This window comes from Pinus tabuliformis, chromosome 2_2 (assembly GCF_031772625.1).
Source record: "Pinus tabuliformis cultivar Carrire ecotype Pingquan chromosome 2_2, CPIR1, whole genome shotgun sequence".
In the NCBI taxonomy this organism is placed as follows: domain Eukaryota; kingdom Viridiplantae; phylum Streptophyta; class Pinopsida; order Pinales; family Pinaceae; genus Pinus; species Pinus tabuliformis.
This window is the reverse complement of record NC_142300.1, coordinates 923,495,225-923,567,313: the sequence shown is the minus strand read 5'-3', so window position 1 is coordinate 923,567,313 and position 72,089 is coordinate 923,495,225. Positions and strand designations below refer to the sequence as shown.

Genomic DNA, 72,089 nt, shown 5'->3' with positions numbered 1-72,089 from the left:
AAGCAACACAAAGACACAAGCAGTTTTTAATAAGGAGTTCACCCTATTCTCCAAGGCTACATCTCCAGTCCAGCTTCAGTGGTGGCCTTGTTTTATTGTGTCTTTTAGTAGAGAAATTACAATATAGGGATTCAATATGAGTTCTCCTGAAGCAGATTTTGCTTGGTAGGGTGGTTCTTGGATTCCCCAAGCCACTCGGAGTACACAGACTCTTGTTCTTCCTACCAGCTCTGTGACCCTTGGTCTACAGTGGAAAGAGCCAACTATGGTGCTCAATCCGGACAGATTCCTCTATGGGAAGGCTTGATTCTTCAAGCTCTCTGGTGCTCGATGTTGCCTGTGGTCAGCTCGGCCCTCTGTCTCCTATGCTTGGCTTTACTGCTCTCTGTGCTCAGTCCTCCTCTCAGGGTTCACTGTTCACTGTCTCTCTTGGTCGCTTGGACTCTTCTCTATTCCTCTTCTTTCAATCTCCATTCCTCTTCTCAGTTCATGGCTTTAGCCATTCGATCTCCATGCCTGTTCGGTTCCTCTCCTGCCTATGTCGATTCGCCTACCACCTGCGTGCTTGGAGTTCCCTGTTCGGCGTCAGAATGAATGCTCGGGAAGCAGCCACGCGTCTCCATCGCAACAGCGCTAGCCTGTTCGTTGATTCATTTCTTCGGTTATGTCATGGATACGTTCTTTCTCTACCATGGTGGTCAACAGATTCCAAATCCCCTTAAATCGTGACTTAATTCCCTGTCAATTCCGCTTCTGTTTATCAGGCGCAATCTCAACCGTTTGATCTGGGCTCCTCAAGATCCGACGTCACACCCACGTCGAGCGCGGTTGACTTGCTCGACCGATAATGCGCGATCACGGCAGTTTTTCTCTCACCTCTACTACCACATGTCAATCGCTAAATGGGATCGCTCCGCTCTCCTCCAAAACCTCTTACCGTTCAAAGGTTTCCCGATCAAAATCATCGGTTTCCAGGTCGTGGGTCCCACCTTCGTACGTTGGCGCCTTTCGTTTCTTCGCCCGTGGTTCTCCGGCTCCCAATGTGACCAAGGGCTTAAGGCCCCTCCATTTCGACCCTGTTTGCCCATCAATGCGCGATTAGCGCTATCGAAAATCAGCTCCTTTTCCCATTTCGTGGCTCCCAGGGCCTACATCGACCTCCTGCGCAGTCTCCATGGGCTTCGGTCAGCGCGCTTTGACCGAGGTCCTCGTCGTTCCACGCCGGCTGCCATGGCCACTGGTTCAGGGTGTTTCCGATCGCTGTTTTGGATTCTTCAAGGATTTGTTTCATCCCCATACAATCAGGGTTCCTTGACAGTCATTTATGGATCTGATTTGGATCAGAGGTTCTCCAACTATCGCAAGCAGTAGATGAGAAGCTTCAAGAGCTTTGACAAAGGGAGACAACGATGGTGAAAAAGGTTGCAGAACATGTGATGGAGGCATTGCTGGAAGAGGTGTGCAGTGAAGAAAATCAATTCATTGAGACTCTGCAGCAGTTCAATAATACTTACAATAGTAATGCGCAAAAATTAGAGGCAAAGCAGTTGAGTGACTCGAGATGAGTCACATGTGAGTGTTGTGGGACTATTGGGCGCAACACAACTTGGCCTAGTTTTTGGCAAAGACTTTGCATTTGTGGGGCAGAGCGCACAATGGAGCAACCAACAGAGTGTAAAGTGGACCGTGTAGCGAAGCAGTTGGAATATACTGTGTGGTATAAGGGTGTCAGAGTGTGTCAAAGCCCCTCCTTTTGGTAAAAACATGTGATAATGTAAAGGATGAATGGTTTTAGCTACTTGTTTTTGGGATTACGTGGTATTTCGACCATGGTATTGTAACGATGTAACCCTTGATGTAATAGTATATATAAGGTAAAATAATAACAAAAGAATGATCGTTGAGATCCAGATCCGTGTTAGGTTGAAATTTTGTGATCTATAGTTTGAGAAAGAAGGAAAGGCTCTGCAGTTGAGTGCGCATAGGCCTAAGTTTGCAGCTAAGTGCGCAAACGACCTGCAACTTAGTGCGTAGGTCGAGAACGGTTTTTTGTACAAATAATCATTATATTAGCAACAATTATTATGGACTTACCCCACATTGGGGTGAAGCACGTAAAATTAGTGTCTTCATGTGTATATTTTCTTATTATCTTTTGTAGCATAGTAGTTTATTACAATTGCACTTTATTTCAACACATTGATGATTTATGGCTTTATATGATATGTTTAAATGATTAATGTAATGCGGATAAGTGATGTATGAATGTTAAGAATAAAAGATAATTAAAAACACCACATCGCATCATCCTTGAAGGCTACAAAAACTTGGTTCTGCATCCTCCCTTAGTCACTTCGAGTGAGACTGCGATCTGTTTGTAGGTCATTGCCGAAATAGTCAGTGATTGAGGGTTTTGTTGGTACGCAGTATAGATTGAACTTGGGTCAACCCAAATCATAATCAACATGGGGTTTGTATTCTAGCCATTATGTCCCATTGATGTGGGCATACCATTTGCAGCTACTCAAGCACATTAGGCTCATGTCCAATCCGAAGGTTACCACGCTAATAGCTTCATTGAGCGCATTTATCACATACAACAATAGGTCCATGACATATTGGAAAGATCCAATGCCAAACACAAGTAGCGTCATGATCAACATTGAGTGCCACATAAGTTCTAGGTGGACGAAAAAGTTTGGTTACATTTGCAGAAGTAGCGCCTCGTTGGGCCCTACCGCAAGCTTCACACACTCTGATATGGGTGGTACACCCTCACCAAGGTTGTAGGGAATAATTCCTTCGAGCTTAGCATTCCACTATTCGTTGGTCTGCACCCAATATTCAATGAGGATTAGTTGTGACCATACTTTCCTCCATTGTTGGACACATCCGACGTTGTTAAGGAGATGACAAAAACAGAGCTCAACCCAAGCTACATCAAGCAGGCACAACTGAGAGGATCATGGAAACACATATAAAAAACACTCGCCAGTAGAGGATCCAGCAATATTGAGTTGTGAAAGTAAGCCAACTCCTTCACCAGGGCAAGTGGTTCACTAGGGACAAGGTTCAACAGAAATTTCTGTAGAAATTTTAAATAATTTAACACATATTCAACAGAGATTATCCTGATCATGTACTATTTCGGAATACATACACAATACATATTCATCAATATAGCAGCATCAATAACAATAAAACATCAAGAGTATTCACACATTAACACAGTATGTAACCCGAGGAAAGCATCTCGCTAAAAACCACAACTATTTGTATATTAATGATTGAGACCATGTAACATTACAAAGTACAATGCTTATCACAAGCAATCCAGTACCAACTCCACTTGTTACACACAATACAGCTAAGATCTGATCTCCAAATCTATTCCACTGCTTGCCTGCCTCCACTGCTCAATACCTGCTCAAGAATGAATGAGAATGGTTTACCAAACTCGTATTTCACCTCCAAAGAATCACTCACACTATGTTAGACGTGATTAGGGGCTATAATACTGGGCAAATACATGAGAAAACTCATTGGCATACTCAATCCCTTGATTGTGCAAATCCTCATGCACAACTATAGTCACAACTAATAGCAATCTGATTCTCTAACACCTGTCCCTGTTGAACTGAACATGCACTGACATGCAACTGAGTTAACTGATGTATTCTATAGTTGTATTATGAGTTAATAATTAGCTTAACAACTCATCATTAGTCTATTTGCAGTTAGACTAACTACAACTAGTTTAACCAAGTCAAACTGAACACAACTCCATCAACTCCACAATCAACTCCACCAAACTCAATTGATTGAGTTCTAACTGAAGTCATGCATGCAACAACTCAAATGACTCATAAGAAAAGTGTACTTCCTTCTGACAGCTGCATGGGCCACATCTGTAGCTCAAGCTGAAGTGCTCCAAGAGAATAAGATCAAGTTTATAGTCCAAATATTATTATGAGACAATAATATTTGACTTTTCTATTTTGGACAGCTAGTCTAAAAATAGACTTTGATCACTCCTGTTGTGATCATCCCCGCTGTGGTCACTCCTACTGTGATCACTCATGCTGTGGTCACTCCTACTGTGATCATCCCTGCTGTGGTCACTCCTGCTGTGATCATCCCTGCTGGGATCCAAAAATAGAACTTGCGCCATAATTTGCCTGCGGGCCCACTTAGTGAAGGCGACTCTTTTCACTAAGCTCCATCATCTTGTTGCAATCTCAACACTCCCTCTCGATAAGATATGGATTATCAACAACCCCTATCCTGCCTCAGTGGTATTCGAATTTGCTCCTGGTGAGAGCCTTCGTCAGAATATCAGCATCCTGATCCTCCGTTGGAATGTATGAAAGCAACATGATCCTCCACTGCACACAATCTATGATATGATGGTACCTGATGTCAATATGCTTAGATCTATCATGAAATACAGGATTAGCCGAGAGTTTAATGTAACTCTAGTTATCACAGTAAATCACAGTAGGATCCAAATGAGAACCGAAAAAACCAACCAGGATCTTCCTCATCCATATAGCCTCGCATGCAGCCAAACTTGCTGCCATATACTCGGCCTCCGCTGAACTGAGTGCCACAGATCTCTGCTTCCTGTTGTACCAAGAAACTGTTGTCGATCCAATACTGAAGACCCCTCCTGATGTGCTCTTTCTGTCCGTTGGGCTCCCTGCCCAATCTGCATCCGTGAAGCCACATAGCTTCACCTCATCCTCCTGTATATACCACAAGCCATATCCCGATGTGCCTCTCAAGTAGCGCAATACATGCTTGCCCGCCTTCCAAAAGAGCTTGGTAGGCTTAACCATAGCTTGTGAAAGCTGGTTAACTGCATAGCATATATCAGGTCATGTATTGACCAAATACATCAGCGACCCCACCAACTGTCGATAAACAATGGCATCCACTTCTTCTCCCGAAGTGGCATCCTCCTTTCTCCAACCTCCAGGAAGAGGAGTATCAACAGGCTTGAAGCCATGCATGTTGAACTTCTCCAGTATCTCCCAAGCATACTTGCCCTGAGAAACAAATAGTCCACCACTGCACTGCCATATTTCCAATCCTAGGAAATAGTGAAGGAGGCCCAAATCCTTCATCTCAAACTCTGTAGCAAGATCCTTCTTGCATGACAGTATCAACAGCTCATCACCCGTTAGGATCAAATCATCAACATACAGTACAATGATAAGCAACTTACCCTCCACCACAGTCTGCTATAGGTTAGGATCCGCCTCGCTCTTGGAGAATCCAAGTCCTGTGAAATAGCTGTCTATCCGTGTGTACCAAGCACGTGGTGCTTGCTTCAACCCATACAACGCTCTCTTGAGCCTGCACACATGCAACTCACTGCTGAAGACCTCAAAGCCTTCGGGTTGCTTAATGTACACCTCCTCCTCAATGACTCCGTTGAGGAACGTAGTCTTCACATCCATCTGATGAATGTGCCATCCCATCTACGCTGAGAGAGAAAGAATCGTCCGTATGGAAGAATACCTTGCGACAGGTGCAAAGGTCTCCTCATAATCGATCCCCTCTATCTGTGAAAAGCCTCGGGCAACAAATATTGCCTTGTACTTCTCCACGCTCTCGTCAACTGCCTGCTTAACTTTGTAGATCCATCTCGAACCCACCACTGATTTCCCTTCCAGTCTAGGAACAATCTCCCATGCACTGTTTCTGACAATAGAATCATACTCTTCCACCATGGCGTCTACCCATGCGGGATCCTCCACAGCTTCCTCGAAAGAGGATGGCTTAGTCACAACACACTTGCTCATAAGAGCCATGTATCCAGTGTACCGATCAGGTGACTGTCTTTGCCTGCGTTGGGCTGTAGGTGGTCCTACAACTTTCTCTGCATCTTGAGCCAGTCGCTCAGCTTCTGTCAAGTGCTTTCGCCCTCTAATGGTTGGCGCTGCATGAGTGGTCTCTTCCACTCCATGAACCTCGTCCTGTCGCTAATCCACATCCTGAAGGTCATCCTTAGGAACTAGTAGCTCCTCATCTGCATGCAAGTGTAGCTCCCTCTCAAGCGAACACTTCATGGCTTTCTCCTCCTGAAATTTTATATCCCGTCGCACAACAGTTTTACCACTGTCTGGAAAATACACACGATAATTGTGGGGCGTATCAGTGTACCCCACAAATATCCCAACCTCTACGGTCGGCTCCAACTTCTTCCTGGCATCCTTCGTCACATGCATGTAAACGTTAGCACCAAAAATCCTCAAATGAGAAAGATCAGGCTTCTTACCAGAATAAGCCTCCTCGGGTGTACTCATGCCAAGTATCCTATGAGGACAACGGTTCTGCACATAAACTGTTGTATTGCATGCTTCCGCCCACAAGTGAAGGGGTAGGCCCTGATCATGCAACATTGCCCGTGCAGCACCCATAATCGTTCTGTTCTTCCGCTCAGCTACCTCGTTCTGTTGTGGGTTATGGGGAGCTATGAGCTCTCTTCGAAGCCCTTCTGCCTTGCAGAAATCCTTGAACTCGTCTGAGATGTATTCATCACCATTATCGCTCCTAAGATTCTTCACCTTCTTCCCCGACTCCTTCTCGACCAGTGCTTTGAATTCACAGAACTTTGAATATGTCTCGCTCTTCTTCTGCATGAAGAAGATCCAACACTTATGAGAGAAATCATCAACAAAAATCACATAATACCTGTGTTTTGCTGTCGAAGCAACTGAGAAAGGTCCACACACATATGTGTGAATTCTCTCAAGGATCTTCATGGCGCGACTATCCTTCTCGTGAAAGGTGGCTTTCACAAACTTCCCCAAAGTACACCCCTTGCACTGATCTGACTGCGCAAGTGTGCCTTTAGGAAGCCCTGTATTGATCTGCTGCAGTATCTTCAAGGCAAGGCCGGGATGATGGCGAGTTGTGGCACAGGAGTTGTGGCAACTGATAAAGGTTCCTCACTCGAACCCCTATCTTCCGGGTCTCACCAGTTGTCTTGCTGCGCAGGAAGGCCTTTCCCTCGCAGAAAACAACATCATACCCCTTGTCTTCTAACATCGACACTGAGATAAGATTCTTCTTCAATCCTGGAACATGCATGAATTCCTTCAATACGAAGGGTTTCCCAGACTCCCTCTCAAAGGAAATAGTACCGATACAGGTCGCACTGTATCTACCATCATCGCCCATCTCGATGTGCACTCCAAGATCTTTGTCCTCCAGATCAGAGAACAAATCTTTATCTCCCGTCATGTGAAAAGATGCACCACTGTCCAAGAACCACACCGATCCCATCACACTTGAAACCAAGCATGCGATCAATGAAAAATCAAGCTCAAACTGTGAGGCTAGAGCCTCTCCTGCTGAAGATCCAGCAGCCTGCTTGTTCTTCTTCTTCTTCTGCGGACAATTAGTGGCATAGTGTCCGTGCTAGTGACAGTGAAAACACTTCACCTTGGACATATCCTGCTTCTTGCCTTTCGCACCAGAATGAGAAGCTTTCTCGCTCTTCCCTTTCTTTGCTTTGGCAGCCAAAGCGCAATTCTCTTCATCAGCTCCCTTTGACAAAGATCCGTCCCTGGTACTCCGCCTGATCTCCTCCTGCACAAGATCTGACCATAGTCTTCCCATCCTGGCAATTTCTCCCGACCATTGACAGAGTCCTGATAGGAATGCCAACTCTTCGGAAGACCAAGGAGAGCCAAGCTCACCAAGTCCTCATCATCGACAGTAACCCCCACACTTCCTAGCTCATCTCGACACTGAGTGAACTTCGTGAGATACTTGGGCATACTGTCACCCTTCTCGCATTTGATGTTTCTGAGTTTATCTTTGAGCGCCAGCTTCCTCTGATCGCTCTTGCTTTGGAATAATTCTGTTAATGATTTCCACATCAAATATGGAGTAGCCTTTCCATGGAGGCTGGACACAATGTGATCCTTCACGCCCTCCAACAGAATCCTTCGACATTTTGCGGTCTTCTTTTGCCAAGCATTAGCTTGAGTAGCATCAATAGGCTTTGGGACATCCGTATCTATGAAATCCTTCAGCCCATTACCATCCAATACTGCCTCCATCATGTCCTTCCATGCAATATAGTTTGAGCTGCCCTCAAGAGCATACTCTAATCGCAATCTGTTGAAAGACATTGTTGCGTTGCCACCAAGAAAACATTGCTGCAAATTCGAATTGCACCAGCAACCAACTCAACCGCCTCGGATCTAAGATTTGTGAGAACACAATATTTCTCGTACAGAGATTGACTTTATGGGCATTCACCGGATATCTCACCTTCCAAAGGAAGGATGAATCCAGAGGCTACCTGGCCCAATTACAGACTCTGCCTGAAGAAATAGAATGTAAACACTTCCTGAATAGTAGATCTGATGATCAACAGCTCTGATACCATGTAGAAATTTTGAATAATTTAACACATATTCAACAGAGATTATCCTGATCATGTACTATTGTGGAATACATACATAATACATAAGCTCCTCTACGTTGATCATCAATATAGCAGCATCAATAACAATAAAACATCAAGAGTATTCACACATTAACACAGTATGTAACCCGGGGAAAGCATCTCGCTAAAAACCCCAACTATCTGTATATTAATGATTGAGACCATGTAACATTACAAAGTACAATTCTTATCCCAAGCAATCCAGTACCAGCTCCACCTGTTACACACAATACAGCTAAGATCTGATCTCCAAATCTATTCCACTGCTTGCCTGCCTCCACTACTCAATACTTGCTCAAGAATGAATGAGAATGGTTTACCAAACTCGTATTTCACCTCCAAAGAATCACTCACACTGTGTTAGACGTGAGCAGAGGCTATAATATTGGGCAAATACATGAGCAAACTCATTGGCATACTCAATCCCTTGATTGTGCAAAACCTCATGCACAACTATAGTCACAACTGATAGCAATCTGATTCTCTAACACCTGTCCCTGTTGAACTGAACATGCACTGACATGCAACTGAGTTAACTGATGTATTCTATAGTTGTATTATGAGTTAATAATTAGTTTAACAACTCATCATTAGTCTATTTGCAGTTAGACTAACTACAACTAGTTTAACCAAGTCAAAATGAACACAACTCCATCAACTCCACAATCAACTCCACCAAACTCAACTGATTGAGTTCTAACTGAAGTCATGCATGCAACAACTCAACTGACTCATAAGAAAAGCGTACTTCCTTCTGACAGCTGCATGGGCCACATCTGTAGCTCAAACTGAAGTGCTCCAAGAGAATAAGATCAAGTTTATAGTCCAATTATTATTATGAGACAATAATATTTGACTTTTCTATTTTGGATAACTAGTCTAAAAATAGACTTTGATCACTCCTACTGTGATCATCCCTGTTGTGGTCACTCCTACTGTGATCACTCCTGCTGTGGTCACTCCTGCTGTGATCATCCCTGCTGTGGTCACTCCTGCTGTGATCATCCCTGCTGGGATCCAAAAATAAAACTTGCCCCATAATTTTCCTGCGGGCCCACTTAGTGAAGGCGACTCTTTTCACTAAGCTCCATCATCTTGTTGCAATCTCAACAATTTCCTCACCTCGTGGAGGCTCTACACGCAATGGGGACCTTTACTTCCTAAGGGAGGAGGATTGATCGTGGTGGATATTGGTGGCCACCTGCCTATTCCACGTAGACCTCTAGTCGATTTTTTCCATTTCCTTGATTATAACAGCATTTACTATTTTTAGCAATTTTTCGGGTCCTAAACTTCTGGGGCTGTTTTGACCCCATAAATGAATTTTTTGAGGTCCACAATTTCTGTAGTACTTGGATAGATATTTCCAACGAGGTATCGTACATGCCAGATGGAGCTCATATGACCAAGTTACAACCCCAGAAAGTTGGTTGCCCAACTAACCCCAACAGGGCTCGTAAACCCTTGGCGTTTCGTCTCCTGGGGTTAGGGTTTTGGTTGTTTAGGGTTTTCCTTTGTTGTTCAATAATAAAAATCCCCTTAAGCCTCTTTGGAACATAGTTCAAAGGCATGTAGCCACCACATCTCTTCTCAAATATAAGCTACCATTGCCCGAGCTAGTTTATTTATATTTTGTATGTAAGCATATTTTAGTTCTCTAATATTAATGAAATGAAGTTTTATTTTTGTTGCATCTCTGTGTATATGTTTATATCTATATTTTTTGTATTCCTGCATAAGTTTGGATCAATCTTATTCAACGGAAAGACATATCTTGATGGGCTCCGAACCTCCATTTGGATGTGTTGAGCGAGCCTTATGTCTCGATGAACTAGTATTTGGGTTGTGCATCTCGCTGAGTGGGAGGTATATTTGTAGGATATATTATATGGTAACCCAAGTGATAATGCATTGCCAACATGGGTGGGTAAGAAGGGGAACTAGTGGGATGGGACAACACAATGGATATATTTTCACTGACCCTAGCCATGGTGATGTTATTAATATAAACCTAGCCTAGCCATTTGGATCTGAGGAACAACTTCCCCCTATGGATAACTTTGGTAGCCAACTCTGACACATAATTCTTCTCCTGGAGTAGCTTAGTAGGGACCACCATGAAGAAAAGAATGTGGTCATCAGCTTCATGAACAACTTCCAGCGAAATCAATGGCATATCCAAGATCATGCAGAGGGAGAAATGGCCTCTATAAGAGAAACTAAATTGTTGTGAAGGAAGGCTCACCCATATAGAGAAGGATGTTCATTGCAACTTTAAACCTCCACTTTCACCTGGCTCCAAACCAGACAATCTTGCTCTAGTCAATTCCTCTGATTCTTAGTGGTTGTTGGCTGTGTTCTAATTTTGAAGGTCTTCTCATATCACTTTTCTTTCTGTTTTTGGTTAATGAGGATGTTTTGCAAGTTAGCTATTTCTCTTGGGAATCACATACAGGCTAATAAATCTAGTAAGAATGAAGTCAATAAGATTTTGAGAAAATGTAATAAAAAAAAGTAATCTTTTAGGATAATAGAAGCTCTTCAACTTAAAAAAAAAAAATTACATATATAATTTACATTGAAATAATATTTTGTTTATGATCCACATTGTATTAAAATATTCTTTTATTATTAATATATTTTTAAATACATCAAAAAAAATATTTATAATCTAAATTAATTTTTTTATTAATATTTTTTAAAAATCACATATTTTAGGTAAAAAATAAATAGAATGTAATTCTTTTCCTAACCTATATTTATAAGAATCAAATTTAGATTTTAAAAGATATTTTTACATTAAAAAAACATAAATCTCAGACTTAAATAAATATATGCTAAATTAATCAAATGGCACATTATACAATTTCATAATTACTTTAATTTTGACTAACACAACTAATACAATAAAATATATTTTTGATTGTAAAAACACTATTAATTAAACTCTTTTTGAAAAAAAACTCAGCTGTAACTTAGTTCACATATGTAGAAAGTCAGGCACAACTTGGAAGATTGTTCCTTTTCCTCTGTTGTCTTTTCAGGTTCAACTTACGCGCTACTTCCGACTTCAATAACCAAAGAGATCTGGACATATGTTTGATGTGTACCTCTTCTCACTGTTATATTTTCCGACAAATAATATTTATTTTTTCACGATAACAAACACTTGGACCTTCCGGATGGAGCAGTGGTATCCCACTCCATGATAACCCAGAAAACGTGAAAGTCACCTTCTCAGCACAATTAATTTTCTTTATTCAATTCATTAAAAATAACCTGCTGACTGAATGAGATAATGTGTGGTACAGTTAAATGTTGTACCTTAATTAATGTAATGTTACTTTGGTACATGTCTGCTCTTTCGCCGCTGATTACTCCTGCGACCTCTGGTTTTCATCACCAATTGATCCAATTTTATTAACCACTCCTTGAATCGCGAGGTCGAACGAATCTGTGAAGTCTACACTGGAGTCGCGAGGATCTGCGTATGTAAGGGAAGGAATCAACCCAATTACTTCCCTCCGCATCTTCTCTACCTGATCTGCACTAAAGGCCTGCAGACGTTCCTCGATGCTCAGATTGCTAGCGCCCTGCACACCCTCTTCTGGAATATAAACAGAATATGAATTTGGGTTCTCAGGCAAATGCCATCTGTACTGAGTATAAGCCGAATGCTCCGTGAAGAAAACCGGGATGCAACCTGCAAGCATAGAGTCAAAAATAGAACGCCGCGTGAAGGAATCCCCCTGCGGTTGTAGGCAGAACACGGAATTGGTGAAGAGTCTTATCACTTCCGCAGGGTCGTGGCACATGCTCGGCCCTTGCTTGCATTTCAACGTTTTACAACGCGGAGACGAAGAGCATTGCTCCAAGATGTGACCTCTGATAGACGCCTTATCGATTCCGAGCCGAGGGGCGCCTGCGAAGGAGAAGAGGATTTGTCGGGTCTTCGATCTCATTTTCTTCTGCCACCGCTCAATCTCCGACCGCTTGCGGGGATGGAAATAGGAAGGATAGGGGATCCCGTGTTGGTTCTTGTGCCACGGGTGCGCTTCGATTAAAAGACTCGACATGTTCTTCACCTCCGGGAGAAGCAGCAGTTTATTGCCCCACGCGCTCGGCCTATCTTTGTCTCTCACAAAATCCCAAGCAATTCGTCCCATCACCATGAAATGATCTCTGCCCCATCTTCTCTTCCACTGCGATTTACTCCTCAGAAACTCTACGAGTTCGATCCCGGCGCAATCCCTCGCCGTCAAATTGTGATCCCGGGCGTGCGTGGACATGTCGAAGCCTGCGTAGAAAGGCACATAAAACGCCGTTGCTTTAGAAGGACGCAAAGTGAGGCATCGGTAGCGCTTCATCCTCTCATGAAAAATAACTTCCACAGTAAACTGATTAGTAGAAAACCATGATGATTCTGCAACCTCGGCGTCTGCCTCAGGGTCACCCAGCTTCTTCCCCAACTGCACTAATGGCTGACCAAGCCCTGAGTTGGCTATATGCGGACGCATATTCGTCCACATGCTCAAATTCTGGCATTCTCTCAAAAGAAGGTCGTTGAATTTTGAGGGCAGATTGTACATGTAAACATACCTACCATTGCAGTCTTCTGCCAACAATCTTTATCTTTAATACCTTTGAGTTCTCTTGATCCGGATCCTGATTGCTGCACCGCCAAAGTAATGCGGTCCGATCAGTATCCGCCGACGGGCTGTCGGTAACCTCCGTCAACGTGTGTCCATCTGTGACGACGCTGGATTGTTGCTGGTGCGTCATCTGTAACGCACTTCGAGACTACTTTCACAGAAAGAGACGAAGGTGATAGTCCGAGCTCACCGCTTGGGTTTCTGGGGCATGTCAGAAGAGTCTCTCGAGTTGGTAATATCTAGGAATTTTAGGGTAGGGTTGTTTCCCGAGTTATTAATGGGTGGGGGTATTAGAGTGCGGTTCTTAAGCAGCCTTACCAGCTTTAGTGTAACTTCCGAGCATTTGAACCACAGTTTCAATGAAATGGAAGGGGTATTATTTGGAGCTTAATGGGGTCATTTTTTTCTACCTTACATGGATAAGCATGGCTTAACGGTGGTGATTTGTATTATTAATTGGTGTAGTTTAATTTATAGATTAAATGTGTTTTTTAACATTTTTATGGTTAATTTTAAGTAAAATTTAGTAAAGATTTTTTAAAAATTGAATTTAAATTGTTTAAATTTTAAAATTGACTGCTTCAAATATTTTTTGGGGTGCTAAATCTATTTATGCATTCAAAAATGTATTTTAAATAAAAAATAATTAAGATTTAGTCAAACTTGTGATTTCAATGAATCCTTGCCACATTCTACATAAATTAGATCATAAAATAAACTAGAAAACTTTTCAAAAAGTGGCACTTAAAACAACTCTTTATATATATGTATATAAACATGTAACATGATTCTTATCGTGAGATTCACCCCAATTTATTATTAGATATTTTTAATTTGTAAATAGGCTCTGTTACAATATTATGGGCCAATACCATTAGTTATCAATACTACAGGCCCAAAAAACCATAACTCATTTCATATGATAGTTTTTTAATTAATAAATTTAATTAAAAAGAAAGAAAATGCATAACTACTTTTGATATAAATTTCAACTTTTAATGTATAATTTTACTAAGAATATTCTATAGAATCCCTATTATCCACCTAATAATTGTTGATAATTAAATTAAAATTCTAGAAATTTTATTTCAAAATAAACACACTTATTAATATAATATAATTTAATTAAATATAACTTTAAAAATGTTAATTTTTTAGTTGAAAAAACATGTCTTATATATATATATATATATTTGAAAATGACAACATAGTTTGATAAGTCATTTTATTGATAATTTAAAAACAAAGTAATGTTCATGGTTTTTTTAAGAGTGTAACCTTTCTTGGACATAAGCTCTAAAAATATTTGACAAAATATGATATAACCTTTTTACTTTATAAATAGTTTCTTACAAAATAAATACTAAATATACTAAATATTTGTGGTCTTGACATTAATGAATATTAACTAACTAGTGCGCCTTAAGTAATAAGGATAAGACTTTTACATTAAATAACTATCCACCACTAATTATTGGGCCTTATTAAAAGAGGATGGTCTTATACATTAACTGATAAACCCCAAAGTATGAAGGTGAGGGTAAAACCATCACATGCCCTTCCCCTTCAAAAGCACCAATGTCCTCAAAATTTGAGGCATGGAAATTGTTAAAAATTTGTTGTTACTTTTAAAGTGGCATTCTTTGGTTACATATTCGTCCATTATATGTAGACTCCTTGAATTATATAGAGAAAAAGGAGCAGTTGGTCCCCTTCTTCAAAAGAATGCTTAGAGCAATGCCTATGGATGTGTTTCTTCATTCAATTTCAAGCAAAAACTAGATTCTTAAGTTTGTGGATAATGGATACTTTAGTTTTAAGTGTGTAATCCACTTCATATGCCTAGTAATTATGAATCCACTAAAGTGGGGTTTTTTCCATAGACAAATTCAAATGGTGATATTTTGGTAACACTATAAAAAGTGTTGTTGTACCACCATTTAGAAATGGGTAGCCATTGAACCCATTAATGTTATTGGTTTGATGTGAAACACTATAAGTAGGTTTTTGAGCATTTGTTGACGGCCTTAGTTTGAACATGAATTTGGGGATGATAAACTATACTCATCTTTTATTGTGTTGCTTGTAATATAAAAAATCTTTCTATAATTACTAGTGAAGTTAGGATCATGATTTAACGTAATAGAAGTGGTTATACCATGCAACTTAAAATTATGATCTAGGAAGACTTGGGAAACTATGAAGGGTGTAAATGGATGTTGTAAGCAACAAAAATGAGCATACTTTAAAATATGATCAACTATAACCATTATGACCAATTTTTTACTTGTTCTTGGGAGACACGTTATAAAATTCATCGAGATGTCAACCCATATCATAGATAGGATTAGCAATGGCTACAATGCCTAGAGAGTATTCACTATTTTAACCTTGTTCCTTTGACAAGGTTTACATTCAACTACAAAAGTGTGGATGTCATTTGTCATTCCTTCCCAAGAGAGAAATCTCTTAATATATATGTTTTCTAATAGTTGAACTGACCTATTATATGAGATGAATGCAAACCCTTTAACACCCTTTGTTTAAAGCAAAATTTTACAATAAAAGATAATGTCCTATTAATTGGCTAGCTCAGGGACAAATTCCCTCCTTTGGACAGTCTTCTTCATCAAGAAAGACCCCTCCTAGCCCTTGGAATAATTTAATTTGGTTAAGGAAAAATATATTTTTAATATGGAAACCCACATGTGCACAAAAGGATAGGTCAGCCCTAAAGATAAATTGGACACCCTTGGAAGCCTATAAATACAAGTCAAGTGAACCTCATTTGGTCATCATCATCAAGCATCTTCTTATTTTCTCTTCTTTGATTTGGCTCGCACAGGTCTGAGGTTGGTTCGCGGAATTCGTTCAAATAGGTCTGAAATTGCAGGTTCCAAGCTCGCACATGTGAATTAGGGATTTTGGTTTGGGGTTGCAGGGTTGGAACAAGGAAATCTTGGTTGTAGTCGCATAAAGGACATGCTTCTCCCTATAGCTGAAGAGTTGTAGTCGCATGCATGGTCACTAGCTCCATGCAATTGTGACCTAGGGTTTTGATAACAATTATCTGTAGATTTTGGTCATTGACAGCAAGCTAGAAAACTCCGTTATGATGCAAATCCATCTATTGGGCTCATATCTCAGATATTGTTTGGTTGGTTTTGCTTAATAGTTTTGTGATTGAAGAATTAGATCATTGTACTCTCTCTTTATTGAACATTTTATGACAATCTAATAAGAAGAAGAATCTGAAAGGGTTTTCACCCTTGTGGTGTTTTTCCTTGGTCTTTGACCAAATCCTAGCGTCCCTATTTGTGCACGTTTTTCTTTTGATGTTCCTTTTATTATTTCGCTACATAGTTGACATTATTTTTCTTTCTACATAATTGTTGTTGATGTTATAATGATATGGGGTGAAGGCAATGTAAATTATGAAAAATTTGTTAATGTAATTATCTAAAGCAAAGAACAATACCTCCATAAAGAAAACTAACACGTCCTTTATACTTCAATTTATCCTACTACCAAATATCCCTTAGGGTTGTTTGGGTCCTTTTGAAGTGTATAAATGATTTGAACCACTATGGCATTAGCCAATCATTTATTTCAAGCCTTAACAATCTCAGTTCACATTGGGAAAAGGTAAATTAAAGAGAGGTCCTTCTTATTCATATTTCCTAGACAAAGCCTCAACCATGACATTCTCCTTGCTCCTCTTGTATATGATTCCACCCACATACCTTATGACATGGTTGAATTCCCTCTTCAATAGAAAGGTTTCTCTCTAATGTGAAGTCCAAGTTAGACCTTAAACAATTTGGAATAAGGAACCCATGGATTTTTTCCCAACAACCATTCCTAGGTTTTAGTTATGAAAATGTAAATTTTGAATGAAATATGTAAGGATGATTCTAACTTATGTGCATGGTACAAATCTAATTGATCTATTATAGCTATGAGCAAATATCTAAACTAGTAAACAACAAATCACGCATACATTTGAAACAAATTCACAATTAGAAAGCTATTGTGGAGATAGTAGCAGAAATATACATATATAATGAAGCTAAGAAAATTATATAACTAATAAATATTTGTAGTCCTAAGTTCATAGAAAAAGGACAAACACCCTACCATAATTAAAGATTGTCAAAAAGGTTGGCCCAAACTAGCTTCCTTTTATCCTACTTCATAAAAGTGTACAAAATTGTTTACTTTAGAAAATCCCTCTCTTTCTTGAGCATTACATTTATAGCTTTACAATAGTAACTCCCTCTTGGGCTATTGAGTTAGTTTCTTGGTAGTTATACTTGTTGAAATCTCCTAATTATTTTCTATTATATTATATTTCTACATTAAAAATAACAATTTGGCACGATCTAAGAGTTATAATTGATCCTAGGCTTTTCCTTTAAAGTAAGTTTTCCACACTTCATAATGTGAGGATATAAAAAACACATCCCTAAAAATTAACTAGTATGAATGTTCTCCTATTTCTCTTGTCATGGGTCCCATGTCATTTTTGAGTGTGTTGACAAATGGAATAATTCAATTAATTCCCTTTGAAGGAACTGAGATGTGATCCTTCAACACTTCTTTTGTGTTACTTAAAGTCATTCCTATGTAAACCCTCTTCCTCTTGATGATCTCTTTGTAGTGTTGTTTTAATCAATCCTAATTGACCGAGACTGCGACATTTAATTGTCAACCTAGGGTAGGTCTTGCTGTTTCAATGGATTTCGCAATGTTTATGCCGATACACTACAACCAAGAATGAAAAATAGAAAGAATAGTAAAATATGTCATTGAATCAATTGCAAAAATCAAATCATTCATGTAGAAATTAAAACACTCCACATAATTGAAATCACACTTCGTAATTACCAGAGTAAGGGTGTGCCACATAGTAAACTAATGACTACACCAGTTAGTCACTATCATTATGTTTAATCAAACCAGTGTAACAACATAATATAATCTAGAACAGAAGCGGATGTATTTCACAATTTGTACAACAACAATAGAAAACCATATGACAATAAAAGAAACAATAATGTACACTACTTCTACCGTTGCAGTCCCTGCTAAAGAGGAGGGTCCTTCCTCCCTAGCAGGGGTGCAGGAATAACATGAGATTAGTTAATGAATCAGATGAAGAGCAATAACAACATCACCGTAGTGATTTTAACATTAAAAATAATTCAGAGTTACAAGAGCAGAGTAATAGTGATTTTCTATATGTCGTCCTTGTACATAGGAAATCGAGTTTCTTTTATAATTATTAGATGCCTGAAATTAAGAATAGATCAGTCATGGGAATCTCACGATTCTCATGCTAATAAAAATAAAAGTAGATATAACTTATTTCTAAATAAAAATACTTCTCAGATACATTGGTTAAGTTTGCAACCACTTGGGTCTGTTTCTTCTAAAATAAACAATTCCTAACACTCGAGAGCTGTTATGTGGAATAGTGCAAATAAATTTCCAGCTCTAGTGCAACAACATCCTGTGAGTGAATAGCGGTTCGGGATGTAACGGTAATCACTGGTGACAGCACCCTTGGTGTAACAACGATCCCCTGTTTCAGCACATAGTGTAACAGTAGCCTGTAATAGCATTCAGTGTGTAACAGTAACCTGTAACAGCATAGAGGGTGTAACAACGAACTGCTCTACCCTGCTCTGAAATCGATCAATGCTGCCTGTTTACTCCATGACCTTGTTCCCATGAGAAACACATGGAAAAGAGAAGAGCTTCCAAAGTACTCCTCCAATTCTCACTATAGTTAGCCACAAAAAGGAATATAGTATCGTATTATTCAACAAAACATGGAAAAATAACATGACAGTGGAATAGGTTGTATAAATGAGAAAAAGGGTGATTAATCATGTAAAGTTTCATGGGCTTAGAGGATAAGAGGATCAAAACTGGGGAAAGAAGGTGCAGAAAACAGGTAAAAAGTCACACCCAACATCTCCCCCCAACTGAAGCAACTGCATGTCCCCATGCAGAACCTCAACTTCTCCTGCTATACCCCCGATGCAAGTCTGTAAAACTGTAAGCACCAGAAGTGTCTTCACCCAAAGCTCTGTACCCCTGAGTGGCCATCAACTGTCGTGGCCAAGATTCTTCTTCATAATCACATAGGTGGTAGTCTGGCTGATACTCTTCTATTGGTAACCAAATCAAAGGAAATTTAAATCTGAGCCTGATCCAGAATTCCCCCAATGTCTGCACGATATGAGCAGACTTAGGCACTCGTGCAACTAAAGCCACAAAATTTGTGTATTCAAAAGGATCCCTTCTTGCAACTTAGCGCTATAGGCTTAAGTGTGTTTAAGGCATCCTACTAGCACTCGACTTTTCATCTGTGCATGCAAATTGAGGAAAATCCTCACAATCCTCTTCCTATAGATGGTTGATTGGTCCTTGATCTCTGGGGCACTCAGGAACAACTTAAACTCATGCCTAAGTTCAGAAACCATCCTTGGTTTTGCTCTAACCCACAACATTGTCCTTTCTTCATTAGTTTCGATTGATTTCATGGCGAGATATTGCCATTAAATTTGGTTTCTCATAAATGAAAGAAATCCCGCAACTGCAAATCTCCCATATAGGAGAAGACACTTGCTACCATTTTTGTGCTGACATATTCACACATAATGTTATGCAAAATTAGCTTACAAAGCAAGCTCTGTTCATCAAAATCACAAGTGCGAAAAATCTCAAGAAAAGTTTGGGTAGAAGAACCCAAATAAGACCTATTCTCAAAAATTGCTTTTAACTGAAATAAATAATATCGTTCCCAAAGGAACACTGGATACGATGGGGATGACCGCCTACATGCTAACAGGTTCAAGGCAAGATCACAAAGCTTTGTCTTGTCATTCGTCAGATCCAAGACCTGTCGCTGTAACAATTGCAGATGTTCGTCCTTTTTCTTCATGGCTTTCTTATGTCTCCGTGCTTCCCATTCTCTCTCCCATTCTTCCTTTAACCACTTTTCCCTGATGGAATCCATCATCCTTTTGTTTGCCTTAAGTAATATCACCCCCTCTTGTAGAGAGAGCTCCTGTTTCCTCCATTTCTGTAACTATGGTAACAAAAATATCTTTTTAGAACACTATCCTTCGTCAGGACCAGGTGTTCTCCCACATGCACTAAAAATCGAGGGTGTAACAGCGTCACAAGGGTGAAACTACTCCAATTCGATTGCTGGTTCTTTTGTAACAACAATGCCATCAATGGACTTTTGTGTAACAGTTTCCTTCTCTCCCTGATCAACTTCCATTCCCACTATTGGTTCTTGTGTAACAACAATGTCATCCACAGGTTTTTGTGCATCATTTTTCCCTTGGTAGGCTTCTGTCTCCACTATTGGTTCTTGTGTAATAGTAGTGTCAATCATAGGCTCATGGATATCAGTTTCTTCTTCCTTTCCTTGGTTGACTTCTGTCTCCACAGCTGGTTCTTATGTAACATCAGTGTCATCCAATGGCTCCTATGTATCCGCTACCAAATCACTTTCTGTGGACTACGCCATCTTAGTTGCTGGTTCTTGTGTAATAGCAGTGTCTTCAACGGGTTTTTGTGTGTTAGCCTCCCAAGATTTGGTTTGTATTTCCCTTAATATGGTGTCTGCTGCACAGACTCTAAACCTCGATGTCACTAGCTTATCAACACAGGTCGTGCACACAACACCTGAGACATCTCCCTTCCTGGCCCTATCTACAGCCTCGGCCAAAGTGTCTAACCCCGGGGCTCTTGCCTCTACCTTCCCCTCTGCTAGTTGTTCCCTTAGCTCTCTATTCTCTTTTTCTAAATTTTCAATTTTTAACAGCAAGGATTGAGTTTCGCTCTTACCAGGTGAGGAAGGTTCCTTCGGCTGAGCGTGCTCCTTGTCCTTTTGCTCTGTTGCCTCCTCGTTCTGCTTAGACATGGATGTGGACTCTAGGTGCTCACTAACCCTTATTCTCTGCTTTGGTCACCTACCACCAATTGGTTTGTCGACTGACATCTTATCAACTCTAACTTTCGAAGGCTGGGGCTTCTCATTTGTCGCCGATGGAGCTTCCTTAGACATCCCAGTTTGTTTCCTGCGGGTAGTTCTGGCCTTCTTCCTCATTAATTTCTCCCAACTCCTACCTTGGTGGCTTAGGGAATCCAACACAATGATCTTGATGAGGCCATGGTTAGTGACGCATGTTTCTAGATGCGCAGATGTTTTTACGACCATGGACATATCCTTGATGTTTCTCCATAAGAAGTAGGGAAGATTTATCAGTTGTCGATGCCGAAGGTGGTTTAGAAACGGAAAGTGGTAATTGAACATGATTGTTGCCCTTCCCTCATATATGATGTACTTGATGAGGTAAAGGGCAACATCATCCCATGGCTAGGGGAGTGACAACCTGTCAATCCCCCTCCCTTTCTTCACCAATTGTTCCTCCTCTTGGAGGAAATCGTCCTTCAAGGAGGGGGTCATTAAATTTCCTGTTAAACCACATTTCTCCTTCCACTGGTAACGCCGTCACTCGGGCGATGACTTCTTCTATAACCTCCAGCTTCAATCCCCTAACCTCCGTATGATTTATCTCTAAATTCTTTGCAAATTCCATGGAAACTCCCCCGTCTGATCCCTCCAGCCTTTGGAATAACTCAAACTAACTTGCGCCCTTAAAAATCTGACATGCTTCAAGGCAATTCTCCAAAACCTCTGTCAACCTTGGATCATGTTGAATTGCTACTCCACCCATCACTACACAAATTCAATGTTGTTCTCCTTCCTTTTTCCCTCCTTTATAAGTTCTGGAGTAGTCGGCACACTACTTAGCCGTTTCAGCCTACAACTATTCTTTTCCACTTCTCTAAGCACTCTGAATGGGGATGCAATGCTCCAGTAGGGGTAAATGACAGGGTGGCGCGGGTGATAATTTCAAATTAATATTTGCAATCATGGTTCATACTGTGCAGTAATGTTACCTTATTAATGCTAAGTTTTGGGAGGTCTAGTCAGAGGTACAATTCCCTTTTTTGGTATGATCGGTCATTAAGTAACAATGATTACCAGATAACCATGCTTTAATTGTGGTTTTTTAAATATTCATAGGTCATGAAGAGGTCATGTCGTAATATAATTCCCCCTGGCTTAAATGTGACAGCCAACCTCAACCGTCAAAAGGGATATCGTGTATAATTTCCATAATTACTAAATAAAAGTGGATAAAGATATTACCTTTGTATGACGTACCTGGGTGGCATGGGGAGAAGTCGTTGGTAGCGAGGCGTGCGAACTTAACTCCGGTGGTCACGACAATTTTCTTTTGAACCACGATGATGCCTGTTGTCTGTTGTAATAAATAACATACTCGAATTATCTCTAGAAGTCGTCAGTTTTTACAGATGTAACAACCAAGACAACTATTATGTATTATTAATTTTTACAAAAAATAAAAACAAAGAAAAAGGTCATGTAACAACATTATTGTAAAGTATGCTTGAAATAACAAATGTTGTTAGAGTGTGTAACAACAACCACAAAGTGGTTTTCAACTACTACATAAATTGTCTTTCTGCGCCCGAAAAAGGTTTTGACAGCCAGATTTTATTTTATTTTATTTGAAGGTGTAACAGCCACCAACATCAGTTGATTTTCAACTATTGCACTTATTGAAAACTTATAATTTTGGTAGCACAGGGGGGCTTTCCCCTATTTCTTCTGAAGATCTGAATTTGTGACAATGTTGATGAATGAATCCCTTGAAGAAAGTTTTTGATATAACCGAAGATGGTTCCCATTTACAAGCAATGGTGTCCTCGCACTGTCAATGGCAACCAAATTTATAGTCCCATTGTCAAAGACTTCATCTACCTCATAGGGACCTAGTCATCTGGTGCAGAGCTTACCCTTGAAGTCTTTGAATCTTGAGTCATATAAGAGAGCCCAATCTCCTTTCTGGAACTTCTTCTCAATGAACCTGTCATGCCACTTAGCTCTCTACTGTTGGATAATATCTGTTTGCTGGATAGAAGCTAGCCATTTCTCCTCCAATTCATTGAGTTGGTTCAATCTCTGCTTTTGTGCTATAGCCAAATCCAAATTTACCTGTAATGTTGTTCTTAGTGTCTTGATTTCGATCTCAATAGGGAATAAGGGAATTTTACCATACACAAGTTCATATGGTGAGAATCCCATGGTATTCCTCCATGTAGTCCTATATGCCCACAACACTTCTTGAAATTTGTCAGCCCAATTCCTTAAGTGATTGGCCACGGTCTTGGTAAGGATCCCCTCAATGACTTTGTTAGTGATTTCCACTTGGCCATTTGCCTGTCGATGATAAGATGTTGTGATTCTATGATGGATTTTATATTTTTCAACCAACTTCTGGATCATATGCGATGTAAACCGGGGCCCCTCATCTGTGACTATCTCCCTGGGTATACCAAATCAGACAAAGATGTCTTCAAACAAAAAGTCTGAAATAGCCTGCTCCGTGGCTCTGGTTGTTGCCTTTGCCTCAACCCATTTTGTGACATAGTCAGTGCAGACCAAGATGTAAGATTTATGTCTAGATGAAGTATTAATTGGTCCCATAAAATCTAGGGCCCATTTCTCAAAAGGTTCTAAGACGACTTGGGGCTATATGGCATCTCATCTAATTGTAGTGGTTGGCCCATCCTTTGGCAACTATCACATCCTTTCACAAAATTCTTGGCATCATGAAATATTTTTGGCCAATAATACCTTGTCGAAAGGACTTTGTACCCTGTCTGCTTGTTTGCGAAGTGCCCTCCACAAGGTTCCTCGTGACAGGCCTTAAGGATGTCAAAGATCTCATATTCTCTAACACAACGTCCGATTTGGAAATCTGGTCCAGTGTGATAGAGATTCCCATCTATCAAGGTATAGGTAGCACTTTGTTGTATGATCTTTCTTTTTTCCTTAGAGGACAAATATTGTGGAAACTTCCCTGCAGCAAGATAATTGGATATGTCTGCGTACCAAGGTGAGTAAGTAGAAATAGAAAATAGATATTCATCAGGGAAAGAATCCTCGGTAGGAATGCAATTATCATCAATAGTTAACCTAGAAAGGAAATCAGCTACCACATTATCTTTTCCAAGTTTATAGAGAATTGTGATATCAAATTCTTGTAACAACAATAACCAATGTGTAATTCTACCATTAGTAATTGGCTTATTCATTAAGAAATGAATGGAAGAGTGGTTAGTGCATACAAATACTTGATACCCAGTGATATAATGTCGAAATTTATTGATGGTGTGCACGAATGCTAAGAATTCCTTCTCGGTCACTATGTAGTTGAGCTAAGCCGGAGTTAGATTTTTGCTTATGTAGTAAATAGCATAAGGTTTCCTGCCCTCCAGTTGGCCCAAAGCAACACCTACAACAATATCAAATCCATCTGTAGCTATGTGAAATGACAGTTCCGAATTAGGTCCTCGTAATACCGGAGCTGATGATACACAACATTTCAGCTTCAAAAAGGCCTACTCACACTTTCCTGTCCACAAAAAGTAAACATCCTTCATGAGAAAAGAAAATAATGGCGATGCAATTTTTGAAAAAATTTCTATAAATCTCCCGTAATACCCTACATGCCCCAAGAAACTAGTACCTCTTTTTGCATCTTGGGGGTTGGAATTTTCATAATTACCTCTATTTTTGCAAGGTCTACCTTGATCATGTCAGCAGAAATGTAATGCCCTAGCATGATCCCTTCAATCATCATCATGTGACATTTTTCAGTGCTCAAAGCAACATTAGTGTGTACACAAAGTTCCAACACTTTTTTCCAGATTAGCTAATGCTGTTTCAAATGCATCTCCATAAGGTGTAAAATCTTCCATGAATATTTCAAGGAATTCATTCAACAAATCAGAAAAAATTCCAAGTATTGCCCTCTGAAAGGTTATTGGCGCATTGCAGAGTCCAAAAGGAGTACTTTGTATGCGAAATTTCCCCAAGGGAAAGTAAAGGTCGCTTTATCTTGATCCTCCAGGGAAATCTATATTTGGTTGTAGCCACTAAACGCGTCTAAAAATGAAAAGATTTTTTTCCAGAAAGGGTGTCAAGGACATGATCTATAAATGGTAAAGTAAAATGGTCCTTTTGAGTGACCTTATTGAGTTCTTTGTAATCCACACAAACTCTCCACTTGCCGTTCTCCTTAGGAATGATGACAAGCGGAGACACCCACTGACTGTCAGATATCGGATAAATAAAATTAGCACTCAGGAGTTTTTGTAATTTTTCATTCACAACCTCCCTTAGTGCAAGGTTCATGAGGCGTTGTGGTTGTCTAACCGGTTTGCAGCCATCCTTCAAATAAATACAGTGAGTGCACAGATCAGGGTGGATCCCTTTCATATCCGTATAGTCCCATGCAAATGCATTTTTATATTTTTGTAACAGTTGTAACAACACTTGGCTTTGCTCAACAGTCAGGTTGGGGTTAATGTTTAGAAACTTTCCTGGTTATATTTCAATTGGACTACTATCAATATTCAGAGTGGTTCTCATTTGTTCAAAATCTATATCTTCTACCTACTCTTCCTTATTCTAATTTTTAATGGAAGCGATAGAAAACGAGTTACTAATGAAACCATTCATGATGTCATCTTCTGTATCAGCCTTGAAGTGCTAGGCTTTCCCCAGAGTGAGGAGCGATAAGGAAAGATCTGATTCAGGCTCAAACTCATCCCACCAAGGGTTATATAAATCCACATTTGGTTTTGGTGGGTAAATATTAAGATTCTTTGTAGCCTGGTCATCCGAGATCACCATAGATCAAGATATTCAACCTATAAATGCATCTGCAGTGTTCATCCAATGTCTCGCTAAGATAAAAGGATGTCTCCCCAAGTTGGATTTGGCTGTAAGATAAGAAATTCATCTGAATATCTCCAGGAAGCTATTATAATTACTATGTCCTCTAACACCCCCTTGGGTTTAACACGGGATCTATCTACTAATTCAAGTATAGTAGGAGTATGTCTAATCCCTTGTAGCCCTAGGGTGGTAAAGAGGTCCTTTTTCATCACATTAATGGCAGCCCCAAGATCAATCAATGTGTTAGTGATGGGTTGATCATTAATGTAGACAGTAACTGTAGGGTTTCCTGGATCATTATACTTAGTTAGAAGAGGTTGAGAAGACATTAATTCGGATAATTTCCCCATCACATGTATGGTAGCATGGTCTTTAGGCTTCCTCCCAGGTTTCTTGATGCACAAGTATCATACTGTTTTAGCATAAATAGGTACTTCTTTAAGGGCTTGCAGCAAAAGAATTCGTACATGAAAATTTTGCAACTCCCTAAGAAAATCAGATTCAGGCTGTGAGGTCATTCCAGGCTCAGTCAATATCTGAGGATATAGAGGATTCTGAGTTATAGCAGTTGAGTCGATTGTTGTATCAGCCTTTCTCGAGTTGGATGTTACATGAGTAACAGTCCTTCACAGGTTGGTTGTCATAGACGTAACAATTTTCTCTATATCGGATGTTATAGGTGCAACAACTACATCAAAGCCCACGGTTTCTCCTCTGTAAGGTTCATATTCCTCCTCAATAATGATAGGGGAGTGATTTGGTTTAATTACCTTACCCGATCACAATTGAATTTCATTAAGCCCCACGATGGTAATAAGGTAGGTTTAGAAGGTAGTTAGAGCCTCTATGCCCTGAGATGCTTTATTTTTCAGGTTTGGGTTAGGTTGCACAGGTAGTTGGGGTCGCACAAGCAGTGTAGGAGTAGGAGTTTGGAAAGGAGGTAAGTGTAGTTATTGCTGCATTGGTAATCCAGGTAAAGCTGTATTTTGGGCATTTCCTCTCCAGTTCTAGTTCCAAGGGTATGGTTGAGATGGAGGATACTGGATAGAGGGAGATGGAGACAATTGGTTCCAGGGTAAAGGAAATTGTGATAAAGAAGGAGCAGGATATTTCCATGGATATTGCTGAGTATTATATGCATTGTTCCATGAATTGAAGGAGGAAGAATCTTGAAACATTCCTGGAGGTAGTGGCTTCCATGGCCTCCTTGGTGCGATGAAATAAGAGGAATGCACCTCCTTGCTTGACTCTCTAAGTACTGCCTCCAGTCTAGGAAGCTCCAGACATTGACCTTTCGAATGTTCCAACTTGCAAATATTGCACAAACTCATGTTTTTCAATTCGCATTCCCTCAAGGGATGTTTCTTCCGGCAATTCAGACAAAACACAACCAAAGGTGTATCGGTTTCTGCTTGTGTCTTTTTGATTTGTGCTATCTTTATCTGGGCAGATAGAGTACTAAGGATATTGGTCTTGAAATTTTCAAACAAATTCCCAATCTCTACTTTGGTTACTCCTCCTCGTGTAGATTTTTGTATTTGGGCAGATGCATCTCGAATTGTGCTTCTCACCTTAGATGATCCTCTAGATCATCTTAGACAAAGCTTTATGATTTCAACGAATGGTTCTTGTGATATATCCCCTTTCCCTAGTAGGTTCAGGGTGTCTAGGTAGTCGTCCCTCATTCCTATAATAAATATGGTCTTCAAGGTCTCATGGTCTAAATCACTATGTTTAGACTTCTGCAAATTATAGTGGAACCACTCTACATAGTCTTCTAGGCTCTCATCCTCCTTTTGTGTCATTCTGAATACTTCCTCCCTTAAGTCCCTCGTTTTGCAATAGTCTTGGTACTTTGATAAGAGTGTATCCTTCATATCGCTCCATCTTCAAATAGAAGCGGAGCCCAATCCCATGAACCATCTCAAGGATGCCCCTTTCAAAGTAGCAAGAAATAATTTTAGTTTCTGAGCATCTGAGATATATTCATAACTCGTACATAAGACATAAAATTCAAATAATAAGGTGTTTGGGTCTTCCACAGTCATCCCTTGGAAGGATGGTAAGGATGATAAAGGAATATTTTTCATAGGAGCTTCGCCTCTGATATCCTTGATTAGGAACTCAAAGGTGGTAACAATAGAATTTGTTTTAGCGTTGTTGTCATTGTTGTCCCCCATGGCTAATCCTTCTAACCCTTGCTATAACAGACGTTCTTCAAATTGCTCTTATGATGGTCTTGCAGGTGTAATTGATGGCTCAGGTAACTCCAAGGTTGGTTGTTTCACTACACTACCTAAATCTGGATATTGATAAACCAATAGGTGCTCTCTCATCTCAGGTGTTTGATGTCCCCCTTTAGTTTCCCCTTGTCCCTTGGTCCTAAAGTTATGGCTACTAGCTTCCTCCTATTGATCCTGAATTAGATGCTTAATCTTGGGAGTGTGGGTGCCACGGGGGCTTCACTGGGGGAGAAATACCATACCACGTGAGTTCATATTGGTGGATATATATTGAGGAAAAAATGGCATAATATATTGGAGGATATGTAGGGGGTAAAGGGTTTTTATATTGGCGGGTATAGAAAATGGAGAGCAAAGTTAATTAAAAAATATAAAGGGGTATAAAAAATGTTAATGAAAAAATGGATACCTACAATATCTAGTGGAAGTAGGGGTTTTTTTAATTGGGAAGGTGTATTGGGTTTGTATTGGTAGGGGGTTAAATAATGTGATTTTTAGGGGTATTTTCCAATATGTAGTCAAATTAAGGGTATTGTTTAATATGCCACGAACACACGTGATAGGTCAGAGGTTCATTGAGTGAAGCCCCCGTGGTGGGTGCTAGATTTAGAATGATATGGCCCCAAGATAGAGGAATCAAGGTTTCTTCCCTTATTATGGGAGCGACATCTTTTTATGTCCTTGTTTTCCTCGCATCCCTTTGAGAGCTTGATTGTTCTTTTTCTGCCTTAGAGATTAGTTCTTGGATAAATGTTTTCCTTTCCAAATCTACATGCTTCCTTTCTTTTTTACGATCCATTTTTCCTGTGACTAATTAGAGTGGGGATAGTTTTGGTATTTCTATAGTTCCTACAGTGCACACATGGACCCTATGTGTATTGATTCACATTATAAGTGTCTCAGTCTTCGATAGTGGTGAGCCCGCTCAGGTATGTTAGAGTGATGCACAGGTTCTTACCTCTTGTCTTACTGCCTAGCAACTGAAGCGCTGGAGACGTGCTAAAAAACACAAAAATGCAACACCCTAAGTGCCCTAGTGATCACAACGGTGAGCCCACCTAGGTATGATAGAGTGATGCGCATGTTCTTACCTCTAGTCTTAACGCCCAACGATTGTGGATTAGGAACACTCTATCATCAAACAAACAACTTGGTTGACTGTATTGTCAACTGCCATTCCCGAAAATGATGCCTAAATGTAGTGTTGTTTTAATGAATCCTAATTGATCAAGACTACAACATTTAATTTTCATCCCAGGGTAGGTCTTGTTGTTTCAATGGAGTTTGCACTGTTTGTGCTGATACACTATAGCCAAGAATGAAAAATAGAAAGAATAGTAAAAGATGTTGTTGAATTAATTGCAAAAATCAAATCATTCATGTAAAAATTAAAACACTCCATATAATTGAAATCACATTTCGTAATTACCAGAGTAAGGGCACGCCACACAGTAAACTAATGACTACACCAGTTGGTCACTATCATTCTGTTTAATCAAACCAGTGTAACAACATAATATAATCTAGAATAGAAGCGGATGTATTTCACAATTTGTACAACAACAATAGAAAACCATATGACAATAAAAGAAACAATAATGTACACTACTTCTATTGCTGCAGTCCTTGCTAAAGAGGAGGGCCCTTCCTCCCTAGCAGGGGCACAGGAATAACACGAGATTAGTTAATGAATCAGATGAAGAGCAGTAACAACATCACCATAGTGATTTTAATATTAAAAATAATTCAGAGTTACAAGAGCATAGTAACAATGATTTTCTATATGTCGTCCTTGTACATAGGAAATCAAGTTTCTTTTATAATTATTACATGCCCGAAATTAGGAATAGATCAGTCATGAGAATCTCACGATTCTCATGTTGATAAAAAATAAAAGTAGTTACAACCTATTTCTAAATACAAATACTTCTCAGATACATTGGTTAAGATTGCAACCACTTGGGTCTATTGCTTCTAAAATAAACAATTCCTAACACCCGATAACTGTTATGTGGAATAGTACCCACAACTTGCCAACTTCGGTGCAACAACATCCTGCGAGTGAATAGCAGTTCGGGATGTAATGACAATCATTGGAGACAACACCCTTGGTGTAACAACGGTCCTCTGTATCAGCACATAGTGTAATAGCAACCTGTAACAACATTCAGTGTGTAACAACAACCTGTAACAGCATATAAGGTGTAACAACGAACTACTCTACCTTGCTCTGAAATCAATTAGCTCTGCCTGTTTACTCCATAACCTTGTTCCTGTGAGCATAACCCGAAAAGGAGAAGAGCTTCCAAAATACTCCTCCAATTCTCACCCCAGTTAACCATAAAAAGGAATATAGTATCGTATTATTCAGCAAAACATGGAAATATAACATGACAATGGAACAGGTTGTATAAATGAGAAAAGGGTGATTAATCATGTAAAGTTTCATGGGCCTAGAGGATAAGAGCATCAAAACTGGGGAAAGAAGGTGCAGAAAACAGGTAAAAATTCACACCGAACACTCTTTGATGTCTTTCATACACTTAGTATTTACTTAGGATGCATATAATTTTATGAAGCAATGTCTCAACATATTTCAATCACTTTCTCCACAACCTGGCATAGATGGTAGCATTTTCTAAATGAGGTAGTGATATCCTTTGGGGCATATATTTCTTTGTTTTACCATTTTTTAAGCTTTTCCAACTTTTTTTTAAATTCCTTTATGATTATTTTCCTACCTTTATGATGTTTAAGAAGGCTATAACTTAATGATATAACCTTGAAAATATTGCACATTGTTGTACATCAATTTTTGTACAACACTCAACCCGTCACTTGATACAACTATAGGAGCCCTGCTTATTTGAATTGTATAGATAATGAAATGAAAAGAAGGAATTTGATTGGTAACACATATTTAGAAATACTACAGAGAGCATGGTATTACAATGAGAACTGTTGGGTTGTGTTATATTCTTTCCACGACTGGCCCATGTAGTTAACTAGGGGGGTCAGAGGGGGGGCAAAGCCACCCCTTCGCTGCGCTGATTGCGTAGCAGGGATCACAGGGGGGGCGGCAGCCCCCCTGTCTGCGGGGTTTGAGGGGGATGGGTAGCCCCCCTATACGGGGTCTGGGGTAGTGCCCTAGGAAATTTTTTTTTGGACCCTATATTAGGTTGGGCAGACCTACCTATGGTTATGTGCATGGTTTTTGCACATGGTTTTGGACGTAATGGTTTTCGGTCCATCGTATTGGATGCTTCGGCATGTATAAATATGTATTGTAACATTGAAAGGAATATAATGAAAAATCAAGCTGGTAGTCTCGGTTTTGGGATCCAAGGGAAAATATTTGTGTATATGTGTTTTATGTGTTATGCTCTCGCATTCTTTATTTTCTGTTCTTAGAATTCGTATGCAGGTAATTTCTGTATGGGGTTAAAACCTACAAAAACCAAATTCTATTAATAAATGACATTGGAAAATACTATGAAATGAGAAGCAATACAAAATAGTTAGATAGGTGGTAGCTTGTGTATGCAGAGATAGGTGTTGGCTACATTCATTTTCAAGATGAACTTTAGCAAAGGAAAAAATAGTTTTTTAACTTAAATTACTATTCCCTAAGAGGGAAAAAACCCTATATATCCAAAACCCTAACCCTAGGAGATGAAGTGGATAAAGGAATCTAAGCCTTGAGGAGTCTAGCTTATACACCAACTTTTTGAGGCTGCAACTTTTGCATACAAACTCTAATTGTGGTTTAAAATAGCCTATTAGAAAGATCTTAATGAAGAGAACAACTTTAGTCAAGGATTAAGCATGCTATGCCACATCAATTTGTTTCAAGGATGAAAAGCATTGTTTAGGGCCTCAAAAATGTGCCAAAAATCACGACTTGAAAAACTACAGAAAAGCAACCAAGATGGGTACTATTCTAAGTCAGTGGAAGAGGTGGTTTGCCACGAATATCCACCTATATCACATGTTTCTTTATGATAAGTTACATTTTCTTCACCATATAGCCTAATAACTAAGGCTATTATTAACATGTATGGTTCCCTATGATTGGAAATTTGCTACACACACTTGATTTTCATGTCTTGAAGAATTTTCTAGTAATCAACTAGCTCTTAACAAGTTCATCATAATTAATTGTGAACTATAGGAACCACTCATTAGTGAGATCAACTTAAATGTGGGGAACTTGTAGCATACGTCTAAGGTTGAGAGATGAAAGGGTGTGATAGTATTTCCTTATTTTCTTATTAGTATGTTCACTATATATGTATGAATCATTAGCTGTGAGATGATCTTGGTGCAAGGAGTTATAGGTGTTCTAGCTACCAACCTAGATCCATCTTAACTTCGGATCTACCAAGCACCTAACGGGATCAAATAGCTTGAGGTGCAAACATTTCCTCAAATTCTTCACTAAAAAAAAGGTAAGGATTTATAGTTTTTCTAGTTACCAGCCTAGATCCATCTTAACCCTAGATCTAGAAAGCATCGAGAGGGATCAAAATTTTCAAGATGCAAAAATATTTTTTGAGTGCAAAACTTGAGGAAATGTTTACACTGCGAGAGATTTGATCCCTCTCGATGCTTGATAGATCTAAGGTTGAGATGGATCTAGGATGGTTTCATTCATGTACGACCATAAAAATGTGTTGATCATCTAATTATTTTGATCATTTTAAATATGTTAAATATGTATAGGATTAATATCATCATCTAAAGTTTAAGTTTTCTCAATTACCTTAGTTTTGTTCAGATGATAGAGACTGTTAATAACTTCAATGATGAAAAATGATGAAATAAAAATTCTGAATGCAAAGTGACAATGTAATAGTGTTCAATTATAGTCTCTTCATTGTTATCAATCTCAAATTATTTTCTTCTCTTGCTCTTATTGTCACACCTAATAGTTTTGCCATATTTTCATATGGATCATATGAAAAGGGTAGTTGAAATCGTAGACAATTCAAATATTTAACTTGTGCTATTGCATTAAATGTCATACCTTGTTTCTCTTGCTCTCCAATATTAATAGTAGCTTTTTCCAAAGTCTATCATTGTGACTTATGGAGTATTAAACCCCAAGTAAGTTTCAATGGTAGTTTTTTTCTATTACACTAGTAGAAAATGGTGAAATTAGTGACTAGGTGATTAAAGACGTTAGTCACCACAACTTTTCTAAGTGAAATACTGCCAAAAATTAGCAATTTTAAGGGACCCAACTAAAAACGACTAACATAAATGACTATTTTAGTCACCAGTTAAAATATACGACTAGCTAATAAGTAATACTACTAAAAATTACTAACATAAATGACTAATTTAGTCTAGGGAAAAAAATATGACTACCTAACAAAAACTACAATAATATGAATTAGTTTTTTATGTTAGTCATTTTAATTGTGACACTTCAATAATCTAAAATTACAAGTCATAGGGGATTCAAAGGTTGTTTTAGATTGAGTGAAAGGTTATAATTCCTTGTACACTTCTTTATTGGATCAAAGGATGATTATAATTATGGAGCTTATTAGAATCTTTAGGATCATATCATTTGATCACATTTACAAGGAATCAAATTCAAAGGTTGACAAATTATCGAAAAGGGGAGTGGGCCAACACCTCCTTTTGCAACACGACATGACCACCTATATATGTTGCAACAACCTTTCCAACTTATTTAGTTGGTTTCACATATATTTCACATTTCTTCTTCGTCTTGCAAAGTGGTAGTGCTAAGGAGAGGGTATCAACTTTTCTCAAAGAATGTTCACTTAGTACCACTACCAAATTTCCTTCATGCAACTTGCATGATGATAAAGGATGACATTTGAATGTTACAGACGTGTAAGTAGTCCACAGTCAACTTTGTTGTCTTCATTGTCCTTAGTAACAACGACAAGTTTGAATATTTCCTTTATTTATCATCGCAAACACATAACTCTTTGTTGTCCCAAACATAGTTAATATTGTTGGTGTATGATCTCTTAATTGTGGAATGGTCTCTTGATGATGATAACGAACTCTCAATCTCCAATGCTCATGAATACAATGAATTAATGATCTAATGCCTTACTTTTATAGACAATTTATGATTCATTTTCTATTTTTATTGTGCCATTGTATATATGCTTCACTAGCATCTCATGCTATATGGTTAATTGAGCAAGTGTTATCTTTCATTTTTCAAGTATAATTTGGTTGCATGAATAAGCATAATTGTGTAATTAAAATCATTCAAAATTTGTTAATAATTCATGGTTTGTTTGACTATTCGCACACTTATCCTTGACCTTTTACTTTGAGAGTGAGTAGTGTCAAATCATTCGTCTTTGTTAAGGAACTTCCTTTCATTACTCAGTGACCTAGCTTAGCTTGATATTTAAGGATTCCCCCATAGATAAGGATATCCTTCTTGTAGTCTAAAGAGTGAGAGAATGCCACCAAGGTGACATTGGGTGGCTTGCTTGATGGGTGGGGTCACGACTTTTTTTTTCTATTAGATTGTTTGAGTGGAGATTGTTAGGATATTTCGACACGTAGGAAATAGTTAAATATAACTTGATCTAGTGTAGAGTTAGGTAAAGTGTGTTTCTTTACTATGTACTTTTGTAACTTACAATCTGACAGTCACGATATGTAGTGATCCAACAGTTCATTCTCTCCTCGGTATTACCGACAGTTCATCCATGGCTTAACACCCGATTGGTCCATGATCTCTATTTAAAGAGCATAGAGGGTCATTTGTAGGGTAATCATTCATGAGAGAAGCTTATGTAAATTTTCATTCTTTTATTAATAAATTGCCTGAAGTGGTCGTGTTGGCTCAGGCTGTGGATTATTTCCCTCTTTAAGGGTTTTAACCACGTCAACAATACTGGTGTATTGATCTATGATCTATTTGTGAGTGGTGTCCTTTGGTGTTATATCTGAGGAACTTACCCTATAAACTCCTACATGGTATCAGAGCTATTTGAGGACCGCATCCGTTGGTGATCCAAATCTGAAGCCGGTAAAACTGCATCCGACTGTCGTTTCCTAGATCTACTATTTCTGACTGCTTTCGAGCTGATAGAACTGCTCTATTGTGTTAGTAGCATCTGTTCCAGTGAAAAACCCCTTTCGTTTCATGCGAAAAGGTTTCTGGTAGCCCTAGCTACGTCATTTTTAAGATCTAGAGGTATACAATGTTTATTTGCAGTTTTTAATTATTTTCTCTCTATATATTTCAGTTTATTTAGCTCTTTCCTTTTTTATTATCAGATCTATACCTTTCATTTCTGCGTATGCTCTTTGCCCCGCGACTCTGTAAACAAAAAAAAAAGCCTTCGTCTTTTCCAAAATTGCTAACCTTTTAATCTAGCTCACTTGGTCCAAAGCTACTTTATGAGAGTAGGGGTCTTGAGTTCAAGTCTTCTTTCTGTTAAGCTAATTAGATTAAGTTTGGAAAGGGGGAGGATTTTTTTTTTAATATAACATTATCATTCATTTCCACACATTCCCGCACTTTGTCGGCATCTTCAACAACTTTTCTTCAAAAAGCCATAACTTCTTCATCCAGAAGCCGTTTTTAGAGCTTTTTTTTTAACCAACCTAATTTTTCAAGATCTTTCCATTGGAACACATATTTTCAGCATCTATAGCTTCAGTTTCTATTAAAATGGAAAGTCCATGCCAAGTTATTCTTGACAACACCAACTACTTCCAATGGTGGTCCTACATTGTGGATTTACTTAGAAGTAAAAGTATTTACAAAATAGCCTCAGGCCAAAAAACCAAACTGAAAGATGAAGATAAGGTAGCCAAATGGGAAAATAGGCAAGATCAAGCACGTGGGTTGATAGGGATGTCTATTTCTCCAGACCTTAGATTCCATATCGCAGAACTTGATACTCCTGATGAAGCAATGAAACAGATCACTAAAGTTTTTGGAATTAAAAATGAACTTAGAGCCCATCAAATCGAAAATGAGTTTCTTACATTGGACCCCAATAATTTTTCTTCCATTGAAGATTTTCTGTCCAAGTTCAAGACCCTTAGACTTCTCTTGGAAGGTGTTAAGGTTAAGAAAGAAGATGGTAACCTTATCTATTCCATTCTTACTAAGTTGGGACCAGCCTACTCTGTGTTTGTTTCCACCTTCCATTCTTAACACGAGCTATCCAACAATTGCCTAGATCCACATTGACATAGATCCAAGCATAAGAGAAAAATATCTCATGGGATTCAACATGATCTATGTAATTCCCAAGGTCGTTGCATATGCTTCTGAATGGTGTGTCATTCCAATAGTGTAGGGGTAAAAGATGAAGCTTGACCCAAACATGAATAACAAAAGGCATATAATTGTCTGGGTTTAAGCCAAGGCTCCAACATTATAGATACACACCTAGGCTCCCATGAAGGACAAGCCACTTCAAAAGATCAGATCTCGATAAGCCTTATTTTGAAAGTAAAAGGTTAAAACCCTTTCCCACAAAAGGAGGAGGAAATCTCTCTTTTGACTAAGGGCTTTTCATTATTTTCTACCCATGATATGATCGAGTGGGGGAAGGCCATAACCCCATAAATTGACCTACCCATCCTCTTTCTTCCAGTTGTAGAGCCCTCGATATAGCTTGAGAGGCATAAACATATATAGATTAAAAAAAACATGTAGTAATATTGTTAACCATGGAGATTCACCTCCACTTTATCATGGAGTTTCTTAATTTGTAAATAGGCTTTATTACAATAACATAACTCATTTTATATGGCATTTGTTCATATGACATTTTTTAATTAATAAATTCAATTAAATTGACAAAAAAAACATAACTACTTGGAATAAATCTCAACCTTTGATTTGTGTATATTACTAAAAATATTCTAAAATATTTTATAGAGATTAAATACCTACCATCCATCCAATAATTATTCATTATTAAATGAAAATTCTCGAAGCTCTATTCCAAAATAAGCATGCATATGGACATAATTAAAATCAAAATTACAATCAACAAGAAATTTACATCTAAAAAAATCTATTAATTTAAATATAAAATTAAAATCAACCTATATCACTTGTAAAAATTCACCACCTTCTCATTCAATTAATAAGAAAATATGTAATGGAATAAAACCAACCTAGATCCACCTTAACTTGGGATCTATCAAATGTGGTGAAGATCCAATCTATCAAAGTGAAAATATCTTTTTTGAGTGAAAAACTTAAAGGAAAATTTTCAAGTTAAGAGATTTGATCCCTCTTGATAATTAATAAATCTGAAATTAAAATAAATCTAAAATATTTTAATTATTAATGATTAATAGTTTTATTATTTTATTTTATTTTGATTGAGCCGAGAGGCTCATTCTACATCCCAGTATGAGGGATATGTGCAAGTCTGTAGTTATAATAAATTTTTATGTACATATAATAAACAAATAAAATTATATGGTTGTAGGTGAAGAAATTTTATCACTATTGGCTCATGTTAGATCTATATTTAAGATGGATCTATGCGTGTCAAGTCCATGAGTCGGGCATGTTGGGCGGGTGCGTTTAATCGACGAGTCAGCGGGAGTTGGCACGAGCGCACGGCGGGCGAGCGATGAGCTGGGTGGTTGAACGGCGAGTTGAGGGCACGTGCGAATGATGCAACGAGCCGACCGAATGAAGGAAATGTATGATGCGAAAGTCATCTTGTGAAAATGACTAAGTGTTGGGCGGTGGAAAGTTTATATGTGGGGGCGGTCCCGCACATGGGCGCCAACACCATGGCCCGACGCGAAGTTGGGGTGAGTTGGACGAAACAATGGGTCAGCTTGGTGAGTCGATGCCCCAAACGATGGGCCAACTGCCATATAATTAAAGCGTTGGAATGGTGGCAAAAGGCATCAAGTGAAGTTTCCAAGTGTTCATGCGAGCTGGAGGGCGAGCTAACTTGGAGAGGACTGAAATTTGGCAAAGTGCAGGCGGACTCTTGGGCCGAAGCACTGATCTGAGGTAAACGTATAAAATGGAGCCGTAGGTCATGCGAAGGTGTTCAAGCGAGGGCGTGCGAGGGCGTTAGGCCGAATGACCGAACGGACAAGGGCGTCCGAGGGCATTTGTCTGAACGACCATTCGACGAAGTCGTGCGAAGGTGTTTAGGCGAGGGCGTGCGAGGGTGTCGGGCCAAACGACTAAACGGGCGAAGTCGTTCGAAGACGCTCAGGCGAATTCGTGTGAAGGCGTTCGGGCGAGGGCATGCAAGGGCGCCGGGCCGAACGATCGAACGGGCGAGGGTGTGCGAGGGCATTGGGCCAAACGATTGAATAGGCGAGGGTGTGCGAGGGAGCTGGGCTAAACGACTGAACGGGCGAGGTTGGTCTGAACGTCTCAACGGGCGAGGGCGTGAGAGGGCATCCGCTTGAACGAGTTGAGGGCGTTCGGCTGAACGAGCCAAGGCTGAATGACGTGCTGAACAGTGCGACGGTGAACAAGGTGCGACAGGCGGAAGTATCCTTGGGCACTCTGAATGGTGGTTCGGGTGGACCAAATGGTGCAGGCCGACTTACATGATTTGACAGATATTGTACCAAGGAAACTTGGGGTTTCCTACAAAGACTGTAAAACTAAATATTTTGTGAAGTATTGATATTATCGGGCAGACTCATATTTCAGGGATTTGCCCCTCCCGGTTTATTATTCGTTGTGCATATATGTTAAAAGATAATAATGATGAATGATGTATGAATGTTTCCAATGTGCTAATGAAAGTATACTTAGGAAAGTTTAAAAATAAACTAAGTATAGAAAGTAGGCGTAGTCCACGATCGCAAGTATTGTTAAAAAGAAAGTGGTCGGTGGTGTTGCACCTCCTATAGTGAGGTTGGAAGAGGACCGCCAGTGTAGGTGCATGACAGTTAGTATCCGAGGCTTGATTTAGAGAATCAGATTTGCAGAAAAGTTGATCCCACTGCACTTCATGACAGTTGGTATCAAAGCTCTGTATTCCGCGGGCTTTGGTGATTCAGAGAATCGAGGAAGATGTCCATTTTGCAGAAAATGGGTTTTGCGGATTATGACCTTCGAAGAATGGCAAGGGCACACATTGGGGCCAAGTCAATCTGAAGGAAGTCTACTTGAGGAATCAAGTGATTTGGAGCAAAGGATTGGAGAATTGAGAAAGGACTTGTTCAAAACAAGGGATTCCCTTCGTGCTTTTGTCAAGGAAGGGATCTCTGACATGAATAGGGATGAAGCCTATCGACTTGCAGGGAAAGTAGACTTGTTTGGTGTAAAACTCAAGGAGTTGAAGATAAGGCAGAGCTTGCTTTGAAAGAAGCTGGAATGGATAACTCTTGAGAAAAGGTAGTTCATAGCTTTCATTCATGATAAGGAGAAATTTGCAGATTACAATGATAAGGAAGAGGAAGCCGTGATGATTGAGGATGTTGCAGATATAACAACAATGGAGGATGAACTTAAAATTGATCAAGTTGGACCAGGATCGTGCAGTTTGCAGACATTGGTGGATGAGGATACTCTCATGGAGGAGACTCAGGATGAAGTAAGTACTACTTATACTTGTGTTTCATTTGAGCTTTTGGTAGATGGACCATATGCAAGGAAGTACAAAATTAGTTTGCCGATGGGATGGAGGATTTTACCATAGATGTCTACGATCAGACCTTGTATGGAGAAGCAAGGACCATTGGCGGTTGCAAAACTTGTTGGGGTTGTTTGTGACCTTATGACAGAAGGTGCAAATGCTTGTGACAAGGGAGGAACGTGATGATCATTGTGGAGGAATGGGTCATGCTTTAGCCATATGGAGAAATTGGCTAAGTGCCCGACATGACTCATGGACAGATTGGAGAAGGGCACACACATGAGTTGATGATACTTGGGTGGACTTATCATGGCCGAGACCAAGAGGAAGTCTTGGTGGAACCTTCAGTAGGGGAGCCATGGTGGAAGAGACTCATGTGATGATGATATGGTTTGGGTGACCGAGTTCACTAGACTAGATTGCAGACTTGGATGAGGATGACTGATTGTTGTGATGGGTCTACTTAGTTGGACAACATGGGAAACTTGAGTCATGGACATCGAGTTGGAGACATGGAGCATGGCAGTCTTATGAAGGGACATTATGTAGGAGCACTTATAGAGGTGTCATTTATGGGTGTCCAATGATGAGTGCCAAGGCAGGGATGTTGTGCACGTGGATAAGCTGATGTGACATGGCGATGTTTTACTTATGAGACGATGGAGAGGTTGTGCAATATTGTACAAAAAGGCCATGGACTAGTTGTATTTGTGAGTAGACAATGAAGCATTCCTACTACATGCAGAGCTGAGGCATTTTGCAGAGACCTTTGGGTCGAGACATGTATGCTTGCTAGGATGTTGGTTGGAGATGACTCATGGAGCACATGATGACATGAGGTTGTGACTTTTGAGGACTTCATATTATGGTGGACTTAGAGGATCTGATGCATTGAGTAGCAGAGGTCAGGGAATTTGATGCAGTATGGGGTGCATACTTTTGAGTACATGTATGGGTGTACTTGAGAGAGTGAATTGATGTGGAGGATCAATATGAGACACTTTGGAGTGGCGGAGTTGCAGCGATGATGATGCCTTGATGGTAACACTTGGGCATGGGTTGAGCCGAGACTTAACCACTTTTGATACATGGGAGCTTATTGGTCTATGATCATGGGCAACACATGAAAGATGAGACAAGTGTATACTTGTTTCCTTGGTAGACTTGAGGGATGGCACATTGTAGATATAATGGAGGTTGATTCATGGACCTGGATGTGGCACATCAAGAGTCGGTTTGATGAGAGGATCTCTTAATTTTGAGGAGATGGATTTTACACATATGGATGATGATGTTGGGATAGATGTGGTTGATTTCATGTAGCACATTGACACCAAACATCATGGGAAACATGTTGCAGACGAGATGGAGTTTACTTCATGAACCTGGGCATGGCTTACATTTTGATGGAGATGGAGATGTATTATTGATCGAGTTGATGTTGTGACAGGAGGCTAGGAGAAACAAATGATGATGGCATGAGGATGTGCATTCTCATGGTTTGAGCGTGATAGTTGGATTATCTACCTGACTAGTTTGAGTCATGGGGGTCGACAGTGTACAAGAGATGCGTTAGCATTATGTTAAAGTATCATGGTAGCAGTTCACACGATGATGATACATGATGGGGTCAACATGATATGTTGCGGTGAGCATGTAGCTTGAGTTGGAGGGGCCAACCTTCCACAGTAAGAGAAACATGGGGCATTGTGATGGATGTGGTTGATGATCATGGATTAAGGAGACTTTCTGATTCATGGATACACGAGCCTTTATGGTTTGTGCGATGGCAGAGCAGAGGCAAGCAGTGAAGCTAGCGACACTTTGCGATGTCGTATGATGGTGTTGTCCAGGGCGAAGACCGTTTAGAGTGGGGGAGTATGTCAGGCCCACAAGTCGGGCGTGTCAGGTGGGTGAATTTAACCGATGGGTCGGCAGGAGTTGGCACGAGTGCATGATGGGTGAGCGACGAGCTGGGCGGTAGAACGGCGAGTTGAGGGTGCGTGTGAATGATGTGACGAGCTGGGCGATTGAATGGCGAGTTGACGGTGCATGTGAATGATGCGACGAGCTGACCAAACGAAGGAAACGTGCGACGCGAAAGTCATCTTGTGAAAATGACTAAGTGTTGGGTGGTGGAAAGTTTATATGCGGGGGTGGTTCCACACATGGGTGCCCACACCATGGGCCGACGCGAAGTTGGGGCGAGTTGGATGAAACGATGGGTCAGCTTGGTGAGTTGACACCCCGAACAATGGGCCAACCGCCATATAAGTAAAGCGTTGGAATGGTGGAAAAAGGCATCAAGTGAAGTTTCCAAGTGTTCATGCGAGCTAACTTGGAGAGGATTGAAATTTGGCAAAGTGTAGGCGGACTCTTGGGCCAAAGCACTAAGCTGGGGTAAATGAAAAAAATGGAGCTGTAGGTCGTGCGAAGGCATTCGAGCGAGGGCGTCGGGCCGAACGATCGAACGGATGAGGGCGTCCGAGGGTGTTTGTTTGAATGACCGTTCAGGCAAAGTCATGCGAAGGAGCTCGGGCGAGGGTGTGCGAGGGCGTCCGGCGGTGTTTGTTTGAATGACCGTTCAGGCGAAGTCATGCGAAGGAGTTCGGGTGAGGGCGTGTGAGGGTGTCGGGCCAAATGATCGAACGAGTGAAGTCGTTCGAAGACGTTTAGGCAAAGTCGTGTGAAGGCGTTTGGGCGAGGGTATGCGAGGGCGTTGGGTCGAACGATCGAACGGGGGAGGGCATCAGGCCGGACGATCGAACAGGCGAGGGTGTGCGAGGGCACTAGGCTGAACAATTGAACGGGCGAGGTTGGTCTGAACAGCTAAACGGGCGAGGGTGTGCGAGGGCATCCGCCTAAACGAGTTGAGGGCGTTCGGCTAAATGAGCCGACGCTGAACGATGTGCTGAACAGTGCGACGGTGAACAAGGTGCGACAGGCAGAAGTATCCTTGGGCACTCCGAACGGTGCAGGCCGACTTGAACGATTTAACAAATATTGTACCAAGGAAACATGGGGCTTTCTACAAAGACTGTAAAACTAAATATTTTGTGAAGTATTGATATTATCGGGTAGACTCATATTTCAAGGAGTTGCCCTTCTCGGTTTATTATCCGCTGTGCATATATGTTAAAAGATAATAATGATGAATGATGTATGAATGTTTCCGTTGTGCTAATGAAAGTATACTTAGGAAAGTTGAAAAATAAACTAAGTATAGAATGTAGGCATAGTCCACGATTGCAAATATTGTTAAAAAGAAAGTGGTTAGTGGTGCCGCACCTCCTATAGTGTGGTTGGAAGAGTACCGCCAGTGTAGGGGAATGACAATGCGGGTTCTACAACCCAGTGTGAAGGCGATATATAAGTATGTTTGTCTGTCTTAAAGTGAAAATAAACTATTCTCTAAATAGAAAACTAATCCCCACTATAATAAAAGAGAAACAAACATATGTTATGCATATTTAATTAGTTGTCCGTATGACCTAATATAATTTCATGTAAAGTATTTAGAAGTAAGACAATAAAAAAAATATGTGAGTAAGATGTTTAAATCTTATACTTAAAAAAAATACATGTGATGTCAACTTCAAATATATCTATATATAGAAAAAAAATGTCAAAACAAAATATTTAATGTTGTAAAGAATAAACTATCCAATAACGTATGAATAAAATATTTTAATATGAATTAATATTGATGTAGATTTAAAAATATATTAATAACAAGAAAATCGGTTTAATGTGCGTTGATACCAATATCCCATATGTATGTTTGTCCATATTAAAATAAAAATAAATATTTTTTAAATAGAAAAACAATGTAGACTATAATAAAAAACACACTGCATATTTAGTTAGTTGTCCATATGATCTAATATAATTACATGTAAAGTAATTAGAAGTAAACTATATAAAATACTATGTTTAAATCTTATACTTTTCAAAAATATTTTAACATGTGATATCAACATATATATCATGTATAGAATAAAATATATACAATGTTAAAAGAAAATATTTTAATGTTGTATAGAATAAAATATCCAATAGACTATGAATAAATTATTTTAATACAAATTATTATTAATGTATATTTAAAAATTATTAATAAAAAGAAAACGAGTTTAATGTGTGCTGATAAAATAGCTCAATCATGTTATGTAATCTTTATAATATTAAAAAATACAATTTAAACAATAAAAAATTATACATTGTTTTTTTTCATTCTAAAATAAATATGTATGGAAAAATTTGATTATTCTAAACTCATATTAAATACTACGCTCATATTCTATAATTTAACTAACTCACAATATAATTTAACTAACTCACAATATTGACCTAAAATTACAACATAAACATACACATTTTTACGGTTAAAAAACGCCTTTAACGCAAATAGATGGTCAAATGCTAAACATCCCTTAACACAAATAGATGGTCACATGCTAAACATTTGACCAAATTATAAGCCACAGTGAAAAGAGAATGCATGCATAAACCACTCGAAAACAAATCCTCACTCAACAGGCAATGCTTTATAACCATGATACACATTCCCTTTCCTCCTCTCGACACGTTCAACGCACGACATACACCACCTCCGAGTTCCGACAGATGTACGCCTTTGACGGAGGCCTCTCCACTTTCTTGCGCAGCACGCTTTCTTTTTGGTCATCAGTATTCTTTCACTTTAACACACCCATCCAGATTTTTTTGACGGTAATTCTATCAAATATCTAAAATAAAAAATTGATTGAGAGAGAAATAGGGTTTCATTTGAAAAACTCTTTTCAATTTAAAATTATTTATGTGAACATTTTTAATCGAAATTCAAATAAAAACACTGATGGCATGTATCATTAAAACAAAATACTCAGTTCAGAATAAATCACTTAACTTTAACTTTAATTATCTAAATCGATAAAAGTGGTCATCGAATAACTGGATAACAATTGGGTTGGAGAATATAATGCTGATTGGAACGTTTTTGACATCATCTTACTTTACAACATGTAATCCACTAACAAAACAAATCTGGTTTTCATCAGAGCTTACTTCCTTCAATGGTAAGATAAGCATTTGGAAAAATTATATTTCCATTACTGAAACCATGGAGGATTCCATCAAATTGCCGGACTGAGCGACAGTCGTTGGCTTTAGATGGGTTTCACATGTCTGCTCTTTCGCCGCACATTGTTTCTCCGTCTGCTTCGGGTTGTCAGGGAGGCGAGATGTTCCGGTTTAGTCTCATCTTCTTCCTCTGCAATTTTTTTTGAAGAGGCCTTCAAGCGCTAGGTCGAAAGAATCTGCGTAGCCTACATTTGAGTGACGAGGATCTGCATATGTTAGGGAAGGAATCAACCCAATTACTTCCCTTCGCATCTTCTCTACTTCATCGGTACTCAACGACAGTAGATGTTGCTCGATGCTCAGATTGCCAGTGCCGTGCACGCTCTCTTCTGGAATATATACCGAATACGAGCTTCGATTGTGGGGCAAATGCCATTTGTACTGCGTGTACGCCGAATGCTCTGTGAAAAAAACCGGTATGCAACCTGCAAGAATAGAGTCAAAAATAGAACGCCGCGTGAAGGAATCCCCCTGGGGTTGTAGGCAGAAAACGGAGTCGGTGAAGAGTCTTATCACTTCGTTGGGGTTGTGGCAGATGCTTGGCCCTTGCTGGCATCTCAGCATCTTACAGCGTTGAGACAAAGAGCATTGGTTCAAGATGTTGCCTCTGATTGACGCCTTATCGAGTCCGGGGCGAGGGGCGCCTGCGAAGGAGAAGAGGATTCGTCTTCTCTTCGATTTCATTCTCTTCTGCCACCGCTCCATCTCTGACCGCGTCCCGGGATGGAAATAGGAAGGATATGGGATCCCATACTGGTTCTTGCGCCACGGGTGGGCTTCGATTACAAGACTCGACATGTTCTTCAGCTCAGGCAGAAGCAAAAGCTTATTGCCCCACGCACTCGGGCTATCTCGCTCTCTCAGAAAATCCCAAGCAATCCGTCCCATTACCATAAAATGATCTCTTCCCCCTCTTTTCTTCCACTGCTCTTTCCTTCTCAGAAACTCCACTAGTTCGATCCCGGCGCGATCCCTCACCATCAAATTCTGATCTCCAGCGTGTGTGGACATATCGAACCCTGCGTAGAAAGGAACGTAAAACAGCGTTGCTTTAGAAGGATCCGGAGTGAGGCATCGGTAGCGCCTCATTCTCTCGTGAAAAATCACTTCCGCCGTAAACTGATTGGTAGCAAACCATGATGATCCTGCAGCCTCAGCGTCTGCCTGACGGCCGCCTAGCTCCTCCCCCAGCTGCAATAATGGCTGGCCGAGCCCTGAATTGGCTATATGCGGGCACATATTCGTCCACATGCTCAAATTCTGGCATTTTGAGGGTAGATTGTACATATAAACATACCTGCCATTGCAGTCTTCTGCCAACAAATTTTCATGTTTAGTACCTTTGAATTCATTCGATCCGGATCCGAATTGCTGCAATGTCGAAATCACCATGGTTTGATCCGTATCGACAGAGGGTTTGTTGGTAACCTCTGTCAGTGCGTGTACATCGTTGAAGAGGCTGAATTGCGGCCGATTCGTTGTCTGTAAAGCACTTCTAAATCGATCTGTACCGTCGGTGAAGAAGACTGGCAAGAGAATAGTCCACCAAAGAACAGTGCATAGGAAAACGAAGTAGAATATCTTGTGAGATTTCTGCTTCGCCATGCTTCCTTGCAATGCAAATACTTACAGTGGCATGCCTCTCTGTGTTTTTGTCCTACTACAAATTCTGCGGAATTTGTTATTCTCGATATGCGTTACAGCTTTGTGACCTGTCATCTTTCTTTTGAACAAAGACGAAGTGTCACGGGCAACCCCACAGAGTTGTAATAATATGGAGTATTTTATGGAGAAAAGACTTTCGACAAAATATTCCGTGCTTAAAGTTGGAAGTAGTAATCGAATCTTCAACGATTTTCCTGTACTTTTCCCAAACGCGAGAGGAAAAGTACACTGCAGAGGAGGAAATGGAAATGTGTGATGCGCTATCACACCCCGTTCTATATTAATCTCTTGATGAGTACGCATGAATATGCATAAATGAATTGGGAATAGATGCGCTGAATGAAATGGTGTAATAGAACTCGTCATTCTTGATATAATATATTATAAAATAATAAAAAATAAAAAATTATCATTTATAATAATAATTATTATATATATAATATTAATATAATATATTTCAAAAAATTTAAATAAAAATGGATTATGGCTGATGATTATATGAATAAATATGTTTATATAGTTGAAATACAATTGAATGGAATATAATTTTCTTTTTCTTTTTACAAAGGGTGAGTTATAAATGGTTCAATAACTAATTACGCATTAGGTTTCACTATTTCTATTTCAACTTTTAGTTAGAGTTATAAATTTGACACGAGAGTGAAGGAGGGAAGAGAGAGAGAGGGAGACAGAGAGATGGATGGGAGAGAGAAGAGAGGGAGGGAGATGATGACAGAGCTGGAGAGCGGAGAGAGCTTAGAGAGGGGGGAGTTGGGAGAGAGGCAAAGAGAAAGGAGAGGAGAAAGAGGAGGGAGGGAGACAGAAAGAGGGGGAGTGACAAAGGAGAGAGGGAGAGGGATAGAGAGAGAGAATTGTTGACACCTAATCCGAAACAGATGAGGTGAAGCTGGGCAGTCATCTAGAAGATGAACTGATCCATTTTGTGTATGTATAAATAATAGTTGGCTAATGAATAAAAATATCAGTTCTGTCTTGCGCTCAATAATTTCTGGAGTTAACCTGGCCTGACATGGTATCAGAGCACAGGTCCCAAAATAGTGTAACTCCTGCTGAGCGCTGCATCATCCTGAGCGATTCCCTGACACTGCTGAAGACTGCGCTCTCTGTCCTGACATAGAGACTGCGCCCTCAGACCATGAGTAATTGATGTGCGTTTTTTACCTGAGCGTTGATGCGTTCATGTATTCCCTGGAACGCTGCGTTGAAGCTCCGTTACCTATGCGTTGATGCTGTTGAACTGTGGTATGCTGAGAACTGAGGTATCGTTTTTTTGTAATGGTGACTGTGGTATGCTCAGAACTGTGGTATGCTAAGAACTGTGGTATGCGTTCAAGATTTTGCGTTTTTATAATGGTGGCTGCCTTCTTAGTTTAATGAACACTGTGTTTTTATGAAGATTGCGTTCCACAGCCTTATGCACAATGATTCAAATTGCAACTGCGTTGAAGACTGATTCAAATTAAAATGGTGACATGGTATTGTATTGAAGCTGCGTTGTATTGTATTGAAGCCTGACATGGTATTGTATTGAAGCTGCGTTGTATTGTATTGAAGCTGCGTTGTATTGTATTGAAGCCTGACATTGCGTTGTATTGAAGAATGGCTGCAAGCCTGCGTTATATTGTTTTGAAGTCTGCGTTGTATTGAAGAATGGCTGCATTGTATTGAAGCGTTGACGGAATATAGTGTTGCGCCTGGTAAAGAGACTTGTAGCTTCATAAATCCACGTGGTATCCGAAATAAACCCTGGAACCGTGCCTTGTTTTAACGTGCCTCTATGTGCATTGTTGTAACATATATTTTGGTTCCGGTTTCTCTGTATTGAACCTACGAAGGTTGGATCCGCATTAAAATTGGATGATATGCAACGCTAATATATGTGCTTTAGACTGACATGTTAGCTCTTCCCATTATGATATGATCTTCTCCGCTGGAAATTGTGAGGTACTGTTGTATGAGCCAGAGGTCTTGTTGAATTTGCTGTATTACTGCTTGGTGTAGGGTTTCTTGAGTTTGCTAAGTTATCAGTCGTTGAAGGATCTCTTGTCCACTGGAAATTGGCAGAAGATTGAATGTGTTGCGCTGTTTTTTTTAACAGTTTTTACATTGATATATATTGAAGTGATATATGTTGAAGAGATCCCTTAGCGCCTTTTTTCTTTCTCAAAACACAGTAGTGTGGCAGTGATATAAGAAATGGTGATGCTGATGCAAATGTTAGAAGAAAAATAAAATGCATAAGGCTATGATATAAGATTTTTTTCCAGCAGAAGTCTTGCTGTGGCATAAGAATTTTTTTTCCAGCAGAAGTCTTGCTGTGGCATAAGAATTTTTTTTTTTTCCCAGCAGAAGTCTTTTATCAACAGAAGTTTTTTTTAGCAGAGATATTTTTACAGAATGCATTCAATCATTTCTATGGTCGGAATAGTTCTCACTGGCAAGGAGAACTATTCTGAATGGTCTCGGATGGTGAAACACACCCTCATCTACAATGAGCTGTGGAAAGGAGTGTGTGTCGGAGAAGAAGACAGAGACCCTGTGCAGCCCACATCAGACAAAGAACTCGCCATTTGGGAAAACAAGAACAGCAAAGCCTTTGCATTGATCGCAGCATCTGTAAATGAGGAAGTAAGTCATCATATTTCATCCTATTCCATTGCCTTTGAAGCTTTACAAAAGCTGAAAGAACTCTATGATACACATTCTGCACTTGAAATTGTTCAGCTCATGATTAAACTCTTCACTCTTGAACTGAAAAATAATGATCCTCTTACTCTTGCATCTGAAATAAAGTCTATAGTGCATGATATTAAATCCACTAAGGTTGAGCTGGATATCTCTCTTATTGCCTTTCTCAAAGCACTCTATCCTACCTACTCTAACTATCTTGAGTCTTTACAAGCAAATGGAAATCTTAAAGATATAACCTTTGACACTCTTGTGAAAAAGTTTGCTGAAAGAGAGAAAGCCTTTGGAAAGAAAACAGTCCCTGAATCTTCTGAAGAGACTGTTTGCCTTGCTCATAAAGAAAAGCATCCTGCTCAAGATTCTGCAAGAGGAAGAGGTGGACGAAGAGGAAGAGGAAGATACTTCAGAGGCAGGGGGGGCAGACATCCTCAAGCAGAAAAGGCAGATCTGCATTGCATTCGCTGCAAACGAAATGGATCACATGATGCTTCTACATGCAAGCTACCATGGGACAAAGTTGAGCAGAGAAGAAATCAACAGATAGGGAAAACTGATGACACAGACAAAGGTAAAGCACCTGAATCCGCTCACTATATTGAGGCACAATGTAACATTGGAGTAAATGAAGATTTGTTTAATGCTTCACTTGCTTCTTCGAAAAATGACTGGTTGCTTGATTCAGGAGCAACCTGTCATATGACTCATAGGAAAGATTTCTTTGAAGATTTCACTGACAATGTTGATGGAGCAGTATACTTTGCAGATCATTCAAAAATCAAGCCATCAGGGCTTGGCACAATCAGGCTTAAACTGCTTGGTCTTCCAGACTTTCTTCTGGATCATGTTCTATATCTCCCACAGCTCAAGAGAAACTTGTTGTCCCTGGTCCACATCCGCCAGCAAGGTCACTCCATTCATATGTTTGATGGAAAGCTTGAGGTAAGAAAGGCATCTGACCATTCACTTGTCATGAGGGGTATAGAAGAAGAAAGACTTCTTAAACTGCAAGGAACCTCTGCTCATGCACACCATTTTTCATATGTTTCTCATCATGATGAAGGCACACTTCCATCAAGTCTATTATGGCATGCTAGATTTGGACATTTAAACTATGATAGTCTCCGCTTGTTGAAGAAAAATGGTGTTGCTGGTTTGCCTACAATTCCTAGAAAACATAAACAATGTGATGCCTGCATTCTAGGAAAGCACAGCAAACAGTCTTTTCATGATTCACATTCAAGAGCACATAGGAAGCTTGAACTTATTCATTCAGATTTATGTGGTCCAATGCCTGCTCCTTCTGCAAATGGAAATAAATATATCATGACATTTATTGATGATTACACCAGAATGTGTTGGGTTTATTTTTTGAAGAACAAATCTGATGCTTTTCAAACATTCAAGAATTTTCATAAATGGATTGAAAATGATGCACAATCTCATATTGGGTATATTCGCACTGATAATGGAAAAGAATATACATCAAATGAATTTGAACACTATCTTCGCCAACATGGGATTAAACATCAAACAACTGTGCCTTATAATCCTCAACAGAATGGTGTAGCTGAAAGAATGAACATAACAATTTTGAATATGGTACGATCCATGCTTTTCTTCAAAAATGTAAAGACAATGTTTTGGGCTGATGCTGTTCTATGTGTTGCATATATAAAGAATAGATGTCCATCTAGTGCTATAAGAAACAAGACTCCTTATGAATTGTGGTATGGACATGTTCCTTCGGTAAAACATCTCAGGATTTTTGGTTCCACCTGTTATGCTTTAATACCAAAGGTACATAGAAACAAACTTGGTGCTAGAAGTCGTAAGTGTATCTTCCTGGGGTATTCAAACACATCTAAAGCATACCGCCTTTATGGTGAAGTAAATAAAAAGTTTGTTTTATCTAGAGATGTCATTTTTCTTGAATCATCCAAATCTGACAGTGTTGTTGAGCGACAACTTGATCGCTTGGATAGATTCACAAAACCAAAATCATTCCAAGAGTTTGATAATCAGATTCCACATCTTGAAGGGGGGATTCCTATACTAGATCAACATGTGGAATCTTCTTCTGAAGAACAATCTCCCCTGCATGACACTCCAATAACGGATGATGCTTTAAGTGATGTAATTGATAGAATTGGGAGACTCAATCTTGATTCAGACCCAACTCAATCAACAGAACAGCCTGGACCATCTAAGAAAGGTCCCCCAAAGTGGCTGACAAAGACACTTGAAAGTGTTCATCCTGATGAAATTGGAAAAACAGGAACCAGAAATTCAAACCGACAAGATGGAGGTGATGTAGATAACTCTAATTCACCTGTTGATATGGATGTTACTTATGATTGTGAATTGAACTTGTCTACAGATTTTGAACCAACTTCCTTCAAAGAAGCTGCTTCTCATGATAAATGGAAAGAAGCGATGCAGAAGGAGTATGATGCCCTCATAAAGAATGGCACTTGGAAGCTGGTTGATCCTCCATTTGGAACCAAACCAATTGGCTGCAAGTGGGTCTACAGGAACAAGTACAAAGCTGATGGCTCACTTGACAAGCACAAAGCTAGGCTTGTGGCAAAAGGTTTTGCACAGAAGGAAGGGGTCGATTATGAGGAAACTTTTGCTCCCACAGCAAAATGGGCCACCATCCGGACACTCTTTGCACTAGCTGCTCAGAACGGTTGGAAAGTCCATCAAATGGATGTAAAAACTGCATTCTTGAATGGAGATCTAAAAGAGAATGTTTTTATGTCCCAGCCTGAAGGATTTTCTGTGAAAGGACATGAACACAAAGTATGCAAACTTGTGAAGTCCTTGTATGGCCTCAAACAAGCACCATGAGCCTGGTATGAAAAACTAACTGAGCATCTTCTGAAACTCAACTTCAATCATTTTGATCTTGATGATGCAACTTTATTTGTCAAGAAAGTTGGCAAAACAGTTGTATATCTTGTGGTATATGTAGATGATCTTTTAATGACAGGGAACAATGAAAGCTATATTGCATCCATAAAGAAAGAATTAGGAATTTTTTTTGAAATGACTGATTTGGGCTACGTTCATTACTATCTTGGCATTGAAGTAACCCAACACCCAAAGTCCATATTTCTTTCTCAAAAGAAATACATTGGAGATTTGTTAAACAGATTTGGCATGACAGAGCGCAATCCCCTTTCTACTCCAATGGAACAAAACTTGAAGCTCACATCTATTGAAGGAAAGGAATTTGAGGATGCAACAAAGTATAGACAGCTTGTAGGAAGTCTCATCTACCTCACTACTACCAGACCAGACATTTCATTTGCTGTTGGAATCCTCTCCAGGTTTATGCAAAAGCCTTGTGAGGGACATTGGTCTGTTGCAAAAAGAGTTCTAAGGTACTTGAAGGGAACTCAAGACCTTGGAATCAAGTATACACAGGTGGACGACTTCAACTTGATTGGATACTCTGATTCAGACTTCGATGGAGACAAAGAAACTGGGGTATCTACTTCAGGATATGCTATGAGTCTTGGATCGGGAGCTGTCTCCTGGAGATCACGCAAACAATCCGTACCAGCAGATTCCACAACAGAAGCAGAATATGTGGCAGCAGCTGAAGCAACGAAAGAAATTGTGTGGCTCAGGAAAATTCTTGAAGATTTGCAGGTAAAACAAATACAATCAACTCCACTCATGATTGATAACACCTCTGCAATAAAGTTGGCCAAGAACCCAAAGTTCCATGATCGTACTAAGCACATCAATACTAAATATCATCTGATCCGACATCATGTTGAGGCCAAAACAATCCATCTCCGTCATTGTTCCACAAACGAGCAAATTGAAGACATCTTCACCAAAGCGCTTGGAAGAGAAAAGCTTGAAAGATTCAGAACGATGCTTGGACTCACCAACATCCCTTCAGATTAAGGGGGGGAATGTTGACACCTAATCTGAAACGGATGAGGTGAAGCGGGACAGTCATCTAGAAGATGAACTGATCTGTTTTGTGTATGTATAAATAATAGTTGGCTAATGAATAAAAATATCAGTTCTGTCTTGCGCTCAATAATTTCTGGAGTTAACCTGGCCTGACAAGAATGAAGGGGGGAGATAAAGAGGGAGGTAGGAGAGAAAGGAAGAAAGAGGAAGGGAGAAAGAAGAAGAGAGGGAAGGAGAGAGAGATGGGGTTGGAGTGGGGGAGAGAGGGAAGGAAGAAGAAATACATAGAGAGAGAAAGGTGGAGAGAGAGAGGGAGTCACAAGGGAGAGATGGAGAGAGAGTGAGGGAGAGAAGAGAGCACCAGGGAAGAGAGAGAGAGAAAGAGATAGGAAGAGGGAGGGAGAGACAGATGAATAGATATGGAGGGAGTGTGTGTATGTTTGGGGGGTGAGATAGAGAAAAAGAAGGAGATATAGAGGGAGATAGATGAATAGCTATGGAGAGAGTGTTTGTATGTTTGGGAGGTGAGATAGAGAAAAAGGAGATATAGAGGGAGATAGAGATGTAGAAGGAGGGGGGAGGGAGGGAAAAAGAGAGAGATATAGAGAGGGAGGGAGGGAGAGATATATAAATATGGAGAGTGCGTGTGTGTGTTTGGAGTGATGAGCTAGAGAGAAAAAGAATGATATATGCATGGAGATATAGATATAAATGGCAGGGATATATATATATATATATATGTATGTATATGTATATGTATATGTATATGTATATGTATATGTATATGTATATGTATATGTATATGTATATGTATATGTATATATATATAGATATATGTATATATATATAGATATATGTATATGTATATGTATATGTATATGTACATGTACATGTACATGTACATATACATATACATATACATATACATATACATCTATATATATATATATATATATATAGGGAGGGAGAGAGGGAAGAAGAAAGAGATGCACATAGAGAAATACAAACATTATATAGTATTATATTATGTTAACATTATTAATCATAGAGGAAGAGGAAGTAAGGATATAAAAAAAGGTAAACTAAGTTGGATTTAGAAAGTCATGAATATTTTGGTTTTTCATTGAAGTAAATGCATTGATTTTGGTGTAGATGTAGATTTCTAATCATATTTAATTTCTTGTACTATATGAATTAATTTCAATGTACAAAAAATTATTGACAACGTGCATTAATTTATGTATTATAGTAATTCAACCATAAATAAAATACTTGAATTTTCATCTTAAATAAAATATTCAGTTCCCAAAAATGCTTGCTTCTTGAAACTATAATCTATTTGTAATTGACTACATTCTTATAATCATAATTTTCTTTATAGTTGACAACATTCTTATAATCCCCACTATCCATTATTCAACATTGTTAGTTACTTTTCATTTAAACGAGATAATAGAAAACAACTACCATTGAAAATTACTTTGGGGTTTAACACTTAGATAAGCCACGATGATTGACTTTGGAGAAAGTTATTAATAATATTAGAGAGTAAGAAAGATAAGATATGACATTTACTACAATATCTCGAGTTAAAAATTTGAATGATCTACAATTTCAATTTCCCTTTTTATATGATCGATATAGAAAGGTGGAAAAACTAGGAGGTGTGAAAATAAGAACAATAGAAAAGAATTGTTCGAGATTGATCACAATGAAGACTATTTGTAATTGACTACATTCTTATACATCGTAACTTTGCATTCAAAATTTTTATTTCATCATTCAAGTTAATAAAAACCTCTATCATCTCAAAAAACTGAGCTAACTGAGAAAAGTCAAAATTAAAATGACCAAATAAATATTAGACATATTTAGCGTATTTAAAATGATCAAAATAATTAGAAGTTCAACAAATTTTGAACCTAGTTCCAACTCTAGATCTATTAACTGCTAAGAGTGATCAAATCTCTTCAGGTGAAAACTATTTCTCCAGTTTTGCACTCAAAAAAGAGGTTTGCACAGGTCTCTAGAGATTCGATCCATATTAGTGCTTAATAGATATTGTGTTAAAATGGATCTAGGGTGGTTGATTTTACAATTAAATATGAAGGAAAAATAATTCCAATTCCTTAATGACATGTGGTATTCAAAAAGAAAATATTAATGACAAAAATTATTTCACTTTCAAACATAAATAAAATAGTTTTATGTCCATATTAAACCAATCTAGATCCATCTTAACTATGGATCTACCAAGTATTGAGAGGGTTCAAATATCTTTTGACTTTAAAATAGGTTTTCAAGGGATTTTATCCCTCTCTATGCTTGGTATATCTAGAGTTAAGATGGATCTAGGTTAATTTAATTATTAATCATAATTAATTATAAATATAATGATTTCTTTATTTTAATTTTACTTTCATTTTTATGTTTTTTGACTAATTTAAAATGTTTAATGGGACATTACAACATCTCTACCATATTGCGCTGAAGAGCGCCTATCAGCACAACTAGTCAAGAGTTATATTAACTCCATATCTACTAAGCACTAAGAGGGATCAAATCTCTTCAACTGCAAACCTATTTTAGAGTGGAAAGAGATTTGATCCCTATGAACACATGGTAGATCCGAAGTTAAGATGGATCTAAGCTAACTTAATTATTAATTATAATTATAATTTATTTATTTTTTTAAATGGGGGTGGTGCCTTTCTATTCCTTCAAAATTCAGTAGATAAATACATGATGAGCATCCATGCCCAGATGGTCTCAACCTTCTGAGTGGGAAACTAGGTCTATTGGCCATATGGTTGAGTTATAAACAATCCAAAATTTAAATTTTCTTAGTGAATATTTCAAATCTACATAAACAAAACTATCCTAATAACCTCTACTATTTATCATCCTACTCTAGAGAATAAAAAAAGTTGTATAATGCATCTAGGGGGATCTATTCAGCAGATGAATCTACTGGGGCAAGCTCGCTGGCGTTGGTGCCTAGTTGTTCTATCGGTGGAAAACATGGAATGTATCTCTCTATGTGGGCCAACCGAACGTTTTGCTGCTAAAATTGGTGTTTGATAAACTATAATTCCGTGTGAATTTTGTGTAGCTCCTCCATGATTCCTGGATTGTCTGTCAGGGAAGCATCAAGGTCTTCACCAGTAATGTTTGCATTAGCCATTAGACTTGCAAGGTTTACAGAAATAGGGTGCAATAGCTTTGGGTATTACTTGGGTTGGGAATAATGGCATTTGTCTCAGCCAAAAGGTCTCTCTCGCTAGGATCTAGTTCTACTTGAATTTTAGTTTCCCAATTTTTGATAATCTCTTTGGCCCGAGAGTGTGTACCGATTTGGGAAGCATGGGCAACATCGCTGCTCACTTTGGAGGTTCGCCTATGGTCCCTGACTCAGGTGGAGCCAGTGTGTCCCATGCCTCACCCTCTCCCTTTGCAAACACCCGAACTAGACCTATGATTGGAGCGTCATGTCTTTCCTTTTCCTCCTGTTACAGAATTCCTCAAGAATTTAGTGGAGCCTGTCCCTTTGTCTATGGTCCACACTTTGGTATGACCAGAAGGCTTCCATAACTAGAGATAGTCAACTACGCATTTGGAGAGCCCATAGTATAATGTACGAGCAATATCTACTGTACATCCACGAAGAAACAATAATTTAATAAACCATAGCAACAACGATTCCATATAATGGAGACCAAGGACGAAGAAATCTTGACCCATCCTATTAAAATGGGTTTTATCCCCATAATTTCTATTGGTCTACATAGGAAGGCATTTCCCCTAAGCCCTATTGTCCTTTATAATGCTTCCACTTCAAATCGAAATGGAAGTATAAGGATAATCTCCTCCCTGACTCAAGCTATTATAGTGGTTACAAGCATATATGGAACCAAATAGTGATTCCACCTCACAGTCGTACATCACAAAACCATCATCTGATCGGTCTCTATCCCATTCATCCAAGGCTCTAGAGCGTTTGTTCCAAACCAGCTTCCAGGACTAGTAACTCAACCAACAGTTGTCGTTGGGCTCGAGAGAATTTGTCCAACCAAGGCTTCATGACTAGTAACTCAACCAACAGTTGTCGTTGGGCTCGAGAGAATTTGTCCAACCAAGGCTTCATGACTAGTAACTCAACCCAAAACTATTTCTGGGCTCCAGAGAATTTGTCTAACCAAGGCTCAAGGACTGGTAACTCAACCTACCAAGGGCTCGAGAGCATTTGTCCAACCAAGGCTACGAGACGAGTAACTCAAACCAAGTTGTTACAGGGCTTCCAGAGCATTTGTCCAACCAAGGCTCCAAGACTAGTAACTCAACCCAAGTCGTTACATGGCTTCAAGAGTGTTTGACCAACCAAGGCTCAAGGAATTAATAACTCAACCCAAGCTAAGGAATGTGAGAACCAACTAGAAACAAAAAAATGAAAATAAACCCACAATCTCCAAGCTATCCAAGATTTGACAAGGTTAGACAATCCACTATCAATCCAAGCAATCCTCCATGCCAATAATAGATCATGACCAAGAATCCACATGCATGTGCCATACATGCCAAAACTAGTGAAGAAATCATACATGCAACTTGGTACCTGCAAGAAAATATGATGTAGTTGCTGATTATGATGCCTTCTTGTGCTTTCCTCCTCTTCCTTTGCTTTCTTGCTCCAAGAATCCAAGTATGCCACACCCTCTAAGAGTTGCCCAAGAAAAATATAAGTCTCCAAGAGTATGAGAGAGAGAGAGAGAGAATAATGAGAGAGCTTGAAAACTGAACTGGCAAAAGGTTACCAACTGATCCTCATAAGCCTTTTTATCAATGAGGCCTCTATTTTCTTCATTTTCCATTATTTTCCTTCATTTTCCTCCTCGCATGCAACCTGTGACCTTTCACCTTCCTTTTCTCCTATTTTCCATTATTTTCATAAATAAATGTGCCAAAAATTCCATTTTGCCTTTCCAAATCTTTAGCCATTGCCTTTGCCAATTTCCTTAGCCATAATAAACCAAATCAACACCCATTAGGATGTTTCTCCCACCATTCAGCTTGGAATACATGTCCCATCACGTGGCCTTATATATTTTTACATGGATTTTTAACCAGATCTATTACAAAGAGACAAATACAAAGACAAAGATAGAGGAAGAGGCAAAGAGGGAAGCAAACAAAGAGGAAATAGAGACAAAGGCAGAAACAAAGCTGGAAGTGTAACAAGAGAAAGCTCTCATTGCAGAGCAGAATGAAAAGAACCAATGTGGTTCTACAAATATTTTTAATTTTGACATTCATTTCAAGTGTGTGCATAAACAAGACAATTACGAAGAAGAGTTAAATTTCCTTGAATAATGGCTTGCAACACCACATCTTGAAAATGTCTGCATAGAAGCTGTAGAAATGAATGTTGAAGACAACATGCATGATGAACACATCATTGAAATTTTCAGGTATTGGATTTTTGAAGAGATAAAATTTTATTCTCATCTTATGTTGCAGTGGATTAATGATGAAAAGCACACTACAAAAGATGACATGTGGCAACAATCCACATAAAAACATATTTTTGAAGAGATAAATGATATGCATTCACATCTTGGAACAATCAAAGATCTGCACCAGCAAATGAAGAAACTAAAGCTTCAAGGATACAAAAAGAAGAAAAAGTTGAAATAATATAGAGGCTATAGGATCTGGAAGAAAAGAAAGAGAAAATGAAATCCAGATGATCTCAAATTTTTAAATTGTAAGCCTAGCAGAGACATAGATCAACACGCATCTTAATTAAATTTTTATGTGGTTGTAATTAAGGGGGGGTGTTGGAGAATCTAATTGCAACCTCTTGCTAGATGTCAAGACCGTCTATCCATGTGTCCTAGTTCAGTTTGAGTTAGTCCAGTTTAAGTCAGTCTCACTATAATCATTTATTGTTGATGTATCTAATGCAATCTTATTTAACTAATTCGTAATACTGAGAAGAGCAATCATCTACTCCACAATTTTCAATTTTTGTCACATATCAATTGGTTTACTAATGAAGGGGTTGTAACATTTGCAAGATGTATCATTGAATTATATTTTTTTATAGGTTGTTTGTTTTCTTTTCTTTTCATTTTATCTTTCTTTGAATTTTTATCTTTTTTGGGTTAAATAGGATAAACTATGTAGATTTATATTGTTTTTTCATATAAATAAATATCTTATTTCTAATATAAATAGTCTTTTTCATTTAGAGATAAATTTATATAGGTTGTGTAAAGGAAATCCATCTCCATGGATTACATCTCCATCTTGGGAATCTTATCTGAACTTAAACGAGAATGCAACAACTTCTAGATATAATCATAAACATGGAGATGCAACAGAAAAACACTTCATTTAATTAATAGAAAAATATTGAACTATGCTTACAAACAAAATGGAAATAAGATAACTCGGACGATGATAGCTTATCTCTGAGAAGAGATGTGATGGGTACATGCCTCTGAACTCAGTTACAATGAGGCTCAAGGGAATTTTTATTAATGAAAAATAAGAGAAAACCCTAAACAACCAAAACCCAAACCCAAGGAAATGTAACACCAAGAGTTTATGGGCCCCATCGGGGTTAGTTGGGCAACCAACTTCCCGAGGTCGTAACTTGCTCATATTATCTCCATTTGACGTGCATGATACCTCGTTGGAAAGATCTCTATAAGGAATACAATTGTTGACATGATTTTCTTGAGAAATTCCCAAATGAATTTTGCCAAAAATCATCGTTTAGGGCCTCAAAATGGCTCTGGAAGTTTAGGACCCAAAAAACTGCCAAAAATAGTAAATTGTGGTATAATTAAGGAAATACATGAAATTGACCGGGGGGGGTGTCTAGGTGGAATAGGTGGGTGGCCACCAATATCAACTTGGATCATTCCTCCCCCCTTATGAAGCAATGGTACCCATTACTCGCAGAGCCTCCATGAGGTGAGGAAATTTCTGTTGAACCTGGTCCTTGGTGAACCACTTGCCCTGGTGAAGGAGTTGGCCTGCTTCGACAACTCGATATAGTTGTATCCTCTATTGCTGAGTGTTCTTGATCTATGTGTCTATGTTCTGATCAATTGTTCCCTGTTTCATGCAGTCTGGCTTGAGCTTTGTTGGTGTGAGTTGTTTTTCAATGTCAGATGTGTTCAACAATGGTGGAAAGTATGGCCGAAGGTGATCTACATTGAACACTGGGTGCAAACCAAGGAATAGTAGGATGCTGAGCTTGAAGGCGTTTTCACCGACGACCTTGGTGATGGTGTATGACCCATATTGGAGTGTGTGAAGCTTGCGATGGGGTCCAACAAGGTGCTCCTTCTGTAAATGTAGCCAAACTTTGTCACCCACATGGAACTTATGTGGCACTCGATGTTGATCATGGCATTGCTTGTACTTAGCATTGGCTCTATCCAATATATCATGGACCTATTGGCGGATGTGTTAAATGCACTCACTGAAGTTGTTAGCCCTTTCATTTTTGGACTAAACATGAGAGAAATCTACTTGAGTGGTGGCAAATGGTGTGGCCAAAACAATGGGGCATAATGGTTGAAATCCCAGCCCTACCTGAAAGGGTGTTAGGTTGTGTTATATTCTTTCCACAACCAATCGACCTAGTTAACCAGGGGATTAGAAGGGGGCCGTAGCCCCCCCTTCATTGTGCAGCGAGGGGGTCACAAGGGGTTTGAGGGGGTCGGGTAGCCCCCCTCTATGAGGTCTGGGGTAGTGCCCCAGGAAATTTTTTTGGGACCCTATATTAGGTTGGGCAGACCTACATATGGTTTTGTGCATGGTTTTCACACATGGTTTTGGGCACGGTTTTCGGTCCAAAGTATTGGATGCTTCGGCATGTATAAATATGTATTATAACATTGAAAGGAACATAATGAAAAATCAAGCTGGTAGTCCTGGTTTTGGTATCCAGGGAAAAATCTCTATGTATATTTGTTTTATGTGTTATTCTCTTGCTATTGTTTATTTTTTGTTTTTAGAATTCGTATGTAGTTAATTTCTGTACGGGATTAAAACCTACAGTTGTGGCCTGTTGATTTGTGGAGAGCTCTGTTGTAGTTATGTTGGACATAGGGGAGACTTTCATCCCATGTGCATGGATGCTTCGCATTGTACATTTGAAGAATGTGTACGATCGTCATGTTGACAACCTCTATTTTGCCATCAGTTTGGGGATGGAAAGTTATGGACTTAGTAAGTTTTGTATCCAGCATCGACCAGAGACTTGACCAAAATGCACTCAGGAATTTGTTGTCCCGATCTGAGATAATGGACTAAGGGATCCCAAAGTGTACCCACACTCGTTCAAAGAAGAGCTTAGTAGTGGCCTCTGTTGTGATACTCTTCTTACAGAGCGCCATGATGACCATCTTAGAGAATCTGTCAATGACCACGAAAGCGCAATTGTTGTCATGCTTAGTAGAAGGAAGCCCCAACATATAATCCATGGAGATAGATTCCCAAGGCCGACCAGGAGTACGTAGAGGAGTATATAGGCCTTTCTTCTTGATCGTTGGTTTGGAAATAACATAGGTGGTGCAGGATCTAATTTACTTCCCAACATCCTGACGAAGTTTCGACCAATAAAAATACTTTTGCAATACTGCCACTGTTTTCTCTACTTCGAAATGTCCAGTGACCCAACTATAGTGCACCTTCCAAATCATCTTGGCACGCTCACTTGAAGGAACACATATGTGTCCCAAGTGGCATAACAGTGCATCTTGAACGTGAAAATTTGGAACTGGCTTCCCTTCCAGGAGTGTCTGGTATATGATGTCGAATTTTGGATCGCTCTTATAAAGATGCAGCCACCTTGATGTCTCGTGACCACAAGGTTTGAGCACAATGATTAGTGCCATGGCTGGTGGTCGGCTGAGGCAATCAACGACATTATTGGTGCTTCCCTTCTTATACTTAATGTTCAAATGGAACTTGTGTGGATAGGTGGACCATTTTTGATGGCGATCGTTCTACAACTTCCCTTGTGTCTGTATGAAATGTAGAGGCAATGGTATATGTGGATGATCGTTTCCTTCCCCTGAATATAATGCTTCCATTGACAATAGGGCTACACAATGGAATACATTTCTTTGTCGTAAGTGGGGCAGTTTCAGACTGTGTCTGAAAGTGTCTCACCGTGGTAAGCCATTGGATGCCCATATTGAGTAAGAAGCACACCAATAGCATAGTCAAAGGCATCTGTCTCAATCTCAAATGGTTGTTGCAGGTCTGGTAATGTGAGCATTGGTGCAGAACAAAGGTGATTCTTCAACTTGTAGAACACTCATTGTTGGGTTTTTGACCAAAATAAATTTTCTTTCATTCCGCCCTTGGTGACTTGACTTAAAGGCCAAGTGATATGAGAGAAACCCAACACGAACCTAGGTTAAAAATTGGCATGACCCAAACATCTACGGAGCTTTGTTAGAGTGGTTGGGGCTGGCCAATCCCAAATGACTTGTATATTGGATGGGTCCACATGTACACCCTGCTCATTAATGATGTACCTTAGATATTGAACCTGAGTGAGGCCAAAGGTGCATTTCTCCAAGTTAGCACACAACTTGTGTTGTCAAAGGGATTGAAGGACCTGTTGAATATGGGGGAGGTGCTCTTCCAAACTCCAATTGAAGATCAGGATGTCATCTAAATACACCACCATGAATTCATTGGTGAAGGGCCTCAAGATGTCATTCATAAGTCTCATGAAGGTTGCGGGGGCGTTCATCAATCTGAACAACATGACCAACCATTCGAAAAGGCCCTCCTTGGATTTAAAGGTAGTCTTCCATACATCGAAGTGTTCGATAGGAACCTTTTGATAACCTGACTTCAAGTCAATCTTGTTGAAATATTTGGCCCCCTTGAGCTGGTCTAGAAGGTCATCAATCCGCGGGATTGGGTACCTATTCTAGACAGTGATCTTGTTCAACGCCCGATAGTCGATATAGAGCCTCCAGGTCCCATCCTCCTTCTGTACCAATACAATCGGGCTCCCACAGGGTGATGATCTTGGCCTAATCATCCCTTTCTGTAGTAGTTCCTGAATCTGCCTCTTAATCTCATCGTTCTCCATAACATAGTGTTTACAGATCAGACCATTGGGAAGCAGCACGCTTGGGGTCAGATCGATGGAGTGCTTGACCTAACAATGCAGAGGTACCCCTGTGAGTGAGGTGAAAATATCACTCTACTCCTCCACGACCTTGGCCATCTACTGCTACTATGTAGAGGAGCCCTGCCTGGAAGCCATGGCCACAACCTTATTCTTTCCTTGGGGGTGAATCATAAGGAAAAAAAAATTCCTGGTTTGGGAAATGATCTTACTGCATTTCTTTGTAGTGATCAAAGAGATGGCGGTAGGTGAGGCTACCACTAGTATCTTGTACAACTTATTATCCAAAATAATAATCACAGATCAAGGTCTAGACTCATATACAACATGTCACTTCCACAAGTATGGTTGTCCTAACAATACATCAGAAACTTCAAGAGGAGGAACGTCACACAGTACCTCATCCGTGAAGGGCTTGATGTTGTAGGGAATGCGGCACTGTTGACTGATGTGAAGGTCTCATCCGTTGTGAGGCCACCTGATGGTGTACAACTGTGGATTTGTTGTAGTCTTTAGGCTCAACTGCTTCATGACTTCTATTGAAATGGGGTTCTTTTGGCTCCCACTATCGACAATGAACTACAATGGAGAACCCTTCACCCACATCTATGAGTGGAAGAGGCGTTCCCCCTCTTCTGGATCTTTAGGCTCAATTTTCTAGATCTTTGTTGTGGCCATGGTGGCACTGGGCTTCGCATCAATGATCTGCTTCCCTTTGCTAGTCCCTTTATAGGGTTCTAATTCAAAGTCGGGACCTACATATGATTCGGAAGCCTTCAGCTTGGCCACCAGTGACAGTTTGGCTAGACACTCACCTGTATTGTGAGTGGGGCTCTTATGGAACTCACACCATTTTCCAGTGTCCTTCTTCATCTTTGTGGTGTTGTCCTTTACTTGTGGCTTCAGTGGACTATCCTGGGTAACCCTGCCTTGGCTTGGTCGCTTTTTCTGTGGTTTGGGGGCGCCTTTTCCTTGCTTTGGATTCGCAAACCGAAAGTCCTGCTTCTTTTATTTAAACTTTTTCTCAATCTTTACAGTGTACCAATACATCGTGCCAAGCAAGGAAATATCCAGGAACTCCATCTCGTCTTGGATGTACTTGTGTAGACAGCCATGGTACTTGAGCACCAAATTCCACTTAGTATCCTTGATACCCAGCTTTGTGCAAAGGGTATGGAAAGTATTTGTGAACTCTGGCACATCTTGGTCACTTCCCTCCCTTAGTGTGGTCCACTTTATGTATTTATCTTCATAGCTCCTCGCAGGGTAATATTATTCCTTGATGGCGTCTCAGAAAGAATTCCAAGTGGGTGCAGCTGAAAATAGTGAGGGTTCACGCTCGTCCCTTTGTTCACAGTAGGTTTCCCACCAGTCCTTGACATGCGGGGTGGATTTGAGAAGTGAAAACATAATCTTTTCCTGATTGGAAAAGTCGTGAACTAAAAAATATCCTTCCAATAGATTTAACCATTTATCTATGACATCTGCATCTATCAGGACTTCAAATATGGGAATATCGAAGTAAACTTGTACCTTAAATGGAGTGGCACCTCTAGAGTGGCTTCTGGATGAAGATGCATCACTTGTGGATAGCCGTTGAAGGATATGGGCAAGTTTATCCATCATCGTGCCCCTCTATCGCTCAAGGGCTTCCTCGAGCAACCTTTTGAAAGGATCTCCTGCCCCCTTATCTTTGTTTTCTTCCGCCATGGGAGGTCGTTGAGTTTTGAGAGGTTGATCTTGGTTCAACCAGATCAAGCCCCAACTCCTTATACCCTGATATCGTTGGGGCATGTGAAGAAAAATAGAGAAAGAGAAGACCGCTCTGATGCCACTGATCCGAACTTAAACAAGAATGCAACAACTTACATATATAATCATAAACATGGATATGCAGTAGAAAAACACATCATTTCATTAATAGAAAAATACTGAACTATGCTTACAAACAGAATGGAAATAAGATAGCTTAGGCAATGGTAGCTTATCTATGAGAAGAGATGTGGTAGCTACATGCCTCTGAACTCAGTTACAATGAGGCTCAAGGGCCTTTTTATTAATGAACAATATGAGAAAACTGTAAACAACCGAAACCCTAACCCAAGAGATGTAACACCAATAGTTTATGGGCCTCGCTGGGGTTAGTTGGGCAGCCAACTTTCCGAGGTCATAACTTGGTCATATTATCTCTATTTGACGCGCATTATCTCTCAAAACGACTCCAGAAGTTCAGGACCCAAAACCACCAAAAATAGTAAATTGTGCTACAATTAAGGAAATAGATGAAACTAAAGGGGGGGTCTAGGTGGAGTAGGTGGGTGGCCACCAATATCCACCTCGATCAGAATCAGTCTTGGAAATCCATCTCCATGGATTACATGTCGAGCCTTCTTTTTATTAAGCATGCCAACGACTGCTTGTTCGTGGTCATTGACATATTCTCTAAGATGGCCATTCTGGCAATCTGCAACAAGAGTATCACAACAAAAGCCACTACAAGGCTCTTCTTTGAATGAGTGTGGGTATATTTTTGGATCCCACAATCCATTATCTCAGATTAGGACAACAGGTTCCTTAATACATTTTGCTCAACTCTCTGGTCGATGTTGGATACCAAGCTCACTAAGTCCACAACCTTCCACCCCCAAATTGATGGTGAAATAGAGGTCATCAAAAGGATGATCGTGAAAATTTTGCACATGTACAACTTGAAGCATCCATGCACATGGGATGAAAGTCTCCCCTACATCCCATTAGGGGAATTTTGAGGTCTAAAATGGGCCTCCTAAAAAAATTATAACCAAATTAAACTTTTTAAGAACCAATAGGATTCAAGATGATGACGTCAACCATGGGGGATGATTCACCATTTTTGGAGTAAAAAAGTAAAAAAATAATAAAATAATAAAATAATAAAACTACTTTTTCAACTCATATTTTCAACTTATCTCCATAAGGTTTTACTCAAATTTCGATTAGAAGTACTCATTGGATGAAAAATTTAATTTCTCATCCAAGGATAACCCATGTTGCGTACTTTTGATGGACCCTGCTACATGAAAAATGAGAAATACATGAAAAAACGTGATTGCAATCACATTTTTCATGTATTTCTCATTTTATGTGTAGCAAGGTCCATCGAAAGTATGCAACATGGGTACTCCTTGGATAAGGAATCAAATTATGCATCCAATGAGTGTTGCCACTCGAAATTTGAGTAAGCCCATAAGGAGATAAGTTGAAAAAACAATTTTTTTCTTTTTCCCTCTAAAATTTGACGATGTAATCTAATCTTATTTTATTATTTCCACTATTATTTTATAATTTCCTTAGGAGGGCCATTTTATACCTCAAAACTCCCCTAATGAACACAACTGTAATAGAGCTCTCCATAGCTCAATTGGACACAACCCCTTTGAGGTGTGGTGTTGGGCGCAACCCATCTTGGCCTAGTTTTTGGCAAAGACTCAACATTTTGTGGGCTAGGACACACAGTGGAGCACGTAGAAGATTGCAAAGAAGACTGCATAGCGAAGTATTTGGAATATACTGCGCAATATAAGGGCATCAGAGTGGGTCGAAACCCCTCCTTTTTCTAAAAACATGTGATAATGTAAAGGATCAATGGTTTTAGCTGGTTGTTTTATGGAGCACATGATATTTGGACCATGGTATTGTAACTATATAACTCTTGATGTAATAGTATATAGGATAAAATAATAAGAAAAGAATCATCGTTGAGATCCAGATCCATGTTATGGTTTAACTTTTGCGATCTATAGTTTGGGAAAGAAGGCAAGGCTCTGCAGCTGAGTGCGCAGAGGCCTGAGTCTGTAGTGAAGTGCGCAAACAACCTGCATCATAGTGTGTAGGTCAAGACTTGTTTGTTGTACAAAGAATCATTATATTAGCAATAGTTCTTGTGGATGTAGCCCCACATTGGGGTGAACCACGGTAAAATTAGTGTTTGCATGTGTATATTTGCTTACTATCTTTTGTAGCATAGTAATTTATTACAGTTGCACTTTATTTCAGCACAATGATGATTTATGGCTTTATATGATATGTTTAAATAATTAATGTAATGTGGCGAAGTGATGTATGAATGTTAAGAATAAAAGATAATATAAAAAACCACATCAAATCATCCTTCAAGGCTGCAGAAACTTGGTTCTGCATCCTCCCATAATCACTTTGGGTGAGACTATGATCTGCTTGTAGGTCGTTACCGAAAGGGCCAGTGATTGAGGGTTTTTTTGGTGCGCAGTATAGATTTAACCTGGATTAGCCCAAATCATAACCAACAAATGGTTCTATTGCAGAAACCGGGATCTGTTTGAGGGATATGTGGATGTGGCACCCGTCAAAGAAGGAAATTCAAGACTGGCTAGAACTGAAAGATCAAGAATTTCCAGATCAAGAGAACAAAAACCCTCGTTTGACATTTGAAGCTTAGTTATAGAAGTATATTTTCTTAGATCAATACAAATTTTTCTTCACATCATTTCCTTTCGAACCGTACGAGTGGATATCAAGGGTGAATAAAAGAAAGACCTATTTTAAAGGCGGAGAAACTTCAGTATGGGCTCCTGAATGGATACAAGGACTTAAGAGCACTAACAATAGGATTTCAGGGGCTATCAATTTTTGGATCGATAACATCTTGGGAGGATTTATCACTAAGTCCGTAGTAGACTCAATTATGTCCTACAACAAAGCAGAACGACGATTATTCAAAGGACCACAAGGTAAGTATTTAAAGTCTTTGAAACTTTGGGTTAAGATGCTTCTGTGTGAAAAGGGAGTTTTACAAATGCAGTCAGATTTCTAGCTTACTTATGTTTGGAAGAAAAGAGAATATATCTGAGCCAAAGATCACAGTAATGAGAAGTGGAAAGAGATATAGAATAGATACCAAAAAGAGAGCTTGTTGAAAATACCCGAAGACATTTGTAGAGACTGAGTATAGTCCTCTTCTGAGTGAATCTGAAAGTGAAAGAGAAGATAGCCACCTTGATATTCAACTTCCTAGCCTAAGAGTTTGCAAAAGCTAGAATCCAGTAATAGCCAGGGTGTTTTTGGCTCTCCATCTCCCCTTCCTCCTCCCCCTTCTCCCCCTACTTCCCACCCCATCCCTTTACTCATCCCCCTTCCCCTCCAAGAAGAAATATGGCTGATGATATTAAGCTGGTTGTTTTCAAAGGAACTGGATCAAAAGATCCAGAACAATTTTGGTTTTTATGTTAAGCTGTATGGACCACGAAGCAGATCAATGATGAAAATATAAAGAAAGTGCAGCCCATTATGACATTCTAAGATAGAGCATTGACATGGTATATGAAGTATTCAAGTAATTAGATTAGAACATTTGCAGATATTAAAGAAACATTGATCAGAGAATCTAAGAAGCTGAAGTCTGAGTCACAGTGTATCACTGAGTTGAGAGAAATTAAATAGAAACCTACTGATTCTGTTTGGGAATTTGATAAAAGATTTAAGGTATTGTTGGATCAAGTGATTTTTGACATAGCTCTGCAGCAACATCAAGAATGGTATATAGTTGTGCTATTACCACATATTAGATTACCATTGACGCAACAAAAGATAACAAGTCAAGCCAAAGCTCTACAGATTACGATGAAGTTGGAAGCTTTGCCTATAGGAGATAATAATGCAGGTATGCAATAGGTTCGGAATCAGTTGGTGAACCTAAACCTACAGATACGAGATATCAAGAAAATAAAATAAGTCAGAGAATAAGTATGGTGTACGGAGTGCAGATTGGAGGGCCACTCTAAATAAAAATGTCCTATATTTAGGGATTACAAGGTTAGTGGGGCACTGAATCCTTTAAATGTAGGATCCAACCTGTGGTGTGTGATATGTAATACCAGAGGCCAACATCGCTCATAATATTTTTACTTGTTACAGAAATATGTGAAGGCTCCAAGGAACCTATATTGCAAATTCTGCAAATGAGTATGAGATGATGAGAATAATTTTAGAGCTTATGAACTATTGATGGAGTGCAGTGCTGACACTTATATAATCCAAGCAGAAGAAAATGGACATGAAGTCAGTGGATAACAAGGAGGTCGAGGAGGCTACCAAGGAAGAGGTCAAGGTGTTGGAGTTGGTTAAGGATGTGGACAAATCATTTACTACAACTGTGGCTAGGCAGGTCATTTTGTGAGAGATTGTCAAGGCCCTACAATGACATGTAAGTACTGTAAATCCTTTGACCATGTAATTGAAGAATGTCCAGTACTTATGGAAAAGATGAAAGAAAAAAGGAATCAAAATTCGACATAGAATATTCAAATGAGGACTACTGAAAGGAAGATTGACGAACCTGTTAGCACTCGAATTTGCCTCAAGCTGAGGAAGGCAAAACTGAAGGCAACATCAAACGAAGCTCAGCCTCGTAGCTAGCCCTACGAGGATAGGAGAGGGCTCTCTCCGGGTCTATCTCGGAAAAAGGTCTTCAAAGGGGCTGAGATGACCTGATATGAATACTGATTTTAGGCTAGTAAATTGATAAAGATAGTTTGATTTAAGATTTTTAGGGTTTTGTTGGAAAACAGGGAAAGGCAATTTTGGGTGCGGGGATGTGACACAGTTTTTGCAGAGGTCTTTTTGGGGCAAGGTAGGCAATCGTCCTGATGTCTTTAAAGGAATTGAATGGATAGATATGACTGGTGAGGAGCTAAGGAGAGCGAGAAAATTTCAAGAGTTCTCCTTAAACAGATGAAAACATAGATATTAAACAAACTTAAAGGCAGAGCATACAAGATTATGAATTCTACCTCAACACTTCATTTGTTTAATTTGCAGAAGAGAATAGTAGGAAAATGATACACATAACAAACTTACAAGTACATGAGAGAAACACACCATCAACACAAATAACCACAGGAATCCCAAATAGTGCTGCAAAACCCTGGTCTTTCCTTTGCCAAAATTGCAGAGATACAATGTGTAATACAGTCTAAGCTTATCCCTCAAGAGTCCAACCATGAAAATGACTAAGAAGATACATAATATAGGCAAGCTAACACATTTCCTTGCCTTTAGGGGTCGAGCTCATCATCCTAGGAGCTGTTTCAACCAATTCTAAACAAAGCACTACAATCTAGGCAATCAAAACAACTTGCCTCTATAAGCTAGGAAACCAATTCATTCATTAATTTTTTGCTATTTTATGAATGAATCTTCTAGAATAGGTAAATAAGTGTCATGTCAACATGAAAATACATTAATTACATGTCGCGCCAAAACCCTATGCGTAGCGCACCTTTCAGCTCACTTTTGGGTCACTTCCCAGCATCCAAATTGAACTCAGGTGGGCTTGTTGGAAAGTTATGGATGTCTACTTTCCAACCCAAGTGGAATTTTTCAATTTGGTGCCCATTTTCCCCTCCAAAAATGCATTATCCCAAGACTGCTTCCTGTGTGTCCAAAAAGGGGCAGTAAGGTCATTTTTTGCATTTTTTTGACCTTTTGGGGGCCCAAAACTTGATGAAATGTCTTGGCAGTGGCTGAGCAGGTGTATTTCATCATGAAAAATCCAAAAATGCATACCTTTTGTGAATTGGACCTCCCCATCTTCAGGGTAGCGCGCGGTGCGCTACGCGTTGAGGGAAAAAACCTGTTTTTAACACAAAAATTTCAAAATTGACCAAAAGTTCTCCAAATTTTCTGAATTTTGAGTTGGGGATGTATCATCAAGTACCATGCTCCTTCAAGGAGGCTTCGGCCAAAATTTGGAGTGAATCGGACCTTTTTCGCCGTTTTAATGCCTTGCTCAATCGCCCTTTAAGAACCTTCATTCTCGCTTTGCAAACATGCATGCGGGCCCAGTAATGATTCTTCATATGGTGGAGCATACCTTTGTCTCTATTTGCCTTGGCTCACAATTTCTCTAAATGAGTGTTCACCCGGATAAGCATAGACTCTCGCTCAATAGGTGTCAAATCACCGGGTCTCTTGCGGGCCAAGTTTCGGTCTTCTCGGATTCGCTGCAACTCATAAAGAATGTGTTTATCTTCTAGCTGCTTGTTGCACTGCTCCAAGTAGTTGATTGTCCAATTGGCCATTTCCAACTTCTATTGCAACAAGCAATTCTCAGCCTTTTGTTGCTGAATGATCTCTTTTAGCTCCGAGCTAGGAGAACTGATATCAAGATCAATAATATCCGTGTCGGGATCTCCTGAAGGTCCCTCATCAAATATGGGTTGCTTGCCTCTATCCTGTACCTGTACTGCAGAAGGCGAGACCCTTTCCACCTGATGTGGAGATAATACTCGCTGTGCCGATGAAGAAGGCGAGACCCCTTCCACCCTAGGTGGAGATAATACTCGCCGTGCAGATACAAATAAGGCCCTGTGGCCTCTCTGATATGTGACATATGAAGGAGCGCTGACATGCTCGGGCTCAGGAATGTCAAGATGATGTGAAGGCCCTCCCTCATCATGGACAATCTCGGGAGGTGGCTGTGGCACCGTGAAAAAGTCGCGAGAAATGAAATCCTCCCAAGCAATACCCTGCTGTGCCAATTGATGCATCACTATGATCTTAATCAGTGCATAATGATAGATGCTCTTATGCTGCTGTGCTGGGCTCTTCCTTTGTACTATAGGCACCATCCT

General features: G+C 39.4%; 2 protein-coding genes across 2 annotated transcripts; both read right to left on the bottom strand.

The window, feature by feature from the left end:
• Positions 1–11,841: 11,841 nt before the first annotated feature.
• LOC149196087 (xyloglucan galactosyltransferase KATAMARI1 homolog) lies at positions 11,842–12,984 on the bottom strand. The gene has a single exon (XM_089408157.1). The coding sequence runs from the start codon at positions 12,982–12,984 to the stop codon at positions 11,842–11,844; it is 1,143 nt and encodes a 380-aa protein (XP_089264283.1).
• Positions 12,985–44,773: 31,789 nt separating this feature from the next.
• Positions 44,774–46,864, bottom strand: LOC149196086 (xyloglucan galactosyltransferase KATAMARI1 homolog). Its single transcript, XM_089409044.1, has one exon. The coding sequence runs from the start codon at positions 46,569–46,571 to the stop codon at positions 45,084–45,086; it is 1,488 nt and encodes a 495-aa protein (XP_089265170.1). The 5' UTR covers positions 46,572–46,864; the 3' UTR covers positions 44,774–45,083.
• Between the last annotated feature and the right edge of the window lie 25,225 nt (positions 46,865–72,089).

Bases quoted from the DNA above. Each gene is read 5' to 3' on its own strand.
- LOC149196087 (XM_089408157.1), bottom strand. From the start codon at position 12,984: ATGCGTCCGCATATAGCCAACTCAGGGCTTGGTCAGCCATTAGTGCAG.
- LOC149196086 (XM_089409044.1), bottom strand. From the start codon at position 46,571: ATGGCGAAGCAGAAATCTCACAAGATATTCTACTTCGTTTTCCTATGC.